Raw genomic sequence first — 71,868 nt, 5'->3', positions numbered from 1 at the left:
CAAACAACCTTTAAATCTACTTTCAAAGGTCAGTTTTGGAAGCACAGAAAGTACAACATAAAGTATTCTAGTCCTTGGCTATAAAGCCACCTCTAGTCTGATGAGAAGTAAGCTGATTGTATGCCAATTGCGAAGAGCCTGTAGTGTCATCAAAGCCACAAATGTCCTCAAACTTTCTAACTAATTTTGTATGTAACTCTTTGCTTTCCCTTTCGCAGTCTTATCTTTTTTCCTTGCTTTTGTCTTTCTTGATGCAATTGTTGTGATGCCACAAAAGCTTGATACAGGCAAATGAACGCCATTGGAAAAGCTTGAATCTAGATCCTGAAGTCCATGAACATCTTAAAACATAAAATGTTGTTGGGTTTTATACCATTAGTTGATAGCATTTAGAGATTTCTAACAAAGATTGAGAATATAGAATCATAAGTTGCTATGCTCAAGCACATTTAGAAAACTTGCAGGTATAAAATTGTATGAGGTTTGCTATCTAAAGAAATAGAGTGTGTAAGCTTAACTACTAAAACTGGATTTTAACTGTAAGAATGTATAAGTGTCTAACGAAGAGTGTAATGTGAGCAAATCTGGTGCTTTGCCTTTTCTTTTCTGATTTTATATGATAGCCATCTTCCTGGCTTATTTGCCCATTCAAAATAGTTTTGCTTAGCGTATCTGATATTTCTTGCCACCTCGTCAAGATGAAGTCTATTCAATTGATGTTGCAGGTACTTTAACTCTGTCTTCAATGTCTTCATTGAAGGGTATTTTTTTAGAGCTTCTTATTTGGTTTTAAGAGACAAAATTAGATCTGCCATTTTTTGTTCCTTCATTTTTCTCTTATCATACGCTCACTTGAATGCCTATGCCTCTAAAATAAGCCTCACTCGTATCCCAGATTAGACAAGGAGAAATCTCCTCTTGTGTATTTATTTCAAAAAATAGTTTTAGTTCTTTAGTTGTTTTCAATATTCTGTTCATTCTGAAGCAACTGCATATTTAACCTCCATCTATACTTTTTAGATCCTTCTTTAAAAACCAATAATAAGGGGCTGTGATCAGCTTAGGTCCTAGGCAGAATTATAACTTCGCTCAGTTCCTTCATCATCCTTGCAGAGAACCAACCCATGTCAATACGTGACCAAAATTCATGTTGACTAGAATAAAATTTAAAATCTCTAGTTGTTGGATTATGCGTTCTCCAGTCATCCACCATCATGTATTCTTCTGCCAGCATCAAGAAACTCTTTGGCAATTGTTGACCTTTCTTCACATACTTTGCTGATCTCCTATCTTCTTTATTATCAAACACAACAATTAAAATTACCAACCATAGAAATATCGTCATAATCGTACTTCTGTAGGTTTTGGTTTAATTTCCTAAAAATTTTTCTTGGTTTTCATTCGGTACATATACATTCACCACCAATATTTGTTTTATTATCTTTCTAAAATTCCACAAATAATGACCTCACATCCTCTGCAGCAAAGACACATTTTGATTTGAATTTTTACTTAAGTATGTCACAACACCCCTTTCCTTCTTTATAGAATCTAATGCCACATATAAATTCCCTAATTTTTTCTCTTCCAAAGTTGTTTATCTTTTTGTCTTATATGAGTTTCTTGCATGCATATGATGTCCAGATTTGCTTTATTGAGTTGCATAAATGTTTTCCTTCTCTTTTGGGGTGAGTTTAATCCATTTATATTAACTGAGAGTAGCTTGGACTGGTTCTTTTCCATTATATTTGTTGATCTTTACTATTTCCTTTATACAACCTCTTCTTCTGGAGTCACATCTGCATTGGTCTGTTTACATCTACTTCCTCTTCAGATTCTTGTTCTGGATCCATGGATTCTTCCACTTCTCCCCTGTTGTCTTCCTTCGATTTCATAGATTCTTCTCCTTCTTTCCCTTTCTCTTTTTTTCTTCATGTATCTTCTCATAAATTCTTTCACTTTAAAAACAGAATCAATTTTAAATCTTTTTTCTTGGTATATGAACAACATACCCTCCTGTACTGTCCACCTATATGGAACAGATTTTCCTTGCAAAAAATTTGCCAGTGGCTTGTATTCAAACTTTCTTTTCCTAATTTGCCATGGTATTTCCCTTAGACCCTTAACATTTTGATATTTAATTTTTAAAGGTTGGTCCTTCACTGTTCTCCAGACTCTTAACTTGCCTTCTGGCAAATTTAATATGTACCTCCCTAGGGAGGGAATGCTTTCTTGAATAAGCTGTATTTACTCTTCGTGCATAATCTAATTCTTTTTCTATCTCTGATGATTCTATTGCCAGTGCCAGTGCCAGAACCTCACATATTGTATGTACACAGTCTTCCTGTTTTTGCTCTGGAATGTTTTGCATTCTTAATATGTGTGCTGCCTGCTCCATTTCCAGTTTAGCACACCTATCTTCTTCTGTTTGCGTCATCTCTATAGCTTCCACTCTCTGATTTATATGCTCTATCTTGGAATCAAAAAGTGTAACTGATTGAGCCAAGGCCAAAATCTTCTCCCTTATATCTATTATTTGTTTTTGCAGTCCATCGAGTTTTGAACTTAGTCCCCCCATCTGTTCCATTAGGTTTGCCTGTACCTGTTTCAACACAGTCATAAAGTACATCTGCATATTATTTTGCAGTTCTTTGGCTATACCCTGTGAGATAGTGGCCCCCACTGATTTAGGAAGCCCGGGGGATGATACTAATTTCCCTGTCTTGCTCATCTTTTTTTTTTTTTATTAGATCTTCCTGTCTCCCTGACCTTGCTGTTAATTCAATTCTTAACCTCTCTTTTATCTTATTATTGTTTGTTTGGGAAATAATTAGGTATAATTTCTCCTTTACACCTTGTATATCAAATAAATTATAACCACCTTACAGCTTAATTAGCTTATAACCACCATATAACTCAACTTATTTATAACCACTTTCTAACTTAATTATGTAAGTGGATCAATCAATTCTTGATTTCAAATTAATTCAAGATAGACTCATATCAAGACTACCAGCCCTTAAGTGGAGAACAGAAAATATTACTAATTAAATATTATTTGATTCATTCACCCACAATTCCCCCCAAGAAGTTATTTCTTACAGACTTTTCAGCCTTATCTCATCCTCAATTACTTCCAATACTTCTGTTTATAGTCCTCTTCACAAACCCAGTTTCTCCTTTTCAGTGTTCCTCCAAAATTCAGTCTTTTTATACTATGACAACTTCAATATCTTATTATTAAATTTTACTAACACACCACACCTAACTTCTTTCTCTCACCTCAACCACATCCCTCACACACACAATAACACCCTTCTTAACATCTGATGCCCTCTCTATATCATACAACATCACTCATATATCCATGCACATACTCATAAAATTTCATATACTTCCATATCCTTCCATACACTTCCATTCCTTGCACCTTCTCCCTACCACGCACTTCCTTGCACTGCACACCTGCACCTCTCTGCTTCTTAATCTCACTTTCTCCGTCTTCAGTTACTGCAGATACACCAACTGCTGCATAGACTACATACACACCCCTCTTTTTTCTTCAAGTCAATAAATATTTCCCTTATCTTTTCTTATTTTCCTCTTCCTCTTCAACTTTCTGCCCGCTCTCAACCAAGTTACTTTGCATTTCATATTGCACTGTCCTATTTTGTTCCCTCGCAGTCTCTGTCCCTTTAAGGTGGAAAGCCACCCGAATTCTGTTACAAATTATAATCCACCCGGATGTCAGAGTTAGTTGGTTGTTTTGAGTATATAACCTGCCCTCAGTAAGAAAGTTCTAAGTAAGAGAGTTACATCTGTTGAGCCTTTAATCAAAACTTCTCTGGCACTTTCTTCGATAACTCGCCTCCCCTTACTCCGTCTCCACTTTGAGCTCACCTCCCTTCATGCACTTGACCTCTGCCTTTTTATGCCATAGTCTATCAGATTACTTCTTCAGTCTACTTATCTTTATTTTCCTCCTGTGTTGAGAAGCTGTATCTTCTTAGTTGTACTGTTCCTTTTCCGTTCTTCCTCCTACCTGGTATTCACAGCCTATTTGGCTAATGGCATCCACAACAGCTCCGGCTTCGGGGACTTAAAAATAAGCTTGTAAATGAAACTCACTCTTCCTTTTGCTCCCCCTGCCTAGGGAACCCCCAACCAGGATCCCACAGGGTCTTCCTACTTCCAACGACCCCCAGAAGTTGTGTGATCGATCTGTCCCCTTGCGAAAGCTTAGGAACGTGACCGCTCACTGCCGTGCCGAAACCAACTTGATAATGATGGACTATTATCCAGTTTGAGGGAGTATTGTACAGAACTGGTATGTTTGGGGCTATGGATGGAGAATGATGTGATTTTTTGTAATGTGGGATTTCATATGATGTATTTTGTATATTGGAATTTGTGAAATTGTATGCCTTAATGACATTTTATAGAATAATCAAGGGTTATTTAATATTCTGTATATACTTACCTGGAGTTTGGCAACAGTGGTTCCCCGGGAGGAAATGGCTGGTTTGGAGGGTGGAGTGTATGGTATTGCACCTGTTTGAGATCCCACCCCTCCTCAAACCCCGCCCTCTCCAGGCTCCATTCCTTAAATCTCTAGGAATTCCCTAACCTGGAGTTGGTAATCCTATCTCCTTTCCTTTATCTGCCCCTGTGACTTCAGCTTTCCATCACCTCCCCCCTCCCTGCAGCCTCTACCTAGAAAAAGGACAGACTTTCTCCACAGTGTGGGGGGTGGAATCAGAGGAGCTTACATCATTCTCCTCTCTCCCCCTTGATCTGCACAACCCTGTTGTAGGTAAGTTAGGCTGAAAGTCTGAAATCACCCAGTCAACTTCTACAGCAAGAACCTGGGTCTGGCAGACTCCACTCTGAAGCTCTAACTCCTATGTGCTTCTCAAACTCCACCACAGACTCTCCAGGAATTTCCCACCAGCCTGGAACTGGCAGCCCTAATCAGGGCTGTCCCCAATGAGTTCTCACTCAGAGATCTTTATCAGGCCTCAGTTTTGGCCGCAGCTTTCTGGAGCGATGCTCCGGGAGCTCTAGAACATGATTTATTTTTCCCCTTACCAGCCATCTCTGCAGAGTTGCATAATCCAGAGAAGGTTGTGTTTCCAGCTGGAGGGTGGGACTGAGAGGAAAGTGGAGGACAGAGGAGATACCAGAGAGATAGAGTGGAGCCCACCTAGAGCAGTGCTGGGCTATACACCAGATGAGAAGTTCCAGCTGCAGCAACTGTGTGAGCTCGGTGCTGCTGGCTGAAGGAGCAGGAGTTGAGCCCACACAAGCTGCTTCTGCTCCTGTGCAAGCCTGGGCTGGTGGAGGGCTTCTGGGACCGCTTTCTACAGCGAGTTCTGGAGGAAGCAGGTGACATGGGTCTGAGGACGAGGAGGCTGAGCTAAGGAGTTGAAGTCCTCCCTTGTTTCTACATTGTCAAACGACCCACCTCAGCCTCCATTTGGAAACTACCGTTGAGGAAAAAGGTTCCATGTGGCTGGAAGTGATGGAGGACAGTTGGTGGTCATGTGGAAGTAGTGGGCCCGAGGGGGATGGAAGGCAGCTGAGTGTCAAGTTCTGTGCAGCATTCATTAATTACACCTCTTTGATGTAAATCAAATTAGGCTTTTATTTAATGATAAGCATGTTCACAGCAAGGACTGGTCTTGCTCAAACTAACCTCCCCTAGTTAGGCTATACCTTTATACCTTATGATGACTGTTAGTTATGTACACATTTAGATGCACAAATTCTGGTGGACAGTAATTCAAAGATAGACACTCTACTCTTCTCACAGTTCAGACAGTTTTATTTGAAAAGTGAAAGTTAGCAACAGACTCCATCCAGGTGACCTTCTCTGCTAGTGAAAGGAATGTGCGCTATTGGCTGGGGCAGAGAGATTACTTATATCAGTGTTACACAGACTGTAAGTCTGCAGACAGAATCAAAGCAAAACCATGAGAATATAAAAACATCAGAATGCAGATACATAACAACATGGCGAGAGCATGGTGAGAACCAGATCTTGACACAGAGAGCGTGTGACTGCGAAGGATGAACAATAAATCTGATAAATGAGTTGGCCACAGCGTCTTTTCTCTCAGGGCAGGGAGCATCCTTGGCTGTGGGTCACTGACTGGGGTGGGGGGGCTGCAGTTGTCAATGGCCGGGGAGGGAAGAGAGGGAGGAGCGGCGCTTCCGGAGCTTCTCAGTGTTAGTGATGGGGGGGGGGCAATGCTGCTGTTCTGCCCACCGGAGAGGGACAAAAGGGCTAGAAAAGTGGGCCTTCCCCATCTGTGTCTCCTCAGGCTGCCATTTCTTAGAGGTGCAGGCACCCAGAAAGATAGGTGATGCTCCCTGCCCTGAAGCAGCTGCTTGAGATTCCTGTTGAGTGGATCAAAAGGTGCGGGGGGGGGGACTACCAGTCTGAGTAGACAATACTGATTGATGGACCAAGGCTCAGATTTAGCATAAGGCAGCTTCAGGTGTACAGCTGATCTCCAGATTACAGAGAACAGCTCCCCTGGAGGAAATGAATGCTTTGGAGGGTGGACTCTGTGGCATTAAATCTGGCTGAGGTCCCTTCCCTCAAAGCTCACCCTCCAGGCTTCACCCCCCCCCCCCAAAAAAAAAAAAGATCTGGACTTTCTGCACCTGGAGATATCAAACATAGCTGGGTGATGCTCTGGAAGTGGAGAGAGCAAGGACTCAAATCCCTTTGTTGGAGGAAGCATTTCAGAGTCATCAGCATCTTGAGGAAATTCAGTCTCCTTGCACTAAAAGTTGGATAAAAGACAAATCAGATAACTGCTGAGGTTGTTTGAGATTTATGGGTTGTCAGCTCTGGGTCTGGAAAATTCCTGGAGATTTTTGGAGAGGAGAGTAGGGCTGCCAGCCACCAGGTAATTACAACTGCTGATATCCAAACAGCAAAGAGAGAAAATCGATGCTTTGGAGGGCGGGCTCTATATGGCATTATGCCTTACTGAGATCTTTGTTATCCCCAGGATCCATCCCTAAAACTCCAGGAGTTTTCCAACCCTAGGTCAGGGTATGGACTTCAGTAGTGTCCAAAGCCGCCATCTCCAAGAAAACATCTTTGTGAGACTTCCGGTTTCGGCGACCTGAGATAAAGAGCAACCGGAATTTGCTCCCATGGATTGGGGAACTGGGGGCTCGAGTTGCAGACTGCAGGGAGGTCTGTTGATTGGTGGCTCGAAGAGGGACGGAAATAACAATGGTGGCTGTATTCCGAGCTCCCTTTTTGCCATGTACATTGCTGTACCAATCGCCATCTTGATGGCAGAAGGATTGAAAACTGGACTTTTCTTTTCCTCCTTATTCTTCCTTTTCTTCATTTTTTCTTTCTTCAATGCTGAATTCTGCATGAGTCAAAGTGAGGACTGAAATTGCACGGCTGGATTGTAGGTCTCTCTTTTTATATGGAATTTCGAGAAAACAGAGCTGCGGCAGAGGCAAGGAGAAAGGAGGGCGGGATTACCTGGCTCCTTCTTCCCCTGTTTTAAGGCTTCTAAAAGTCTCTGCTAGATTTCGGTATCAATGTATGATGCTCTGGTTTAAAATTCAAAGAGCTTATACCATTTCTACTCAAGGAGAAACTTTATGTCTACAAAATTGACTGAGTCCCCCCCTCCCCCCCCCAAAAAAACAACTTTATTTGAACATATATGAACATATGAAGCTGCCTTCTACTGAATCAGACCCTTGGTCCATCAAAGTCAGTACTGTCTTCTCAGACTGGCAGCGGCTCTCCAGGGTCTCAAGCTGAGGTTTTTCACACCTATTTGCCTGGACCCTTTTTTGGAGATGCCGGGGATTGAACCTGGGACCTTCTGCTTCCCAAGCAGATGCTCTACCACTGAGCCACCGTCCCGTCCCTTGCTGAGCTATAGTGGAGTGGATTTCTACAGCAAGCACCAGGAGCTGAGCTGTATCTTTTTCTTTTGACAACTCTGGAAAAATGGGGAGTTTATTCCAGAAGGACATAAGAGTTACACTCTGAATAAAACTTTGTTGGTCTTAAATGTCCAAAACTAATGGAGAAGAGGAGGAGGAGGAGGAGAAGAGTGCTGGGTTTTATTGAATAAATCTCTGCTGGTTTTAAAGGGTCAGGAAGAACGTCATCTCCAGTGGATTAATTTTGTGGGTTTTTTTTTCTGTTGGGTTTATTGTAGTTGATTATATTTTTGATTGTGGAATATATGGGTCTCTTTTGTTTTGAATTTAGTTTTTCCTTCAATTGTGGACTTCCTGTTTTCCGTTGGATTATAATTTTCTCTTTTTGTTTTGTTTTCTATGTTCCTGTGGATTTTTGGGGTTTTATTTGTATTTTTCTTCATTTTTTTCTTTTTTGTCTCGTTATTTGGCCCTTGTTTTGCCTTTTGGGCTGGTTGGATATAAGATCTCCTGTTGGTTTGTTTTTTTGGCTATTTATATGGTTCTTGAAGCAGGTGAGACTATTTAGAGCTGATTTCCTGATCTACAACTTACAGCGGGCGTATCATTTTGGAGAAGCTCTTTACTTCGCGTGGGTCCCTTGGAGCTCTTGGATTATTGCCCGTATCTCTCTCACATTAGACACTGGCCTGAACAATTGGAAAATTAGGATTGGCTGAATCACCGAATCTATTTTGTGGACATTATCTAAGAGACTTGTGTTGTTTTCTAGACTTGGTTGCTTACTGAGCTATTGGACATTTGAGAGTGTGTTATGGTAACATTGCATTGTTGAAAGTTCTTTTCAGCTGGTATTTTGACTTTCCAGTTTCTTTAAATTGTTGAAATTAGAGACTAGCAACAGTTCCTAAACAAATTGCAAGTTTGTCAAAATATTGATAGTCTCTGCCAGATACTGGGATAGTTGATAGAAAAAGGAACATCGTGTTCCATAACAAATTTAGGAGTTTAATTTTTTTTAAAAATTTATTTATATCCCACCTTCCCCGCCTAGGCAGGCTCAGGGCGGCTAACAACATATTCATACAAAAGGTTATACAATAATTTTAAAATTAGCATTATCTTAAAAACCATTCCAATTTACATTCGACATAATTTAATAGTAACAGTGGTGTTCCTGGCGCTATTCGGTCTGTTTGCATGATGGCGAAGATCACTGAGCAAAGTAACTTTGGCGGATCCATTAGTTCGGCAATCCTTAGTCAGCAGTCTGCAAAGGCCAACCTAAAAAGGATGGTCTTGCAGGCCCTGCGGAATTGGTCAAGACTCTGCAGGGCCCGCACCTCTTCCGGGAGTTGATTCCACAGGCATGGAGCTGCAACGGAGAAGGCCCGTGTGCGGGTGTTCTGCAATTTCGCCTCCTTTGGCCCAGGGATAGTCAGCTTGTTCTTCCCTGCTGACAGTGCTCTCTGGGGCTCGTAAATTGGTGGTGTACCACACTCAGGTGGCTTAAAGTGTTACTACAATAGAAGGAGCTTAAGGTGGTACTACAATAGAAGGACCTTACAATATAATGGCATTTAAAGAGGCACCAAAACAAAGAGATAACAGAGAGGGCAGAGCAACAACCCCATCCCCCAGTTTCTCGTTTGGCACAGCAAGACTTCCAACTTCAACTTCAACGATGCAGGGAGATAGGAAGGAAATGCAAAATACTCTTTTAACAGCTATAGCACAACCGACAGACAAGGTAGACAATATAGGAGAACAAATGACAGAAATCAAACAAGAACCACATGAAAATAGAAAACAGAAGAGACTAATAAAACTCTAAAGGCTTTAGATGTACAAGTGACGGATAATATCCAAAAGGTGGAACAGCTGGAGAAAGAACAGAAAACATACGATTCCAGACTTCTCCAGATAGAAATTGATAGAGCAGCCTATATGCTAAGATTTCAAAATCCATTTGAAACTTACAAAAAAAAGGATTAGAGATGATATTTTGAGGCAAGCAAGAGATAAGGCAGTGGTGATTGGAGGAAACACAGTGAATATTCTGAGGGAAATTCCATGGCCAGTAAGACAGAAGACGTTCTAAAGAGAAAGAGAGATACCATACACTTGGCTCATGCCTGAAGGCCTACTTTTCACATACCAAGATAATAGGTACAGGATCAATTCTGTATTTAAAGCTGAGAATTTTCTGGAGAGAATTGAGAAGAAGGAAGGAAACTTTAAAACTGAAAAAAGAAAACATCTTTGTAGCCTGGAGATCAGTTGTAATTCTGGGAGACCTGGAGGTTGGCAACCTTAGGTGGTGGTTTTATTGTGTGACATTTGCAAGGTTTGGGGGAAGTTGCACTTAGGTTTATTGGATTTGTGTTTTCTCCTCTTCCTTCTCACCCCATTAACTAGCTCAGGCCCCAACTGTAGATGGTAGAAGAAGAAGATATTGGATTTATATCCCGCCCTCCACTCCGAAGAGTCTCAGAGCGGCTCACAATCTCCTTTACCTTCCTCCCTCACAACAGACACCCTGTGAGATGGGTGGGGCTGGAGAGGGCTCTCACAGCAGCTGCCCTTTCAAGGACAACCTCTGCCAGAGCTATGGCTGACCCAAGGCCATTCTAGCAGGTGCAAGTGGAGGAGTGGGGAATCAAACCCGGTTCTCCCAGATAAGAGTCTGCACACTTAACCACTACACCAAACTGGCTCTCCAGTTGGGTTGCAAGTTGAAAACTAGCTTTACTTCAGTTGCTCCCTCTGCATGGTCTTCCTTGCAGTCTTGTTAATAGGCTAAAGGGAGGGGGGGATAGGTAGACCATCCCTTGCTCCTTGTAAGAAGAATAGGATAGCATTTCCATTGTGGTGCTGGTGGTTTAAGGAGAGCAAATGCAGAGGAGAGCAACATCATTCTGGACCTGGAATATTAATGGAGATCTGAGAAGATTTCTCCTACCTAACTAGTGGAGGTGGTGGTGGTGGGAAGTGCCATCAAATCACAGCTGACTTACGGTGACACTGTGAGATTTTCAAGGCACACAGAGGTGGTTTTGCCATTGCCTGCCTCTATATCACGACCCTGGTATTCCTCAGAGGTCTTCCATCCAGATACTAGACAGGGCCAGTCCCGCTTAGCTTCTGCGATCTGACAAGATTGGGCAAGCCTGAGCTATCCAGGTCAGGGTGATAGAGATGATCTCTGCCATTTTATCTGCACAATAAACAGCAATTTGGGGTGGGGACAGCTTGTCCAATGCTATACTGAAAATTGTATCTTTCTGCAGTATGTGCTGCGTTGTGTGTTTTCATTTAATGCACAAAAACGTTTAAAACCCCAAAATTAAAAAAAAAACCGTATTCCTTTGTTAAATATGGAAAGCAACAGATTGATGATGCATATCTTGCGTTCAAAGGAATAAGGCAGGATGAGAAGATCAAATAGGGCTCTTAAAAGCTGCCACTATCCATAGAAAGATTTGGTCATCCAAAAAGTGTGCATGAGTTTGTTTGGCTTCTGAATCAGTGAACTCCTTGTAAACAGAATCTGAGTCCAAATAGCTCTTTGGTTCAGAATACAATGTGATGCTCAACCCTCCTCACATTAAGAATTATCACAGTTTATTCTGGTCTTGAATGGAAGTAGCCTTTTCTCTACTATAACTGAGCCTCAGAATGAGATGGGAGAACTCTTCTTTGCCTCTGTTTGCAGCTCGTCAGATTGAGAACTGTGAACTGAAAAGCACCTTTTGGACTGGCCCAAGAGTTTTTGGCTCTGAGTTGGGAAATACCTGGATATTTGTGGGGTGGAGCCTGAGTGGTGGGCACCCCCTGATGATGTCAGGGTGTATGGCATACGCAAATGAGTTATGCTAATAAGCTCAGGCACCTCTTTTTCTACAAAAAGACCCTTGGCCTTTAGTGATACCTTTCAGACAAACACTCTCTGATAATGTTGTTGGTCTTAAACATAAGACTTCAATCTCTCTGTATGTGTCTTGCTTTCCCTCCCTCCCTCCCTCCCTCTCTGTATTTGGTCTGCTGCCATGGGACACCATTTCCTCCCTGTCTCTGGCTGTTTCCCTTCCAGAGGAGGAGATGGAGGAGCCCTCAGCCAATTGAGGGAAGGCTTTCTCTGGCTCTTTCCCTCTTCTTCCCTCCCTCAGCCAAGGAAAGGGTTTTTTCCCTCTCTCTTTCGCTGTGAAGCAGTGGCTCAGTTCTTGTCTTTCCTGGGGCTAGATGGTGGGGGTTGCTCTCTATTGAGATTGAGCCACAGGCAGCTCAGCCAGTGGGAGATTAGTTGAACCTGTGACCAGCTTGTCTGGAGGATTATAGGGTAGGCATATATCATTGTTATATATCCCCTCTTTTCCTTTTTAAACTGCTCTATACTGTTACTTTGTTTTCTAAAATTAAAAACAAATTAAAAGGCTAGGAGTAATGGCTTCATTTGCTTAGGCTAGGATTGTCAGCCTGCAGGTGGTGGCTGGAGACCCCTAGAATTACAGCTTGTCTCTAGTCTTCAGGGATCTATTCCCCAGGAAAAAATGGCTGCTTTGAAAGGTGGACCCTATGGCATTATAGGCTGCTGAGATACCTCCCCTTCCCAAAACTCTCCATCCCACGCTGCAACCCCAAAATCTGTAGGCAAGAGCTAGCAATCCTAGGTGAGGCCATGAGTTGTAATAAAACGAGATTAAATTTCACATGAAAGGAATCCTGCTATATACTTTTAATACTGTGCTAAATGCAATCTGGGTAGGCTGGCGGACATTTAATGCCGTTATAAATGTGAGGTACTGCTGTTTGCCTTCTGACAAAGTATAGCACATTTCCTCCACCAGTTATGCAGTCATGAGGGCTAGCTGGAAAGTATTTTCTGCAAGAACAAAACAGAGATCAGGAAGAAAAAAGCATAAGAATACTGTCCACTTACTTAAATATTATAGATTTCTGCAAGTGTCGTTTAAAGGGAGCCCTGTGGCACAGAGTGGTGAAGCTGCAGTACTGCAGTCCAAGCTCTCTGCTCACAACCTGAGTTCAATCCCAGCAGAAGCTGGGCTCAGGTAGCCAGCTAAAGGTTGACTCAGCCTTCCTTCCGAGGTTGGTAAAATGAGTACCCTGCTTGCTGGGGGGAAAGTGCAGATGACTGGGGAAGGCAATGGGAAACCACCCCATTGTTCAAGTTTACTCAACAGATGTTTAGAATATAGTTAGCCAATGGTAGATAGGAGACTAATTGGCCTGTAATTATTTGGGATGGCAGGATCTCCCATGTGTTATTGAATTGTCCCCTTTATGATGATATTCGTCGTACATATTTGAAAGATATTTTAGCAGATATGTTGAGCTGTGCTGATTCAGGCAAAGTCTACAGACTTTTAAATGACACCTGCTCTGAGTTAACTTTAACGGTTGCCGAATTTCTTCAACAGGCCATAGAAATCCGACAGAGGCTGGCTCTGCAATGACCATATCTTGTTTTATTCATTTAATTTTGTTAAACTTGAAATTACCTGTATTTTACTCATTTTATGTACATTAGCTCCCCTGCACGCTCTATTATCCAGGATTTTATATTACTTATATTCTTATTTGTACTGCAAAATCTGTTTTATGCCAATAAAGGCTTGTTGTTGTTGATGACAAACCACCCCGTCAAAAGTCTGCCATGCAGACGTTGTGCTGCGACGTCACTCCAGAGTCGAAAAGGACTGGTGTTTGCACGGGGGGACTACCTTGACCTTTTCCGTTTAAAGGGAGGGGTGTGTGATGAAATACATGAGTGGACATGTTCTTGTATATTATTCCAGTAAATTAATTTTCACATTTATTTTATTTATTTGACTTTGAATTTATTTGATTATAGCATTTAAGTCACACTTGATTCATTTTTTCCTCTAACCCAGTATTTCAGTTCAGGTATTATCATGGGGTTAAAATGAGCATGGAATACTTTTAAAATCTGCTTTATTAAATATAATATTGTTTTAAAATATATGTAAAATCAGAATAGACTCTGTTTATCATATTGGATTTGTATTTTTCCAGAAAGCTCTCATCACTGTTGTAAAGCACAGGCTGTTTGGTCTCCTTTATTATGCAGGATTTAAGGTTCTCCTAGCCTGCTCTGAGCTGATTTAGCATCTTAGAACACTAGAGCAGAATGGTGGAGCAGGCTTGTATTTATGAGAAACTGTAGGAAGAATTTCCCTAAATGTGTGATATCACAGAAGACTGGCAAAGAACTGGATCGCATTAATGGATTTGGGAAAGGATGATGTCTTTAAGAACTCCCTGGTATAGTTTGACTGGGCTGGAGGCTCCTCTGTTTTATATTTAGCTGGGAATGATAGTAGTTCAGCTCCCCACACTATCAGTTTACGCCTTGGAACACAACCTGCTGAAGAGACTAGAAGGGAACCCCATTCTCTGTGTTGCACTAGATCCTGCTTGATAAGCTGAGCTTGGAGTCTCTGCCTCAGAAGCTATTTTTCAGGTTGCAGGACAAGAAGCTCCTCCTGAGAAGCAGCCTCCCCTGCTGATCAGGAGTGGTCCATGTGTGGGCAAAACTGTGCTTGTGATCCTAGCCACACCCCTGGGGGATTTGCTGCTGCGTGGAGAGTCATGGATGGGAGTTTGGTGTCTGTTGAGGGGGGTCACCCCCCACAAAGGAATGTTAATGGTGTAGGACCCAAGGGCTCTACCAAGACTACTAAGAAATCTAAAAAAGCTGTCCTTTTCTTTGAGGTGGAGATCCTTGATGCCAAGACTCGGGAAAAGCTGTGCTTCCTGGACAAGGTAAGGAAGGTGGGGCTGGCTTTTTCCATCATGCAACTTTTGTCATACATTGAATAGTTTTATATTTTAAAAAGGAGGCTTTGTATTCTGAGAATCAAACAGGTGTTGGAAACTTGTTTTAATACTGATAGGCTTGCAGAATGAATTAGAATATAATGGTGTAGTTTGGTGTAGTGGTGAAGTGTGCGGACTCTTATCTGGGAGAACCGGGTTTGATTCCCCACTCCTCCACTTGCACCTGCTGAGATGGCCTTGGGTCAGCCATAGCTCTGGCAGAGGTTGTCCTTGAAAGGGCAGCTGCTGTGGGAGCCCTCTCCAGCCCCACCCACCTCACAGGGTGTCTGTTCTGGGGGAGGAAGGTAAAGGAGATTGTGAGCCGCTCTGAGACTCTTCAGAGTGAAGGGCGGGATAGAAATCCAATATCTTCTTCTTCTTCTTCTTCTTCTTGTCTTGCTTTATCCTTGCTATTGGCAAATTAACTTGGATTACTTCAAATGGCTATGCTATCGTGTGTGGAAGAGTCAGCCAGCATCATGCCTGATGATGATCAGTTGCACAAGACCTTGTCTCTAGCTCTTCCTGAAGATCCAGAAATAAAAATACTTGCTTCCACAAAGACAGTCCGACATTTCATTTCTCCATGTTTGCCAGTGTATTGAAATATAAAATTTTCATTTCAACAGATAGGGTGACAGAAGCTCCTGTTAACACACAGTTTCAAGACTGGCTTAAAAATTATGACATTTAATGCCATTCTACATGTGAGGTACTGCTGTTTGCCTTCTGATAAAGTATAGCCCATTTCCTCCACCAATTATACAGTCATGAGGGCTAGCTGGAAAGACAGCTTCATGTTAGATAGTGGGAATTCTTGAGCTGGGTGCATAAAACATCTTCTAGAAAGACAGCTTCAGGTTAGATGGTGGGAATTATTTAGTTGTGTGTATTAAGTATCTTCTAAGCTCGATCAAATGCCTTCCTTGAGCATTCTTAGGTCCTTGAGTGAGTGAGGTGATTTGAGTATATAATACTGCTCTGGCTCTTTCTGAATGATCTGGAGGTTTTCTCAAGAAGGCAGAATGTGTGACAGACACCCTCATATGCAAATTGTTCACACCTTTAAAACCTTGCTGACAGCAGCTGCTGGAAGATGAATTGCCCCTGTCATTGGAAGGAAAGAACCCTAAATATCCCCTTTGAAATTTGATATTTTGGTAAATGACAGATTTTCATTTTTACTGGGTTAAACTAATCTGTTGCTTGCTTGCTGTTTCTCAGGGGAAAGAACTCAGTCAACATAACAGGCTTTCCCATTTCTGATAAGTACTCTTCATTCAGGAATGAAAAAATCCTTTTGAGGGAGCAGGAAAAATCTGTGTTTTATGTGATCAAATACTTTGTATATGAGCTTCTGCCATGTGTTAAATAAAGAAGTCTGTTTGGGATGAACAAAAGCAAATCAGTCATCTAGTTTATTTCATTTGTTTCAGAGTTCAGATTTTTTAAAAAAATTACATCATGACAGATTTGTCATTCCTGAGATACTTACTTTACTTTATTCGATTTATATCCCGCCCTACCCCACCGAGTAAAGTAAAGTAAAGATACTCTAGAAAGCTAGTGTCACGCATGAATGCATAACTTTTCGAAAGACAGGAGCATACCAAATCATCACTAGAGATTAGCTATTACAAGGAAGTAGATTATAGTGTGCTGGAAGTAAAGGAACCATGGTGCAGTAGGCCTATATTTGTCTGTAGAAGAAACCAGTTTGAGTTCCGTGGACAAAAGCAGTAGGCTGCGCCACATGCTATAGAAAATGACATTTGCCACAAAAGGTGCTAGCCAGTCTCTTTTGGGGAAGGGTTTTTAGCCTTTAAGAGCCCTGTGGTAAAGCTGCAGTACTGCAGTCAGAGCCCTCTGCTCATGACCTGAGTTCAATCCCAGCGGAAGCTGGTTTAGATAGCCGGCTCCAGGTTGACTCAGCCTTCCATCCTTCCGAGGTGGTAAAATGAGTACCCAGCTTGCTGGGGGGAAAGTGTAGATGACTGGGGAAGGCAATGGCAAACCACCCCGTAAAAAGTCTGCCATGAAAATGTTGTGAAAGCAACGTCACCCCAGAGTCAAAAACGACTGGTGCTTGCACAGGGGACTATCTTTACCTTTTTTTTAGCCCTTAATGTGGTCAACAATTGTTCCTTTGCAAGTGTAAAGTAGTCATAAGTAGAGATCTTTTAAAAATCATAATGAGAGAGATTCCCTTGGAGATGAACTCAAAAGTCCAGAAGGGTGTTTTTCATTGTCTCTGCATTCCAGTCTATGCATAAGTTTAGAAAACTTAAGGGATGAGGGCATAGGAAAAGAGTTCATTCTTTTTCTTCCCTGTATTTCAACCTTATGGTGTATCAGCTGTGTTAGTTTAGCATTGTAATGGAGCAGGATGGTAGAGGACATAGGGCCTATGTCTGCTTAAATCCTGTGGTCATTGTAATCCCTTTCAGACAAATGAGCAACCTGCACTGAGTATGGAAGAGACAAGACTAAAAATAGTGAAGTGACCAAAATAACATACAAAAGGTGACCCGCAAAGAACATTCATTGCTTTCTCTGTCCTGCTAAGTGCCATACTTTCAAAGGCCTTCTAGGCCATTTGTTGCCTTTTTTGCTACATTGAGAAGTGGAGCACAGAATGAACAGCTCAGATTGCTGGAGAATGGATAGCTTGGACTGCTTCTAGGATTAGTAAATCAAAGATAGGACTGCTGAGCAATAGGACTCTGGCCTTTAGTTCCAGTAAATAAATTCTTTTATTGCAATGCACCCACCATTTGAGCTTTCTTGCCATTTTGTGGTTACACAGGCATATGAAATACCCATGGAGGTGCTAGGTGTCTGTCATGCGAGAAGGATCTTATTTGTGTTGGGCTGCATTGCTGACTTGTAAATTTCATTGGCTCTTCTAATTTAACACAGGCTTTTGGCTTGACCAACACTGCCTGTAAGCTTCTGGTCAGCAGCACTGCCAGTAAGCTTCTGCCCTGCTGTGCTCCAAGCTATCCTGTGCAGTCTGTAATGAGTATTGTTGACCTCAGTGCTATGATTTAATTTATTCAGTTGTGGTAGATCTCTGAAGCAGCCTTGTAAGGGAGAAGAAAATCACACTTCCCCACTGGGGAACTGGCCTTTAGCTGCCTCAGACACCCTACACCATCATCTGCTTGGGTTGGCGGTGATGGTGATGGGCACACCCTTCTGAAATAGCATCTCCTCATTCACCTCTGTCAATTCCTTGGATGCCAGGTGCATTCTGTACATGGAGGGAAGAGGAACAGTTTGTTTTGAGATTCCTTCCTTCAGCAGGAGAGGAGAAATGAAGAGTGGCAGAGCACGAGAAAGTGCAGGACACCTTTTTTTTGCAAGTAATAAGTTTATACTTCAGTGCATGCAGGATCTGGATTTCCAAGTTTGTTTATAAAAGCACATACAAATCTAAACCTGATTCTGTGTAGACTGTGTTGACATAATTCTTAATGGGCAAATTGTTTTCCTTTCTTTCTGGATTTGAAACTTTGTTGGGACTTGTAAGTTCCTAAGCAGAATAGAGCCAGTGCAAGAAACTGAACTTTGTGAATAAGTCTCAGAACCTTGGCTGTTGTAAGCTAGTTTGTGGGCCTTGGCAGAAATTCTCAGTAATGTTTTCCCAGGTTTTTTAAAAAAGTACTTTTGCTTTAAAATAGGCATTTCTGTTCTAGAACAGCACATGGTGATCAGTTGCTGTACAGTTGTAAATCTGTAAATTTGTACATGAACAGATGTATCCAGATGTTCTCAGGTTTTACGAGACAGTGCTTGGTCTTGTTACCACTTCATATGTTACACACAAGCAGCCCCTCCGTCCTTGATACTTTGGTTTTTGTGGTCTATACACAGGAAAATACGTTTAACTGCTTTGCTTGTTCAGGAGTACAAATTGGTACCATGTCAGGGGTGTCAAACTCATTTGTTATGAGGGCCAGATCTGACATAAATGAGACCTTGCCGGGCCAGGCCAGGTCAGGCTGGGCCGTGTGTGGGCCTATTTAAGATTAGGTAGCAGAGATAGAAGATGTATAAAGCATACAAACACAATTAAAAAATTAAAAAACTTAAAACATGAGTACTAATGTTTTAAATTTTAAAAATCTTTTTAAAGGTGCTTTCTTTGTATTTCTCTCATGAGATCCAGCAAACTGGGCAAAGGAAGTCCTGTCTCTTTCCCTTCCTTCCCCAGGGGACCAGGAGAGGGAGGAGCCTCAGCTAATAGAAGGAAGAAAGGCTTGGCTCGGTAGCTCTGCTGTGCAGTTGAAAGCCTGGCAAAGCAAGCTCTCCCCCCCCTTCCCCCCAAGGGAGGAGCCTCAGCCAATGGAGAAAAAAGAGGGTTTTGCACTGTAGCTTCTGTGTGGTTGTTATGCAGAAGGAAGCAAGAGAGGGAGAAGGAAGCAGATGACAGCTATTTCTCAGGGGCCTGATTTGACCCCCGGACAGTATGTTTGACACCCCTGTATCTACATATTTTAAAAACCTTTGTCCTATTATAAGCTGTCTGAAGTTAAAACTGTTGCAAATCATAAAAATTTCTTTACTGTTACCATAGGAAAATACGTTGTGAATGAAAATGCATACATTGCTTGGTTATATATTCCTTTAAAATATAGCATAGGTAGGAACTAGAAATTGCTAGCAGCCCTTGCACACATGTATTTTAAATGGAGAAGAAGTGAAAATACATGCGGTGTTTCACATCTGGTATGAAGAGGGGGGGCTTGTACTTAAGTATCATAGCCAGAGTCCATCAAGGAAGGCAACTTCAGCTACACTACAAAAAATCAGATCATGGTGACTGTGGCGTGACACCTAGTGTGAGCTCACAGACTCCAAGGCTGGACAGGCCACTAGGGAAATGGCAGTGCCCATGGCTTAGGTCACCAAAGCAGCTGTGGGCAGGTGCTGCACCACTGACAAAGGAAAGAGAGCAGTGCATTGGCGGCGGTAGCGGGGTCATGTCAGAAGTCAAGAAATATTTGGTTGTTATGTAGGAAGCCGGGAAAGTAGACAGGACTTACAGAGCCTGTTCTGAGGCACTTAAGCCCTAGCAGTAGTGTGATGTGAAGGCTGCAGGAAAATGTGTCTTTTCCTTGAATGTCTCAGCAGGACTGGTGGTGAAGACTCTTGTGGGAGTGACAAGGTGAAAAGCATGCCATGGTGACAAAAGGCAAAAGTGAATGGGAACTCCTTCCCCACTTCAAATTTTTAAGCAGGGTATGGAGGAAGAGGTTATGGCTGGCAGCTGCCAGTGTTGATACTGGCAGGCATACTGAACAAAAAAAAAAACATATATGAAGTGGTCCTCGGGTTTGCATTTATTTGGAAAATTTCTATCTGAGGTGGCTTACAAAATATAAAATGTCAAAAAACGTCATTAAAACACACCCAGAGCATAAAACGGAAAATAGCTTAACATGGATCTTAACACATTTTGCAGGCTAAAAACAGACTTTAGAGTTGTGTCTTTAGAAATCAGCCCCTTAATTAAGAGCATGGGTAAACATTTTGGTATAGTGTTATAGCTTTCTAAGAATGTATCCTTTCTAAGAATCTTTCTAAGAATGACTGGAGAAACGTCGACTGCGGGGTGACATGACAAGATAATGCATGGGATGGAGAAAGTAGAGAAAGAAGTACTTTTCTCCCTTTCTCACAATACAAGAACTCGTGGGCATTTGATGAAATTGCTGAGCAGACAGGTTAAAACGGATAAAAGGAAGTACTTCTTCACCCAAAGGGCGATTAACATGTGGAATTCACTGCCACAGGAGGTGGTGGCGGCCACAAGTATAGCCACCTTCAAGAAGGGTTTAGATAAAAATATGGAGCACAGGTCCATCAGTGGCTATTAGCCACAGTGTATGTGTGTATATAAAATTTTTTGCCACTGTGTGACACAGAGTGTTGGACTTGATGGGCCGTTGGCCTGATCCAACATGGCTTCTCTTATGTTCTTATCCTTCTCTGGCTTTGTCTGAAATCCAGAAGAATCGTTCAAAAGATTATAGACCTTAAGTGCATCAGAACAATCAAGCATGCTAACTAAAAGAGGATGTAAATACTTGTGACGAAGATCTGTATACAAATTACAATAAAGAAGAATCTGAGTAACTGACTCCGCACATTTTTGCTTGCAGAGACAGTATCTGACTGAGTAAGCTGTCTTGTTAAATCTGCCATAAAGAATGGCAGAGGGCATGGCATTGCATCTGGCAAGGGGAAAAGCTCTATGCTGCTGTGGCACCTGCAAGACAGATAGATATGAGGCCATTTTCCTAGTACCTAGAGGGATCTCAAAGCTCAGTGGGGAGCAAGTTTTCTTAGCCAGACTGTATAGATCTTGGCGCTCAGTATCTAGCAACCTGTTTTTAATTTGTTGGACTGCAGTGGTGAAGGACAGCATGGACAATAGTTCTAGGGATAAACCCATTGCTTTTATTTTTCTCTCAATTTGTGCTGACCAATTTGACAAATTAAATTCAGAGAGCATTTGAGAGATATAGCTCCCCGGTGTCAGGCAATCTAACTTTTCCTGAAATAAAATGCTTAGCTTAATAACTGCCATATTGAGTTGCTGTTACTAACCATTAGAAAGACTTTGCATATCAAAGTAGAATGTTGTAGATTGTTGCCAGTGCTTGATGTGAACCTCTCTCTCCCTAATACTAACAAAAGCAAGAATTTCCCTTTGAAGATAAAGAGCCTCCAGGGACGAGCCTTTTGGCGATCCCAGGAAGACAAACCGTAGGAATAAGATAAGAGAGAGGAACCATATGAACCTTCGCACCTCAGCTCAGCAATGTTTAGAATTGTGGCTTTTGTTTAGAAATCTTTGATGTAGTTCTCTTTAGTATGCGTTGCACTGTTACATGGTATCAGTCCCACCTTCTTTGTTCTGGTGCATATGGAGTATCAAATAAATCCTAACTTTGTATCAATTCAAGGTCTGGTTGATTTGAAACCTTATTGCCTGATACCCGGTTCAGAGTTGTAGTGCAAGTGTAGCCAGAATTTGAAGGTCATGAGCCATGCACTAGTAACCATGCAAGACCATGGCCATACAACCCAGAAAATCTACAGCTAATGAACTCTGGCCATGAAAGCCTTCAGCAACATAATGCAAGGGCTTGTTCAACTCTCACCTTGACTGTAGATAAATTAGGTGTTCCCAAAAGCCTGTTCTGTGATTGCAGTCTAATTAAAGTACAAAAATCTATCACCATGGTTTTGTTCATGGTGACATTCTGTAAGAGTTGTAGGAGATTCCTTAGCGGAGGTAATTGTTAGAGAACATGATGGTATGATAGCTCTGCTCCTGACTGGGAGTTTAGAGCTGACCTTTTCCAGCTGAGGGACAAGGTATGTATGTCAAATAGCTGTTAAAAGCAGGGCCAGTAAAATGGTGCCAGTGCTGTTGAGATATACAGCTGTAATCTCCAGTAATCTCTTTCGGCCCCACACCTATCGCTCTCACTCACTCACTCACATAGAAATCTCAACTCCAGCTGGCTACAACCGGGGGGTGCCAACTTTTCATTGCCAGAGCTCCTATGTCTGCAACAACAGTATGAGGAACAGAAAAGTTTCATACAGTAAAAATGGAAGGAAATAAAGAAAGGGAAATAATGAAATGGAAGGAAAATAAAAGAAAGACATGGAAAGAAAGAACATAAGAGAAGCCATGTTGGATCAGGCCAGTGGACCAGCCAGTTCAAAATTCTCTCACACAATGCCCAAAAAGCACCAGAATGTCCACCAGTGGGGCCAGGGCACTAGAAGCCCTCCCACTGTTGCTTCCCCCCTCCCACAGCACCAAGAATACGGACATAAGAACATAAGAGAAGCCATGTTAGATCAGGCCAATGGCCCATCCAGTCCAACATTCTGTGTCACACAGCGGCCAAATATATATATATATATATACACACACACACACTGTGGCTAATAGCCACTGATGGACCTCTGCTCCATATTTTTATCTAACCCCCTCTTGAAGGTGGCCATGCTTGTGGCCGCCACCACCTCCTGTGGCAGTGAATTCCACATGTTAATCACCCTTTGGGTGAAGAAGTACTTCCTTTTATCTGTTTTAACCTGTCTGCTCAGCAATTTCATCGAATGCCCACGAGTTCTCGTATTGTGAGAAAGGGAGAAAAGTACTTCTTTCTCTACTTTCTCCATCCCATGCATTATCTTGTAAACCTCTATCATGTCACCCCTCAAGACAGAGCATCACTTGCAGGGAAAGAAGAAAAAGGGGACAAGGGGAAAAAAGCCTTACCATCAGATGACTCCAGCCAGCAACAATTCTGCCCAGGAGTCGTTTGGTTAAAAAAAAAAAAGCTGCTTGAATGCCCACTCCCTGCTCCTCCCGGCTGAAAAAAAATTCCCCCCTCCTTTGCTGCCCAGGCCTCCCTGGAAAGCTCCCCAAAAGAACATACTGCACATGAAAGCTCATACCTTGAAGAACACTTCGTGGGTCTAAAGTGTCAGTGGACTCCGGCTTTTCTCTCAAACACTGGGGGGCGGGGTGGAGAAGGAAGGAGAGGCAGCCCAGCTCCTCTCTGCACAACACAGAGACGGGGGAAGGAAGGAAGCCAAAAGGAGCTCAGGCTTTGCAGTCTGTGTCAGTCTTCAAGGCTAGCTTTTCTCTGCACAACACAGAAACGGGGGAAGGAAGGAAGCAAAACAGAGCTCAGGCTTTGTAGCCTGTGTCAGTCTTCAAGCCTAGCTTTTCTCTGCACAACACAGAGACGGGGGAAGGAAGGAAGCCAAAAGGAGCTCAGGCTTTGCAGTCTGTGTCAGTCTTCAAGGCTAGCTTTTCTCAGCACAACAGAGAGAGGAGGGAGGGAAGGAAGCAGAGCAGAGCCAGTATTGAGGCTTCCATGGTCTGGTGCCGGGTCACGACCCTGCGAATGGGATATACCGGCCTAGCCAACCATTTGGCAGTAGGTAATTTGACACATGGGATAAATGGGTTTGCTTGGAAAAAGTGTCCACCACCACCAAAATCACTGTTTTTCCTTTGCTGGGGGGCAGATCAGTAATAAAACCCATAGAAATCACTTCCCATGGCCTCTTGACGGTTTCTAGTGGTTGCAGTTTGCCCCCTTTTTCTTTGCCATAACACACACAGGAGAGGTGACAGGCAACATATTGTGAAATGTCCTCCTCCATGCCTGGCCACTGAAACTGTCTTTCTCCTAAAAGTAATGTTTTCACATGCCCAAAATGTCCAGTTAATTTACTATCATGAGCTTTTTGCAAAATGTCTTTTCAGAGACTAGCTGCAATATAAAGCCTGTCATCTTTATACAGACACCCATCCTCTTTTCGCTCTAGGTCCTTTTTGAAGTCCGCCTCCCTTACTGGCAGTGACTTGGCTTTGATTTTTTTCTAGCAGTTCATTGTCTGTACAAGGAGGCAGGCCCCACTTTGGTTGGCTATGAGTAACAGCAGCCCTTCCCAAGTGCGAGGGCATGAATATAGTGTCTGTTATCTCTTCCCGCCTGCTTTCATGTTGATGGAGGTGGGACTGGGCGTCAGCCAAGAAGTTGCACTTCCCTGGGAGGTATTTCAGAGTGAACTTGAACTTGTAAAAGAACTCCACCCACCTCAACTGCTTTGTCCCCAAATTGTGTGGGGTTTTGAGTGTCTCTAAGTTTTTGTGCCCTCCGGCCACTGCGGCCAAGTCATTAGGGCTAATTTAATGACGGTGGCTTCTTTGTCTTTCACTAACCAATTACACTTCATGGAGTCAAACTTCTTTGATACAAAAGCACAGGTGTCGAATGCATGTTGGCACTCCCAATTTCGCCCCTGGATGCTTATGCTGTGGTTGTTTCCCTTTAGTTTTTAGCAGGTCGGTAAGTGCGGTAGGGCTACTTGAGCAAAGTTTTCAATGAACACTCTAGAAATTGGCAAATCCCAGAAAAGGTTGTAATTGGTGCGCTCCCAGTCATTCACAGCCTTGACCTATTCTGGGTCCATTCCCAGCCCACGTTTTAAAACTCGATAACCCAAGAAGTCTAGTTAAGCGTTGTGGAATTCACATTTCAATAACTTAGCAAATAGTTTGTGTTGGTACAGGATGAAAAGGGCCCCTCTCACCAATTTAACATGGGACTCCAGGTCTTGCTAATAAATTAACACATCTAAATAAATGATCATCCCTTTGTACAATAATTTTCTTAACATTTCATTGATCAAGTTCAGCAGCCTCCCTGGAGCAGCATGGGGTAAACTAGCTGAGTTGCTTCAAGTTTAGTTCCAAAAATTTCTGTAGCTCCGCCCTCCCCGTTCTACTCATAGAGTACAACTTGGCTTTTGGCAGAGGCTCCCCAGAAATCAGTTCTATAGCACAGTCTTTTGAACAATGGGGGGTGGGGGAGTTTATCTGTCTCTTTTTCCTCAAATACTTGTTTGAGATCCCGGTACTCCTGGAGCTTTGTTGCTTTCCTCACAGGTGAGACAGACATGCTCATAAGTCGAGGGAAGGCTGGGTCCCTATTTTTCTGACCAAATATGTTCTTTCTACCATTAATCAGGAAAAACTATGGACTGACCACTCCACTTCACATATGGGGCATGGTCTCCCAGCCAACTCACCCCCAGTACCACTTCAAAACTAGCTCAGGGGGCCACTACAAAGGGGCGCTTCTCCCAGTGATGACCCAACCCCATGGGGAACGACTCAGTATCTTTGATTCCAGTCGGTACTTCAAAGCCTAGAAACAACGATTTACTCGCCCCTCCCACCGGGCATGCGTGGCTCCCCACTGCGCATGCCCAATGGGATGAGCACAAGGATCCCACCAGTTCCTTTCTGACCGCCACGCAGATAGGATCTTCCTCACCGTTTCTCGGTATTTATCTTCGTTGCCTTTTTTCCTCTCATTGTTACCTTTTCTCCTCGTCTCAACGTAACCTGATCAAAACACACGGACACTTGGAGTGTGTGAGTTTATCTTGCTCCCTCCCCGGGGGGTGGGGGGAAGCCCGCATAACTTTCCCTCTTGGGCGCATGGAAAAATTGTGGTGGTGCTTCAAGCGCTGCAAGAAGTGTAGCAGCAAACTCCCTCCTCCCGATGGCCACAACCTTTGCTGAGGGGTCTTGCCTGCCTTGCCCCAGTGCACAGGTGCCCGACCACCCCTTGGGAGCACCCGTTGGTGCTTTACTGCCTCTCACTACCTCCCTTTAAACCCGTGGCAAATTCTTCTCCTCATCTCCTGGCATGGAAAACTGCGTTCCTAGTCGCAATTAATTCTTCCAGGAGAGTGGGGGAGCTTTATTGTGACCCACCTCACATCTCCTTCTCACAGAATGGAGTCTACTTAATTCCTGATTTGGACTTCCTCCCCAAGGTTGTGTCTGAGTTCCACCTGTTTGCGGACATCAACTTGCCCACCTTTTACCCTAACCCTACGACTGCTGAGGAGCGCCGTCTACACATGCTAGATTACGCAGGGCGCTCTCTTTTTACCAAGGGGTCCAAGAAATCCACTTTGTTATTTGAATCATACACATCCAGTACGCTCAGACGGTATATCCTCCCAGCGCTTATCGAAATGGATTGTAGAAACCATAAGACTTTGCTACTTGTTGACCAAACAGCCCCTACCGGGTCCTGTGAGGGCGCACTCCACCAGGGCAGTGGCCTCTTCCACGGCTTTCCTCAGAGGGGTCATGTTGCAAGACATCTGTAGAGCAGCCACGTGGGCTATGCCCCATACCTTCATTTGCCACTACGCTCTGGACGTCCGATGGAGTCAGTGTGCCTCGGTGGGCACAGCAGTGCTACAAGCAGCGGTTTTCTGAGTACCTCCCAGCACCCTCCTCCAGGTAGGTCTTATGGCTTGTCAGTCTCCCTCAGTGTGAAGCACAGAGACCACGAAGAAGATAAACAGGTTGCTTGGATGTAACTGATGATCTTTGAGTGGTCATCTGCATTCACACTCCCCGTTCTCCTTCCCCACTGCTGTCGGTTCTCCAAGGGCTTACAATGATCAGAAGGAACTGGCGGGATCCTCATGCCTGTCTCATTGGACATGTGTGGTGGGGAGCCGCACATGCCCGGTGGGAGGGGCGCAAAAATCCTGGTTTCTAGGCTTTGAAGTACCGATCAGGATCGGCGCAGGCGCACTATATCCCATCAATGTGAATGCACAGATGACTACTCGAAGATCATCAGTTACAGGTAAGCAACCTGTTTTTCTCTTGTACACAGATCTCTCCTCATTGGGGTGCCATCCATTTGTTCAAACTGCATGGGTTCTGGAAGGGCGTCAGACACTAGTCCTAGACCCTCCACCACTTGAGGAGTTATTAAGTCTCTGGTGCACTCCGAGTCTAACAAAGCTTTATTATATATGAATCTCTGCAGTTTTGGGTTCACCAGAGTAATGGGGACAAAAAACAAAGTTCCCGTTCTCACCCATAACGGCTTGGTGACTCTTCGGACCTCCGGGCTGTTCTTTGCTACTGTTCCCACTGGAGGATGGTATGCTGGTTTGGGCAGGGTGTCCAGCACGATGTTGAAAGTCGCAGCTGCTCCTTTGCCTCCCTTGCAGCCAGTTCCATCCAACCGTCCTCTTTGCCATCTTATTTTTTTGGAGTCGTGGTGGTGACCTGAGGGCCGGCCGGGCAGTCAGTGGCTATGTGATTGGCACCCCTTCATTGGAAACACAGCCAGTGCTTCATTCACCTTTCCTTTTCAGTCTGTGTGGGTGTTTTCTGTTCCCCAGACTGAGTCTCCTTGCCCCCTTGGCCTGACTGCTGTTGCTACTGCAGTGTGATCATCTGCTGGTGGTTTTCCACCTTGCACACCAGTTAGATCCACCTCAAGAGGGTGTCTGGGTTGTCTTGCATCAGCGCTGTGTCTAGGAGTGATACATTCAGGTTGTTCCGGTATTGGCCCACCTTCATCTGTTCATCCCATCCCATCCCCGCAAACCTTCATAGAGTGGGATCAGAATTCCACTGAGAATTCGCGTACTGATTTTACTCTTTGATAGAAGTGTTGCAGTGATGCTTTTGCTCTCATCTCTTGGAGTGGGTCCTCAAACTGTAGTCGGAGCTTGCAGGAACCCACTGGCTGTTCTCAATTCTGCTGCTTGAGCCTCGTACAGGGTCACATACCAATTGGCAGCTGCTCCTGCTAGCTTTGACCCCCAGTAGTTCACTTTGCTAGCTTCTGATGGAAATAGAAGCTCCCACTCTCGCATGTAGCTGCAGGCTTGAACTGAGAAATAGCACAGTGTGAATGGATCTCCATCAAATTTCATGTCCAAACCTTGGCCCCTGGTGGGTTTCATGGAACAATCCCTCCTGGCGCCACTGGTTGTATTGGGGCCAGCACCATTGGCCTTGTGGGGGCAGCTGGAACTCCCAGCTGGCCACCCACCCGTGGTGCTGGCTGTCCTGGGATTGGTCATCCATCTCCTGGGGGCACCTGGGCAGGGAGTACCTGGAGTGGTGGAGCTTGTGCTGGTACAGCCCGTAGCTGCTGGCTAAGCTTCTGAATCTCATCCAAGAGAAAGTCCCCCGTAGTCTCAGAGTTTGAGCCGGTTCTTGCACTTCCATTTGCATCTGGCCCACCTCCGCAGAGTGAGGTTCTCCTCTCTTCTCTTGAGACAATCCATCAGCAGGCTCTTATTCTTCTTCCAAGTTGCTTTCAGCAATCAGCCTTGAGACTTTCATCCATCTCACACTCTGGACGGTCATGACTGCCATTGCTTAGGGGTTGTGGTTGACCAGTCATCTCTTTTGCTTACTGGCTTCGACCATCATTTGGCTACCACATGCCAAGGCATCTCAGTTAGGTCCTTCAGTCCCTTTTTTGATGAGCCCGGGATCACTTTGGTTTGATGCACAGTCTGCTTCCTTTCCCCATCTCCGTTTTGGTTGTCCATAGCTCCAGCAGTGTGGGAATGGGGTTGTGGCAGGTGAAGATGAGAGTTTTAGCAATATGTCAAGTTCTGTGCAGTAATCATTGTACACCTCTTTGATAATTGGTGACTTTCACCACTTAGAGAAGGAATGCATGTAGCCAGCTAGGATAGAACGGTTACTTATGCAAAGTTACAAAGAGTGCAGAAGGAATCAAGCAAAGCAATAAGAATACTGCAGACATGACAACATAGTAGAATTATATGAATACATAAGGAATGCAATCATGGCAAGACACCATTCTTGACACATGTATACTTACATAGCAGTGGGTTGGATCCAGCTATCTGCTCATGCAGACACTGCAGATCTTCCCAGGATTAGAAATGATTGCTGTTACAAGAGATCCAGTGTGGAAAATGAATAGAGAAAAGGCATTCACCAGGGGGCAACTTAGTGTGGAAATGGGAGCTGGTTGTTTTGTAAAATGGTTGTCTGCATTCACGCGTTGCTTCACAGAAGGCTGTGGAACAAGTGCCTCCCACAGACTCTTTCACATTATATGTTACGTTAGAGAGGAGAGGAGTGCCACCCACCTGTTGGGCAATTCCCTCCTATATCATTTTATGTGGCTTACTTCTGTTACAGCACTATCTAGAGGTCCTGTGATCTTCTCCCATCTGTGAGCTATCTCCACAAAGCAAATGACAGATAACTCTCAGTTTGCATTTTGCTTCATTTCCCTTGATTTGACAAACTGTCTACACAAAAGGTGAGACTTCCTAAGAAGCTGCAGCAGGAATTAGAATACCAGATTCGGAACAGGATCCAGACCTTGAGTCATAGCTCATGCTGCTTGTTTAGCTGTAACTCAAGCCATGGATTGCACTTATCAGGTTTGCTGCTTTTTTAAGCTATTAGAGGTGCTGATCCGTGCTTGGCACCTGCCCTGGAATCCATGTACATCTCTCTTGCTTTGATCTGAAAGCTGAGTTTGGTGCTCTCTGATTTGTAGGCCATCTGCTGGATTGTTCCAACAGATTCCTCTTGCAACATCTTGATTGCTGGGTGTCAGAGGCAGATTTCTAGTGCTGGGACAGTTTTTCTACTTTGAGTATCAAAGCAGTGGGTTGTAGTGGCTAGAAATAACATTTTGGAAAATCCAGTCTCAGAGAATGCACGCTGTCTCATCGTAAATGGCTGTGAAATGAACAGTTTTGTCACTGTGTCTTCAGATTAAGAGACTTGGCGTGATCTGCATCAAGACGAGCCAAATCCTGTTTCCTGAACAAATTTTACAGTACTGATAATATTCTTTCTCTCTGTCCTTGTTATTAAGAACAACTCTACAATGAATCAAAACAAAAGCTGCAAATCATACGTTAAAATACTGTTTCTACACGTGACAGAATTCATGGAAGTTAAAAAAATTGTTATGCTTTGCTGTTTGTTTAATGAAGATCTGTGAAACGAATCAAGAATTTTCTTTTAAATTGTTAAATCTTTGACAGTATTTTGCTCTTGAGAATTTTCTGTAGCGAAACGAAACATGTTTTCATTTAACTGCAATTAGCTACTATTGTAAATTACTGACTTCGCTCTTAGTATTTTTCATTCTTGCTTTTTCTGTGCCAACCCTTTTGGCATAAGAAAATCCCCTACTTGTTCCTGATTCCTTTTTTTGGCTTTCCATGTGCAAAAAAAATAAAATAAAATGCTGGAACTGGCTACAATGTGCAGTGGAAAGCATGGTACGTCAGGTTTCGGTTGGTGTTCTAGAAGCTTTGAGATTCTGCCTTTATCTATGTCTATTTATAGATACTGATATTCCAGATATTGGCCCATGCTGCCCTTACTAGAAAATGTTTGTGGTCTAGTTTTAGCCCCAATTTGCCCTGCTGTGTAGACACAAAGATGCTTGGGGTTTTTTTATGTTTTCACTTTATAGTTCACCCATGAAACTTAAAAAGAATATCAAAGTGGCCCTGAATCTCTCGAGTGACCTTGTTTCTTTTTGAAATTTTTCTGATCTCAGAGGTTTTTAAAAGAAGCATTTGGGGGAAAATTCTCTGAAGGACCTACGGGGTCTGACAAAGAGCTTTAATGATGATGATATTGGATTTATATCCCACCCTCTGCTCCAAATTTCAGAGTGGCTCACAGTCTCCTTTATCTTCCTCCCCCACAACAGACACCCTGTGAGGAGAGTGGGGCTGGAGAGGGCTCTCACAGCAGCTGCCCTTTCAAGGACAACCTCTGCCAGAGCTATGGCTGACCCAAGGCCATTCCAGATGGTGCCAGTGGAAGAGTGGGGAATCAAACCAGTTCTCCCAGATAAGAGTCCGCACACTTAACCACTACACTAAACTGACTCTGGGAGATAATACTCTTTTTTACTTCCAGGGTATATTCTTGTTTGGACAGGTATATAAGGAAAATGAACATGCTTTTGTTTCTTGATCTTTTCCTTTATGTTTTCTTTCAGGTGGAACCCAATGCCACCATAGCAGAGATTAAGAGCCTCTTTACTAAATCACGTATGTATGGAGCAAGTCTTCGTGATTCCTGCCTGGACACAAATGTGTTAAAATCTATTACTAGTTTCTTCTCTAATGTCCTACCACTTACTATGGGACTTGTCCTTTTCAGCATGGGACAGTGTTCAGCTGCTTGGTTTTATGATAGTATCCTGCAATTTGTCTTGGTATTGAAACCTTTATTGTGGTATGGCAAGTCTGGGGGCGGGGGGTGTAAATTATAACTGAGATTGCTGGACACAGACGGAGTCTGTGGTTCTCAGGGCTATGACTGCTGAGACTCTCATAGCCAATAAAAGTGCCTGGACTCTCACAAGATATCCAGTGGAGCAGTGGCAGTCGGCACCCTTGTTTTTGGCCTTGACTGCTGTAGTATTTGTGAGGATAGCAGGTTGTCAGGAAAGAGTCCATGTTTATTTTCTTCTTTGCAGGGAACAAGATGAAAGTCTTCCGTGTAAATAGGAGCATCCTTTTCCTTTTAAGATTATCCAGGAATTTGGGTAATGCAGAGGTAGAGAACCAGTGGCCCATGGCAGCCTGGGACATGAAACAGCCATTTTGTTGCTGTTGTTGTTTGTTCTGTCTAGAGTTGCCAGTCATAACTGTCAAATGATTAAATAAACTTGTTGATAGGTTTAATACTGGCAAAATGGACACGAACTGGTTAGAATGAGGACAATGTAAATGTGTTGCTGTTCCTACTGTCATTCTGCCCATGGTTCCGCCAATAAATGTAGGCAACTTAGTGAACACTGGAAACTACATAAAGAAGAGAAAGTGCATACATATACTTATAGCTACTCTCAAGAAGTGGCAAGATACATTTACCAAATTTATTTGGTCCTATAAAAAATTAATATTATTAACCACTTCCGGAACATGTAAAGCCCAAAAATGGAAACCTGTTGATACTCTGAGTATTGACAAGAGTCTACCCCTACGCTGTATCCTCTTGCCATAATTTAGCCAGACAGTGTATCCCAGGAATGCTGAACACTTTTGTAATTGATGAATGGAACTGTCTGCATTCCAGTCCAAAATATATATTTGCTGCTTTGCTTCGCTTTCGCTTTTGGCTAGTGGACGCATCCCCAAATGTTACCTTAGAAGCTTGTTAACATGGCAACCAAGGTTGCGCTGAAGGAGATCGGGAGAGCTAGTAGATAGAGCACCTGGACTGAAGGGGGGAGGAAGAGGGGTGTAGAAAGCCCGCCAAATGTACCCGCTATAATTGCCGCGTTTTGCTTGAATTGGTAATGGCCCACCAAGAGTATATAGGTGGTGCCTTTAGGCTGGGACCCCAGTTTCAACAACTTCTTATATTGCCTTGAGATGCTTGGAATAAACTGAAGTTATCCACTGCGTGTTCCTTGACTGTCTACACAGTCTGACATATTGCTGAAACTCCATTATCCTGGACTGCCTGACCATGGCCGATGAACAGAATCAAACCACAGGAACAACTACGACCACTCTGACCGGGGATCAGGACCCGAAGCCGGAGGAGCGTAAGGTGACTCCGTCCACAGTCACCATCAGGAGAAAAGAATGGGGAACTGCTGATTTCCGGGAGAGTATTATCGGAGATCTACACAGCGATGCTCCCTCTCGGTTCCGGACCTCGGGCCTGCAACAATCCTCCTGACAGTGGGGGTTCCAAGGCGAGGACGATAGCCTGGACCACTCCTGGAGGAGTGGATTTGGGGACAGCTCGTCCAAGTGGGTGCAAGAAGCACTCGCCACACAGAGCCAGCAACTACGAGACGAGATGTTAGCCATGAATGCTTATTTGGTCCAGAAGGTGCAAGGCCTCAGTCGTCAACTAGGACGTCGCTGCACAAGTGGCAGGGGGGTTGCCTTGCCGTCTACCACTGGCAGACTTACTGAGAGAGGCACCATCCGGGCCTCCAGGATGTCCGGTGGACCCACCCGCAAGGGGGGAACCACCAGCGGGGGGAGAGCAACCTGTTCTGCCTCCCCACCCCAAAAGAGGAGCCCACCCCCATCCCAGGGGGCCCCCAAGTAAGCGAAGCCAAGTTCGACAGGGACCTGGTGAAGCTAGAAGAAGAAGAAGATGATATTGGATTTATATCCCGCCCTCCACTCCGAAGAGTCTCAGAGCGGCTCACAATCTCCTTTACCTTCCTCCCCCACAACAGACACCCTGTGAGGTGGGTGGGGCTGGAGAGGGCTCTTCCAGCAGCTGCCCTTTCAAGGTCAACTTCTGCCAGAGCTATGGCTGACCCAAGGCTATTCCAGCAGGTGCAAGTGGAGGAGTGGGGAATCAAACCCGGTTCTCCCAGATAAGAGTCCACACACTTAACCACTACACCAAACTGGCTCTCCGTACTTTATAGCGTACTTTATAGTGCTGGTGAGGCGACACCTGAGTGTGTGGACCTGCAACTTCCCTACGGAGCAGTCGAGGGTGATCTGCATCAGCAGCTGCCTGGAAGGAGCTGCAGCGGACTGGTTTGTCATCCTGTTCAAAAGCCGCTCCCCTACCCTCAGTTTGGCGTGGGAACTGCTGAGGGCCCTGCACCACCACTTTGAGGACCCCCTACAAGAAACGAATGCCATTTCAACACTCCAAGATCTGAGGCAGGGGTTGAAGGTGGTACGAGAACACACAAGTGAGTTCCGTGCCCTCAGTTTCAAGTTCAAGAGAGGATTAAACTCCAACATCTTGGGGAGGGTCTCAAGGTGGGAGAGCCCCGCATGCTCGTAGATTGGATCCAGTTGGCCTGTGAGATCGAAGACCGCCACAAGATCATTGCCCTCCACTGCGAGCAGCACTGTGGGGGGACAGTGCGATGGGAAAGAGAAGCCTTCCAAACCAAACCCCCCTCCCCCCAAGCGAGGAGCAGAGACGGCAGTGTCTCAGGCTGAGAGAGATTGGAGGGCCAAGGCCAAACTGTGCTTCAAATGCGGAGGCAAAAACTATATCGCTAGTGAGTGCCCCAGTAAGCCACTGAGCCCTGCGCTCCTGGGGTGGGTGAGCATTGGGAACCATGGTCGTTTGTGGTTGCCCCGGCCGCCAAATTCCAGGCTGTACTTAGCCTGGAGTGGTTGTCGGATCACGACCCCTTTGTACAATGGAGCGGCAGTGCGATCCATTTCCAAGACAAGGAATGTGACCACCACCGGTGGGACAAAGTGTGGGGGCCCCGTCCTCCCCCACAAGTAGAGAGACTGTGTTTAACAGTGGTAGAGGCCTCCTCTATTCCTTCCAAATACCAGGACCTACAAGGGGTCTTTGACGCCCAAGAAGCAGATGAGCTACCCCCACACTGAGATATTGACTGTGCCATCGAATTAGTAGAGGGGGGGCGCCTCCCCAAAGCCAAATTGTACTCAATGAGTTGAGTGGGAGGAGCTACAAAAATTCCTAGAACTTAACCTGAAGCGAGGGTTTATCTGGCCAGCCAAGTCCCCCCACGCCACCCCTGTTTTGTTCTGAAAGGAAAAGGATGGCAGCTTGAGACTTTGCATGGATTTTAGGGGGTTGAACGTGATTTACATGAGTAATGCCGACCCCCTCCCACTTATAAGAGACTTGTTAAGCGAAGTGTCCCAAGGGAAGATTTTTCACTAAGCTTGACCTCTGAGACGCTTTTTCCGCGTCCGAATAAAGGAGGGGGATGAGTGGAAGATGGCCTTCAACATGCCATTAGGGCAATACGAATACCTTGTGATGCCCTTTGGGCTAAAGGGGGCGCCCGGAGTGTTTATGAATTTAAACAACAAGGTCTTTCAGCGCTTCTTGTATAAGGGTTAACTGGATGGCGTATTAATATATTCACAAGACCTCCCCTCGCACATCAGGTTGGTGCGGCAGGTGCTACAGACTTTATGTGAGCATAAACTATTTGCTGAGCTGTCGAATTGCGAGTTCCACTGCACGGAGCTCGACTTTCTGGGATATAGAATCTCGGCAGAGGGGCTGGGGATGGATCCCGCCAAAATAAAAGCTGTGGTAGATTAGGAGACCCCCCAAACCCGCAAACAGCTCCAGAGCTTCCTCAGGTTCATGAATTTTTATAGGGGATTCATAAGCAACTTTGCGGAAACGACCCTCCCCCTAACAGACTTGCTAAAGACGAAGGGAAAGGGGCCGCAGGCATTGAAGAGCAACGCCAGCCTAAATTGGACACCACAGTGCCAAGCAGCTTTTGAGGAACTGAAAGCCAAATTTGTATCCGAACTGTGCTTGATCCACCCTGATGAAAATAAGAGGTTTGTGGTTCAATGTGACACCAGTGATGTGGTCTGCGCCACCGTGTTGTTCCAAGAGGGGGAGTACGGGAAGCTGCACCCCTGTGCCTATTTGTCCCAAAAATTTACTTCCACAGAGTGGAATTGGTCAGTGTGGGATAAAGAAGCCTCTGCCATTAAACTGGCACTAGAAAAATGGAGGCACTATCTAGAAGGGATGCTGGAGCCATTCGAGCTGTGGACCGTCCAGAAAAATCTGGCGGCCCTAATTGCTACCCGTAAACTCAATAACAAACAAATCAGGTGGGCAGGGTTCTTTCACCAGTTCAAATTCACATCGGGGCACATCCCCGGGAGGCCAAACTTCCTAGCAGATGCACTCTTTCGCCTACCGCAACATGATAGGAAAAGGGAGGAAGTGGTGGACTCCCTCTTCACCCCTGCCCAATTGAGCACACTAGTTACCACTGCATTCTAAGAACATAAGAACATAAGAGAAGCCATGTTGGATCAGGCCAACGGCCCATCAAGTCCAACACTCTGTGTCACACAGTGGCAAAAAATGTTATATACACACATACACTGTGGCTAATAGCCACTGGTGGACCTGTGCTCCATACACTGTGGCTAATAGCCACTGATGGACCTGTGCTCCATATTTTTATCTAAACCCCTCTTGAAGGTGGCTATACTTGTGGCCGCCACCACCTCCTGTGGCAGTGAATTCCACATGTTAATCACCCTTTGGGTGAAGAAGTACTTCCTTTTATCCGTCTTAACCTGTCTGCTCAGCAATTTCTCAGCAGATGTGTCCCTGGATGCCCTCATCTTCTGTTCCAGAGCCATGGCAGCAGCCACAGTGCCCAGAAGGGGTATCTGGCTTTGACTATGGCCAGTAGATATGAAGAGAGGGCAGAACTGCTCAATTCCCACTTTCCCTCAGTCTTCTCTTCTGAGGGAAACAGTGCTCAACATGGCAAAAGCAGAACATATGAGGGTATGAAGTTCCAGCCTAGGATCAGCATAGGGTAGTACCTAAACCCCTAGTTTCTTTAAATCAGGGGTGGGGAACCTTTTTTCTGCCAAGGACTGTTTGGATATTTATAACATCATTCGTGGACTATACAAAATTATCAACTTAAAAAAACAGTGCTCTGCCAAGGGAGAATGATTCAGGCTGGCAAAATTAATGCAAATAATTGTTTTTCTATTTGAAGTCATATGGGGAGAGCCTAATTTGGCGCACCCCCACACCACCCCCGGCCTGCTGCCCTCGGCAAATGCCTAGGACGGGGGCCTTTTTTTGTAGGAAAAAACCCAGCAGGAACTTATTAGCATATTAGACCACATCCCCTAATATTAGCATATTAAGTCACACTCATTAGCATATTAGGCCACACCATCTGGGATAATCAAGTGCAAATTAAACTGGTGGTAGCTGGCTCCCCACCCTTGCCACCCCTCTCTCCATGTGGAAACTGCAGCTGCTCCCAGCAGATCTTTAAAGGCATCCGCATACCCCAGCAGCTGTCCTTCACAATGCTCACCACTCAGGCTCCACAGCCGGGGCGGGGGGGGGGGGAGGAAGGGATGAAGAAAGGGGAAAAAAGAAATGAGGGGAAGAAAGGAAAAGAAAGAAATGGGGAAGGAAAGGGAAAGGAGATGGAGTGAAGAAATGTAATAAAGGAAAATAAAGAAATGTGGGGTAGAAAGGGAAATAAAAGGAAATAAAGAAATGGAGGGGAAGAGAAATAAAGGGAAATTAAATGGGAGAAAGAAAGGGGTATAAAATGGGGGGAAGGAAGGAAAAGAAAGAAAGAAAGAAAAGAAAGAAAGAAAGAAAGAAAGAAAGGGAAATAAATGTCCGGAACAAATGGAAAGAAAGAAAAATAAAGAAATGGCAAGCAGGGCTTATTCTGTAGCAAGAACTCCTTTGCATATTAGGCCACACATCTCTGATGTAGCCAATCCTCCAAGAGCTTACTGGGCTCTTTGTACAGGGCCTACTGTAAGCTGCATGTCCTACAGTGATCCTGGCCGGCCGGCCAGGCCCGAAGGAGGCTTCTGCACAGGTGCGCACACACCTGGGCCCTGCGATCCCTGCTGGCCAGCCAGGCCTTGAGGAGGCTGCTGCACAGCACTGCTGGGCCCCACAATCCTCGCCAAACAGCCAGGCCCCAGGGAGGCTGCCATGTGACTCAGCTCAGCCCAGCAATCCCCGAGGGCCAGACCAAGTGTCTCGAGGGCCGTAAATGGTCCTCGGGCCTGATGTTCCCCATCCCTGCTTTAAATTAAACTAAGTCCTCAGTGCCAGATGAAGTGCATCCAGGGGTTCTAATAGAGCTTGTGGGTGTAATTTCTGAACCTTTGGCTACTTTTGAGAGTTCTGGAAGAACAGGAGAGATGCTGGAAGATTGGAGGACGGCAAATGTTGTCCCTGTCTTCAAGAAGGGGAAAAAGCAGGATACGGGTAACTACCAACTCATCAGCTTGACGTCTATGCCTGGAAAAGTTTTAAAACAAATCATCAAACAGTCAGTCTTGAAACATTTAGAAAGGATGACTGTGATTACTAAGAGCCAGCATGGGTTTCTCAAGAACAAGTCATGTCAGACTAACCTGACCTCTTTTTTTGAGAAAGTTTCTGTTAGGTGGATCTGTAACTGGTTGACAGATCGCACCCAAAGAGTGCTTGTGAAGGGTCCCCATCTTCTTGGAGAGGAGTGACAAGTGAACTGCCTCAAGGATCCGTCCTGGGGCTGTTTTGTTCAACATCTTTATCAATGATTGGAATGAAGGAATAGAGGGAATGCTTATTAAATTTGCTGATGATACTAAATTGGGAGGGGTTGCAAATACAGTAGAAGACAGAAACAGGATCCAGGATGACCTTGACAGGCTGGAAAACTGGGCTAAAACCAATAAAATGAATTTTAACAGGGATAAATGTAAAGTTCTGCATTTAGGTAGGAAAATCCAATGCATTGTTATAGGATGGGGGAGACTTGTCTTAGCAGTAGTATGTGCGAAAAGGATCTAGGAGTCTTAGCAGATCATACGCTGAACGTGCGTCAACAGTGTGATGCGGTGGCTAAAAAGGCAAATGCAATTTTGGGCTGTATCAACAGAAGTATAGTGTCCAGATCATGTGAAATGATGGTATCGCTTTACTCTGCTCTGGTAATACCTCACTTGGAGTATTGTGTTCAGTTTTGGGCACCACATTTTAAGAAGGATATAGACAAGCTGGAACAGGTTCGGAGGAGGAGGATGAAGATGGTGAGGGGTCTGGAGACCAAGTCCTATGAAGAAAGGTTGAAGGAGCTGGGCATGTTTAGCCTGGAGAGGAGGCAGCTGAGAGGTGATATGATCACCATCTTCAAGTACTTGAAAGGCTGTCATCTAGAGGATGGTGTGGAATTGTTTTCTGTGGCCCCACCAATGGGCTGAAATTAAATCAAAAGAGTTTCCAGCTCAACATTAGGAAGTACTTCCTGACCGTTAGAGCATTTCCTCAGTGGAACAGGCTCTCCTTCCTTGGAGGTTTTTAAACAGAGGTTAGATGGCCATCTGACAACAATGAAGATCCTGTGAATTTAGGGGGAGGTATTTGTGAGTTCCCTGCATTGTGCACGGGGCTGGACTAGATGACCCTGGAGGTCCCTTCAAACTCTATGATTCTATATACACTCTAGGAGCATTGTTCTTTTGTACCCCTTTCAGGATGAGAAGCTCTTTTAGAGACACCCTTGAAAAGATGCTGGTAGAGACCAGGGATAAAAAGAAGGCAGTACCTAAGAACATCCACCGGATGGACAAAGTTTTGGGTCCCAACCTTTTCATCCCTCATATTCTAGCTCAAGGTCCAGACAAGACTCGAGAAAGCCCTCATGGGGGCAATCCAGACAATCCTTTTGCAAGCCCTTTTCCAACGCCAAGTTCCAAAGGCAGCAATCTGACAGGGCAGACAAGGACAGAGACTCAAAACCCAGCAAGGCATGACTGGGATGTCATCCCAGTGGGAGCCTGCCTTCTGCAATTTCAATCAGCGTGGGCAGACTCCTAGGCAGACTCCTGAATTTTAGAGGTTGTTTCAAGAGACTATGCCTTAGAATTCAAAAAGCCTCTCCCACATCGTTTCCTGGTTTGTCCCCTTTGAGCCAATCCTAGAAGCATTACTTTCAAGGCCATCAGTCATCTTCTGGACATAGTGGTGATAAAGTTGGTTCCCCAAGGGCAGAGTCGAAGGGCTTTATTCCATCTTTTTCACGGATTCCCAAGAAGAACGGGGATTGGTGTGTCATTCTAGATCTAAAGTTCCTGAACAGATCCATCAATAGCCGCCATTTCTGTATGGAATCGATCAAGACTATTACAGAAGCCCTACAACCTGGAGAGTTCCTGTCTTCCCTGGTCCTCACAGAGGCCTGCCTACATGTACCAGTTCTTCCCATGCACCGCAAGTTTCTTCAATTCTGCGTCAACGGGAAGCACTACTAGTTCAGGGCCCTGCCCTTCAGGTTAACTACGGCCCCAAGGGTATTCATGATGGTGCTCGTGAACATAGTATCTCATCTTCGCCAACAGGGGACGCATGTGCACCCTTACCTGGACGACCTCCTCATCCGTTCTCCATCAAGGGAGAAGACCATGAATTGCCTTCAGAGTCATGGTTTTCTGGTCAACCTGAGCAAGAGTCATCTCCAGCCAGCGCAGAGACTAGAACATCTGGGCATGGTAATAGACACCAGAGTGAACAAACTCTTCCTACCCGAGGACAAGATTCAGAAAACCAAGCATCTCGTGCCAACGGTCCTACAGTCCAGTTCTTCATCCCTGATGACCCTATCGAAGTTGATGGGAGTCCTCATCTCAAACCTTGATGGAGTCCAATGGGGGTGCTTTCATACCAGGCCTCTTCAATCCCTGTTGCACCCTTTTCAACAACAGATTATGGAAAAGTACAATTTGACTGTCTGTTCCCCTAGAAGTCTGAGAGAGTCTGTTATGGTGGACCCACAACGCCAGTCTCCATCAAGGGAAGACTTTTTGCATGGAGAATGAGGTTCAACTATTCTCAGATGCGAGCCTTCTCAGTTGGGGAGCTACTCTTCTTGAGAAACCTACTCAAGGCCTGTGGACTCCAAGCAAAAGCAAGCTCCTGATTAATGTCTTGGAGCTGAGGGCGATCAGGCTAGCTCTTCTCCACTTCAAGGACCGACTACTCAATCTGCATGTACTCATTCACACTGACAACATTGCAGCCAAAGCGTATCTGAACCATCAAGAGGGTTCCAAGTCACGTGCGCTGCGCAGGGAACCAACCCAGCTGTTTCTATGGGCAGAACAACATCTGAGCTCTATCTGAGCTGAGCACATCAAGGAATCCGACAACACCAAAGTGGATTGGCTCAGTCGAGATCACATCCAACCGGGGGAGTGGTCCCTGAACAGAAAACTGTTCCTCCAGGCAACGAATCACTTTGCATCACTGCAGAATTACCAGCTACTGATCCAACATGGCTTCTCTTATGTTCTTATGGTCTGAATTCATTGCGCTTTCATCCGGTCCTTACAGCTCTGACAAGGCATCCCTTAGAACCCCTGGGTGCAGTTCCCCTGAAGTGGCTCTGCATGAAGGTGTTCTTGGTGACGGTGACCTCAGCCAGAAGAATTTCGAAGTTAGGGGTGTTATCTGTCAAGAAAGAGCTCTGAGTCTTCCATAAGAATAAAGTGGTGCTGCACACCGATCCCACCTTTCATCCTAAGATCTCCTCCAGGTTCCATAGATCAGGAGATCGCGCTCCCATCTTTCCGCCTGAATCCTAGCCATCTTCAAGATGGAAGCTGTCTTCATCAGTATTGCAGCTCCATACCTGGGTCTACCCATGTCGAAGTCATCAATCAGTTACACTATCATACAGTGTATTTCCGAAGCATACAAAGCACAGAGTCTTGCGGTCCCACAAGGGATTATGGCTCACTCAGTTCTCAGTGCTGCAACCAATGAAGCATTCGACAAGAATGCCTCTGTGGAAGAATTTTGCAAGGCAGCTACCTGGTCGTCAATTTTGACGTTTGTGCGACATTACAAGCTACACTTGCATGCCTCAGCAGACGTTGCGTTTGGGAGAAAAGTGCTTCAGCATGTAGAGCGATCTCTCCTTGTAGAGAGATCTTAGTAGAGTGATCTCTCCTTGTCTATATCTACTGCTCTGGAGGAACCCAAGATGTCCTCCCACCTCTGAGGGAGAATGACCCTTGGCATTTACCATGAGGGATCCTTCTCCTCAGAGGAAAGGAAAACATCTTGCCCTCTCTTCTATCGCCCTATCTGTTTGACTGGCTTATCTTTCCTATACTTCAATTTTTGTCTTTATGACCCACGTTGGTTTTACTCCTGTAGTTTTTTAGAAATTTGGGCAAAACTGTTAAGGCAGCCCATCAGTTACCTAGTTTTCTATTTTTTTGAGTTCCTTGATGTTAATACTTAGGGTTTTTGATAAAACTTTTGATAAAAGTTATTTTACACTGCTTCTTGGAGTAATCTGAACTGAGCAGGGGGTGTTTCCACTCCCAGGAAGAGGAAGAGCTTAAAAGATTCTTGCCTCCTTGATTGGACGGTCGGAAACACCCAAGATGTCCTCCTTTCCTCTGAGGAGAAGGACCCCTCACAGTAAGTGCCAAGGGTTGTTTTGCTCTGTAGCTTCTGTGCAATTCAGCAAACCTTGCAAAGCAAGTTGAGATGCAGAAGGAGGCAGACAAGAGCCAGTTACTTGGGAGCCTGATAGGAGCCCTCCGGGGCCTGATTCGGCCCCCAAGCCACATGTTTGACACCCCTGAACTAACAGACCATGAAAGCAAGTGCTAGGGCATGCCAGTGTAGCTAGTTTACCTTGCAAAAAAAGGTGATAGAGGTGGCTAAAGTGGTTTTGTGATTCTCTTGTTATCTCTTCTTGAATAAGTATTTCCTATATGTCATTCTCTTTTTCTCTCCAGATCCTCAGTGGTATCCAGCTCGGCAGTCTCTACGACTGGATCCTAGTAAGTGGAATCAGTGTGCCATTCTGATATTTGGAGTCACCGCTTCCCATAGAACTAGGCTAGGAACAAATGTACACAAACAGTGGGCTGAGGACTACCTACTTGGATCAGAGAATGTAACTGACATAATAGCACAACCTTGGGAATGTATATGTTGAATCCATTTGAAAGGTCATACAATCTTGCAGGAAGCGACATTTTCTGGAATCCTGGATTGCAAAAGCATAATCAAGCATATCTCGTCATTTGAGAAGGATTTTTTCCTTTGTGTTCTCTCCACAGTGACACCTCTGGGTGTCAGAACCTCCTAGAAACAAGACTTGTAGCTGCTCTGGCCCTACCTCCAAGCTCTGTTTGCTAGTGTGTTTGTACAGATGTGAAGCTACTCCTTTGGACTTGGGTCCTTTCAACTGCTGCAGCAGGACTTTTTTCTTTTGAATTATGAATAACTGCATTTAATTAAGATTTTCTTCTTAGTTTGCCTTCCTAGTTTCTTTGTCAAAAGTGTGCAGGTACATGCTGGCTTATGCATCTCTTGCTAGCTAGAAAACCAGACCATGACAAAAACACTAATCTAGAAGCAATACAACATTTATAAAGTAGAATAAATGTTAACAATTACAACATATATAGTGAACACTTAATGCATACACATAGGAATATTACATAATGCAGTAACACTTTACCATCCTAAAGGTAGAGAGAAATAATCTCAAAAAATAGTTCCCAAGCATTCCAAAACAATATTATAATCCAGTGTCCATCTGTTATTAGATGCTTGCTGACTTTTCAGGACCTAGAGGCTCTTCCAAAGTTAGGGTGCAGAAACCTTGAGCTCGACAATCATTTTGTCTCTTTGTTGAGAGCCGCCCTGAGCCTGCTTCTGAGGAGGGCAGAGCTTCCTCCATCCCAGGCACTACTACCTTTTACAGGTAATGGTCCAATGTTATACAAGATCCAAAGGTTGAATACCTTTGAATACCCAGGGCACCTTCTGTGGACTAAGAAGCATCCCCTGAAGCACAGGCTATTTTTCAGGTGAGCAGTTAGAACAGGGTTCAACAAATCCTGGCATCAAAAATTGCATTGTGGTGCGGGTGCCTAGTATTTTCAGCAGCTAGATTTGAGTCCAGTAGCACCTTAGAGACAAACAAGACTTCAGGGGTATGAGCCTTTGAGAGTCAGAACTTCCTTTGTCAACTGACAAAGGAAGTCAAAACTGATGAAGGGAGCTTTGACTCTTGAGAGCTCATACCCCCCAAAATCTTTTGGGTCTCTTAAGATGCTACTGGAGTTGAATCTGTCAAGCATGCGGGTTCAATGACGAGTCGAAGTTGATACAAAGACTACGTTTATTGATAGACCGATACTTTGGCTCAAGCCATTGCTTGAGAAGAATGAAACCGATACATTGATACACAACTTTTAAGATACACTTCAAAGGGATTCCTACAGGGTGGGGAAGCAGGGGAGCGTTCACACATAGAATATCGAAACTACATACATTCCCAGGGCGTTATCAGGCATTCGGCCTTGCAATACCCAGATGGCTCATCCTCCCAGAGGAGAATTCATGGGAAGGTGCTGATTGCTTTGTTCCCTCTAACTAAAAGTCATAAAGCAAGAGAGGAGCCAGGAAAGAATAATAAACTAACAACATTTGGTTCTCTGGGATCTTACCCAGGTCTGCTTTTAGTCAGGCCATAAAACCATCAATTATTGATCAGAATTAGCCATGCTTGACAGAATCTAGCTCTTGTACTGCAGACTAACATGTCTGCCCTCTCAAAACAGTATTTTAAAAAAACTCAAACTTTTATTGTCTCTCAGCTTGGCTGCTACTGCTCCCAGCACTACTCTTGTTCATTCTCATCCCAGGCTGTAGTCAGAGATAGTTGGCTAGTTTTGGAAAGCTCTCTTGTCCCTAACAAAGAGTATGGTGGAGTTTTCCAAAGCTAGCAGAGTTCCTCAGGTGGGGAGAGGTGGGGAGCATACAAGAGCTGCCTAAAATGTTGGCAGCTGCATTTTGAGATGAAGTGTTATTTTTTTTTCTTTTAAAGGAAAACCTCTGTGGCTTTCATAGTTCCCAACAATTCTGTCCACTCCTCCTCCCCTGCTCAGCCATAATTGGAGGGGCACATGGGTAGCTTTGGAAAATTCTGCTCCATCTTTATTAAGAGCAGGGTAGACATTCATGGTGTGAAAAGGCACAGTATAACACATTGCAGCAGTGCAGGTTATGTATTGGATGCTAGAGCACCAAATATATCTTGAGGATAGCCTCATCTTGATCCTAAATGTCCTTTGGGCTTAAGCTGTACACACCAAACAGTCCTCCAAGTCATACATCTCCTGGGACCTAGTGTCTGCAGCCACTCTTGCAATGCTGTTCACCACAATCAGACTTCTATTCCAAAATATTGTGAATTCTCTGCAGATGTTCTCCATGCACTCTTGTGGTAGACATAATCACAAAACCTTCTGTTTAGTGTTTGCTTTCCTCTTCCTGCACCCAGACAACTTTAATGACAGATGCTTCTAAATGGAAGTAGAGCAGTCACTTCAGCCAGCTTTCAGGCTTGATTCTTGTGGGAATCAAAAGCTCGTATCAGTGTGCTGGATCATCTAGTAGCTGACAAGACTGTTTGAGCCTTCTTCCATGTCCTTAGCAAGAGTACAAGGTGGGACAGTTCTTGTCTGTTTGCTTCATCTCAAGGTTGGGTTCTATTCACTTCCCTCACTGCAGGAAAACTTCGGTGTGCTTGTATTCCCAAGGAGTCTGTTCTCTCTCGAAGTTCACTTGCTTTAGCTTGGATTCTGATTACATTTTCTGTTTGCAGAAGGTGTTCTGCCAGTGAATTGGAAAGGGTAGACTGATTTTCATCAGTTTTGTGCTTGCCACTATAGAAGCTCAAGAAATGCCCCTTTGAACTGTTAGCCACCTGATACAGTAGACCGAGGTGTCAAACATGCAGTTCAGGGGCCGAATCAGGCCTCCAGAAGGCTCCTATCAGGCCTCCGAGCAACTTGCTGTCATCTGCTTCCTTCTCCCTATCTCTTGCTTCCTTCTGCATAATAGCTTGCTTTGCAAGGCTTGCTCAATTGCACAGCAGAGCCACAGAGCCAAGCCTTTCTTCCTTCTATTGGCTAAGGCTCCCCCCCCCCCCCCGTCCCCTGGGGAAGGAAGGAAAGAGCCAGAGCTTCCTTTGCCCAGTTCCCTGGATCCCATGGGAACAGGGGTCATTTTGTAGAAAAATAGGTGGTGGAGCTCATCCAGGGATTGTTATGCAGCTGCACATACTATTCAATGGACAAGGAGGTGGAACTCTCACAAGGAGGTGGAACTCGCAGAAAGGTTCAGGAGCTGCACTCCTGTGAGCTCCCATTGAATCTGAGGCCTGCATGGGAGAAATATAAAGAAAGCACCTTTAAGACCCAACGAGTGCTAAGGTTTTAAGCATGTTTTAAGTTTTTTAAAATATAAATATTTAATTTGTTTGTGTCCTTTATAAAGTTTTTGTCTCTGCTACCTAATCTTAAATAGATACACACATGGCCCGGCCCAACAAGATCTCATTTATGTCATATCTGGCCCTCATAAGAAATGAGTTTGGCACCCCTCTATTAGACCTATAACTCTCAGGGCAACATTTCTAACAGCAGTAATGTTGGTGAGATGGGTTTTCTAGCACTGTACCTTAACAAGACCCTGTGCCTGAGGGAACTTTGTGACTCTTTTTCTTTCAGAGGGGCGATCCCTAAAGGATGAGGATATCCTTCAGAACTTGCCAGTGGGCACTACAGCAACTCTGTATTTCCGGGACCTGGGAGCGCAAATCAGCTGGGTGACTGTAAATATGCTTCTTCCCTGCCTAAGATGGTCCTGGTTGTGTCAAACCTTGGTTTCCTACTCTTTCTCACCCTTCTGCCTGTCTTTCAGGTCTTCCTCACTGAATATGCTGGGCCCCTGTCAATCTACTTGCTCTTTTACTTCCGGGTTCCATTCATCTATGGCCCCAAGTACGACTTCACCTCCAGCAAATACTCTGTGGTACAGTAAGTATGCAGACTTTTCTATGTGTCTTGTGCTGTTCCTCTCTAATTTAGCCGGGAACAGGCACGTGTCAAGGAAAGATAGAGGAAGTATCCCATTCTTTTACATGTTTGATTCGATTGTGTCTCCTCTCCTCACATCCTTTTAGAGGGTAGGAATTCTGCGGCTGTTGAGACTAATTGAGCATGGGTAGTACTCCCTGGTTTCCACTTACATTTGTGCCTGTGGCAGTTTAAGATTATTGCTGCAGTCCCCCTCCCCCCAACTGGGAGCTGTTCTGAGACTGTTGGTTACACCCCCTGTAGTTGATTAAGGAAGGCTGCAGAAAAGCTCTCTGATCAATCATCCTGATTTAAGGGAAGCTCAAAATGTGGAAAGCTCAAAGCAGAACACCAGAAGCACTTCAGGAAAACTTAGAGGTAGCTTTCTTTTGTAGTGCTGCTGTTGTGACAGCCATTTTTGTTTCTCCAGAATATTATGTGCTGAAACATATACATGCTGTAATCTTTTCCTCCAGCCTAGCCTGCATCTGCCATTCTTTCCATTATATCAAGCGCCTCTTGGAGACCCTCTTTGTCCATAGGTTCTCCCATGGAACAATGCCTTTGCGTAACATCTTCAAGGTAAGCAGCACTGAGATGTACATAAGTGGGGACAAAGAGGCAAGGCCAAGCCCTGCTTTTCTTTGAACATATGAAGCTGCCTTATACTGAATCAGACGCTCGGTCCATCAAAGTCAGTATTGTCTTCTCAGACTGGCAGCGGCTCTCCAGGGTCTCAAGCTGAGGTTTTTCATGCGTATTTTCCTGGATCCTTTTTTTAGTTGGGGATACTGGGGATTGAACCTGGGACCTTCTGCTTACCAAGCAGATGCTCTACCACTGAGCCACTGTCCCTTCCCTTAAACCCCATTTGTATGGGAATGTGGGAAATCCCTGGTTTTGACCTCTGTTTAAGCTTTCCCCAGACCATGAAGCAGAAGCAGTCATCAAATCTGTTTTCCTATAAGGGAGCCATTTCACAATGCATTTGTGTTGTTCCAGAACTGCACTTACTACTGGGGTTTTGCTGCATGGATGGCATACTACATCAATCACCCTTTGTATACTCCACCTGGTAAGTGATGACATAGACAGCTGTGGGGGGTGGGGCGTGAAAGAATCTTGATGGTCCATGTTGGGTAAAGAGTCCAGGTAGCTTTTAAAGGAACTTGGTTGGGATAACCTCCCTGATATTTTACTCTGTAGCTCTCTTGGAAGGAGGCTGAGCAGGTGTTTACAAGGGATGGTGCCTGTTTGTGCATAACTGATGTTACATTAGTCCATTGGTCAACAGCTAATCAGCCAGCTCAACATTTCATAGGAAGAAGAAGAAGAAGAAGATATTGGATTTATATCCCGCCCTCCACTCCGAAGAGTCTCAGAGCGGCTCACAATCTCCTTTACCTTCCTCCCCCACAACAGACACCCTGTGAGGTGGGTGGGGCTGGAGAGGGCTCTCACAGCAGCTGCCCTTTCAAGGACAACCTCTGCCAGAGCTATGGCTGACCCAAGGCCATGCTAGCAGGTGCAAGTGGAGGAGTGAGGAATCAAACCCGGTTCTCCCAGATAAGAGTCCGCACACTTAACCACTACACCAAACTGGCTTATGTCAATAGGAGCAGGACTCACTTTGTAGCAGGAGCTCCTTTGCGTATTAGGACGCACACCTCTGATGTAGCCCATCCTCCAAGAGCTTACAGGGCTGTTCTTACAGGGCCTACTGTAAGCTCTTGGAGGATAGGCTACATCAGGGGTGAGTGGCCTGATATGCAAACGGGTTACTGCTACAAAGTGAGCCCTGCATAGGAGTATTATCAGAGTTGTCTGTATGCTGTAAGTACAGTATTTAGTAATGACTGTAATATTTGGCATCTGCATAATTCTGCCTTCATTTTTTAAAATACAAGTTTCTCTTACTATGCCTAGAGATATTGCCAAAACTAGGGGTGATTGAGAGTGTGTGTCTAATTGTGTCATCCCAATAAGTTTCAGTAAGGCCTATTATGTCATAGTCTCATCATGTATTAGGACTTCCAGTTCCTCCTACTTGTTTCCCATACTCTGTGCATTAGTGTAGAGACATCGGAATCCATGTTTTATGCATCCTGAGGGTTTTGTTTCCATACATACCTGCAAGTTAATGTTACCTAGCATATGTGCCACTCTCTGCAAAGCTTTAGTGTTCTTATTCCCAGTTACTGGTATCATAGGAGGCTTTGAATTATTGTCTCACTCCCCCATACAATTTAGTTTAAAGCCCTCCTTATTAGGTTAGCAAGGCTGTTACCAAACACTTTCCCCCCCTACCTTTGTAAAGTGTGACCCATCTCGTAACAGAAGGCCACCATCTTGAAAGCATAAGCCATGGTCCTGTATTAGGACTTCCTGTTCCCCATACTCTGTGCATTAGTGTAGAGACATTGAACCCTGGTTTTATGCTTCTTGAAGTTTTTGTCTCTGTACTTAGCTATGAGTTAATGTTACCTATAAGATGTGCCACTCCCTTCAAAACTTTAGCCGTCTTATTCCCAGTTACTGGCCTCATACTAGGTTTTGAATGATTTAGTTTAAACCCCATTTTGATGATTTAGTTTAAACCCCTCCTTATTAGCTTTGCAAGGGTCTTGCCAGACACATTTCTGCTTACCCTCATGAGGTACAAATCATCTCCCAATAGCTTCATCTTGAAAGTGCAATCCATAGTCCAAAACTTCAAATCTTTCCTGATGACACCATCTATGTAGTAGTCAGTCATTTATTTGTAGTATTTTTCTTTCCCTTCCTAAGCTATAGCCTTCAACAGGAAGAACTGATGAAAACACAATCTGTGCTCCCAGGATCTTCAGCTTCTTTCCCATAACCACATAGTCTATTTTAATGCATTCTGGGCTGTGCCGGGCAGTATCATTTGTTCCCACATGAATCAGAAAGAAAGGATAATAATCTGTTGCCTTGATGAGTCTTCCTTCCCTTTCTGTCACATCCTGAATGTGTGCACCTGGTAGACAACATATCTCTCAAGACAACAAGTGCGGTTGGCAGTTTGGGCTCTACCCTTCTGAGTAGGGAGTCCCCATTTACCAGTGCACATCTTCTCCTGTATTAGGGAGCAGAAGTTCGAGTCCTCTAATATGTGGGGCTCTAAGAAATTTCCTTCAAGCTTTGTGGAGCCTGGGGAAGTTGCACTTTTTCCAATGGTCCAGAATCAATATCTATGGGGAGACCCTGGGGCTGAATGCATAGCAGCAGAGGCTCAGTGCCTCCTGATTGTCCTGCTTCTGTGGGTTAGCTTTTTCCATGTGCCCTTCTCCTGTGTTGGGTGCTCCCCCATTCACTGAGGTACCTTTTCCTCCTTCTCCTGTTGCCTTTTCAAGAGCACTTCATGGGTTTTGCCCATGAAGTCTTCACCTTCCTATATAAACTGAAGTGTGAATCTTCTTCTCCACTTACACTTGTTGCAAGTATAATTGCTGTTATCCTCAAGTAAGAATACAAACATGCCATAGACATGTTCTTGTTTAGATTTTGCATGTCACTGCAATCCTGCTGCAATAAATTTCAAATCCAATCAATTAGTTCTGTTTATCTTGTTCCTCCCTGGTAACTCCACTGTCAAACTGCCTCCCAAGGCTAAGAACCACAGGGCAAGGGTCTTTGGCAACAAGAAGCCTTGCAGTTTAAAGGCTCACAGCTCCCACCTCTGACAGAAAACCAGAGCAACCAACCCCTCCTCTTTCAGCAACATACCAGACAAAAAACACACAGAAGCAATCAGAAACTCTTTTCCAGCAAACTCCAAGCACTCGCACAGTTCGCTCACACAGCAGCATTCACACAGTTTTCTCACACACAACAATCTCAGTTAATGCTCCCCAGCAGTTTAGAAAAAACAAAATTAACACCTCGCCAACCGTTCTGTCCCATCTCCTTCCCCCAGAACAGTTGAGTCACTTCCACTGTTGGTGTTTAAACAATAGACAGAGAAACAAAAAAGAAAGCAAAGGGGCTAGTCATCAAAGAAAAAGATAAAGAGAACAGAAGGAAAACATTATAACACCCTATGTTATCTTATGTTTACTTAATCCTTGGGGTGGATTTGTGACTCCTTTTCCCAGGGTTAAATATTTCCCCCATATAAATTATTGCACTGCTTAGATTAATATTGGGCCCATTTATATGACTGCATGGTTTTATAAACTAACTGCTTTTGGTTTTTACTTCCATTCCCATCCTGTTTATGTTTAATTTGATTAATACCCCACCCTTCCCGCCGAGGCGGGCTCAGGGCGGCTATCCTGCAGCAATATTCCTTGGTGTGCCTGACACCGGAAGTCTTACATCATAAGCATTTTGCTTTTTACTCTGTTCTCAGTTCATAGGATGAAAAATTATTTTACTCTTTACTTACCAATTTTTAAATGTTTTTTTTTTAAGTTGATAGTATATTTCTTGTTGGTAGGGAGGAAGGAAACATTACTGCCTTAAATGAAAATCTGCAACCACTCTTTCAATTTCTGAATTTTAGTTCACTACACATAACTTTTCTACCATTACTATGTTGCTGCTCTCATAAGCCTCTGCTCTGGAAACCTTCAGTGACAGGATTTTCCTTTATATTGTACTTAGCTGAGCAGCCCCTTTTCTTTCCTCTTTCTTTTTCTCTGACTGTCCCATCCAGTTGTTTGAATGTATATTCGGTAAATGCTGACCCAGGTTAGGAACTGAGGGGAGAGACTAAAATCCTTCCTCTTTCCCTGTTTTATAATGGCACATGAGAGGCTAATGGTGAATCAAAACAAAACTAACAATAACAAAGTTTATTTCACTTCGAGGGGAAATGGTCAGGTAGAATCATGTTTAGAATTGATAAGGTGAACAAGCAACAGGAATGAGGTTACTTTGTGACAAATTGTCTGGTGTTTATTTTTATACAATCAAGTGTTAACCTCTGTGGTTTACAGGTCACAGCCCAAATTTACAAGAGGGGATCGTTAGCCAAGACTCTGGGAAAATACACATAGAGAAAAGAGAACAGACTCAAAGTCTTTAGATGCATGACAATTTATTTTAGTATTGCTAATACATAGTTCTAAAATCAGAATTAATTACAATCCAGAGATTTTCATGGAAAAATTACAATGAATACATGTAGATGGATCTATCTACAAGTGGGCAGCCATGTTGGTCTGAAGCAATCTAACAAAGCAGTAGACAATTTGCACCTTTAAGACCAACCTGTTTTATTCAGAATGTAAGCTTTTGTATGCTCTAAGCAGACTCTATCAGACAAAATTGGAATGACAAGCAAGTTATAGATTTCACCAGGTTGCAGCCTTCTATAGCTATAATGTTCTGTATAGTTACAGTGTTTAGCTTATTATATCAGCAAAGCAAAGCCTTTCCCATTGCATGGCATTATAGCAGCATTTTGTATCTCACCTCTCCTAGGGTCTTCTGGTAGTTTTCATTGATGAGGTAGAGGAGTCAAGACCTTCCTAAGCGCCTGACTCTACTGGCCTTTCTCTCCTCTTTTTACACACCTCTCTGAGATTTCTGACCACCCAATATAACCAGTCAGAAAATTAAGTGTCATCTTTGGCTGGAAAGTGTACATTACCAACATGTCCTGGAATTTTCCTGTCAAACACGCTCATTTCTTGACCATTTTTTTACTGTGCAGAGAGCACGTCACCAGTCCTGCTCTCCATTATTTACAACCCAGAGGGCACGTAGCAAAGCCATCTGGCCCTGGGATGTATATGGTATAGACTAGCAGTTGGTACCCCAAGATATCCTCCCCCTGTTTTCACACAGACAACTCTTATCTGTTCACAGAGCGGTGTGAGAATGTTTCTGATGTTCTTCAATGGCCTAGAATGCTTTAGTAGTAAAAAGATAAGTTGCCTAGTAACCTTTGAACCCATGACTCAAACATACATCTGTATTGTAACCTTTGATGATATCCTATATAGTAATTTTGTAACCCTTGGTACTTCATTACTCCCAAGGCTTGTGTCCTTGGTAGAGCTCCTGAGTTTCCTGAAATAAAAGATCTTTTGATTCAAAACAAAAGGACTCTGTTATTGGGAAATATTGGTGCTTGACATTTCCTCAGTATCAAGGACCTTCCTCGTCAGAGATGGCTCCTTTCTGACAAAATGTCACCCTAACTCTTTCATATTTTCAAATTTATTTCCCCACTTCTTCTGACATCTCTTGAGATTTTCAGAGGACTTCATTTTTATTTAAAGAACCCATTTTGAATATGACCACATTCTAAGTTCAGAATACATCTTCCGTTTATCTACCATGATGACATTTTCACTAGAACAGGTAGACTGAGTTCAGACCATTAGAGCGACCTGAGATTTTCACCCCCTTGTTTGAACAGATAGTGTGTAATGAGGAAGCATGAATATACTATAGAATAATAAATATAATGTGTTATGTGTGTGTATATGTGTTTCTACTAATACCTAAGAATCTATCATTAAAACCTTAAGATCCCTTTATATCGTTCAGATAGCTCAGCAGCATTTCAAGTTACCTTTAATCACTTAAGATCAATTCATAGTTTTCTAAAACATACTGTGATCACCTTTTTCAATAATAAGTATCTATGCTATGATTAGATAACTCTTACAACAATTCTATATGAGTAATATGCGGATATATGACTGATTTCTGTATAAATCTCTATGAAAAATACCATGTTTTGTATCTTGATCTTTTCATACAGGTTTAAGCAATCTTCTCTTCCCCCTTCTTTCTAATGTAATATTGGATCACTGCCCTTTTCAGATTTCTCTTGATACATTTAGTATTAGGATTTAAAGTTAGTGTCATTGTCTTCCCGAACCTTTTCCCAAACAGAAACATTATTGAGGTATAAAATCAAAAACTTAAAAGGTATAATTCTTCCAAAATTCAAACCATTCCCCCCCCCCCTTCTCTCTCCATAAGAAAGATTTTTTACTGATTCTTCTTTTGGCACAATCTTCATATTTCAACACGATGGTCAGATTGGCTCTCAGTGGATCAATATTTTAGTTTGCAGCAGTGTTTGCTGATTGAGTTTGTTTAACAGAAGACATTTGTTCTGCAGCACAAGTCCATTCTGAGTTACAAGTAATTTCCCAAGGTTTTTCTCATTTTTGCTGAGAAATACAGTTTGTGTGCTCAGAAATCCAGATGTATTCACAGATGTATTTCATAGATATAGTGATGGCTAACACAGGTAACGGTTACTGTTATTCAAGCAGGTCCCTAAAATGAGGAGAGAGATTTCTTGGCAGTCTCTACGTACCTAAGCATAAGCTTCTTGGTCTCACAGACACTAAAGTTGGAGAAGGCAGGAATGTTCACACAAGTCCGGTTTCCTTCCTTATAGGCTAGGGAATCACCCCCTTCTAGGAGTTGTTCCTCACTCTCAATAGGGATGTGCTACTTGCCCCACTTCCCTAACTCAGGATAGTTTTTGATCCTCTCATAGTCTGCTTCACTCTCTCACTGTTAACTCCCAACTCCTAACTGTCACGTTCTCAGGGTGCAGGCAGGCAGGAGTCCAACGCCAGGCCAAGGTCAAAGCCCAGGAAGTCAAGCAGGAGCCAGGTCACCAATGCAGAATCACAAACTGGAATCAGAAGTCAGTGTCCAAAAGCCAAAAGGTCAGGGTGCCAAGGAAATCAAGCAGGTCAGGAGCAGGAAGGAGCGTGGATGCAGGCCAGAGAATAGACTTGTTCTTCCTCAAGTTTACCAGATCCTGGGAGCTATATGGGAGTCTCAATCAGCCTGCTCCTTGGGTGACAGTGACTCTGCTAGAATTCAGGGCTGAGAGATCAGAAGCATCGGTGTGCCTCATGTCTTCGCTCTGAAAGTTCTTTCCGGAGCCTGCTTCGAACTGTTGAGATGGGAGGAGGAGGAGATGGGAGCTTGGAGGAGATTGATCGTCAGCAGCTGGAGCCTGGAGAGTGATTGATGGGCCAGCTGCTGTTTGTTCAGTGAGGAACTGGCTGGCAACTCTTCCAGGTCTGTTAACCCTTCCAGCTCCTCCTCATCAGGGCTCATGACACTAACTGAAACTCTAAACAGAAGAATTCAGTTTTAATGCTCTGTCACTCAAGGTTCTCAGACTGGGTTATAGCATAAACTATCTATTGTCTGTCACAGCTTCCGAGTTCTGTTTCTGCAGTTTATTCCTAGTAGTAACATACCACCTATTTCTAATTTTACAGTTCCCCTAACCTGAGTGAATGTATTTTGTTTTTGTGTCCCCCAGCATATGGACATGAACAAGTGAAACTGGCGCTCATCATATTCCTGGTAAGAATATGAGAACCTTTAAGGATAAGAGTCTCATGTAGGTTGGCAGGAGGGGAGGGGGGTGAGTGTTGGGACAGAAGTGGAGCTGCAGTAGTGGGATGACCATTAGTGTACAGGTATTCAGTTGCAATTATGGATAGCCCTGGGTTGGAAGCTTGCATGACCAATAGTGACTTAAAATGAAGCCTGGTGACTGGTGCTCATGTTAATGAAGGGAGTGAAACTGGTTGTTGTTGTTGTTATTTTCCCTTGCTGTGTGCATGATCTAGGTGCCATCTCCTCTTAATCCCTGCTTCCTTAATTTGAGTGAGGCTTGGCCAAAGGACCTCTTTCAGTATTAGAGTATAACTCTGGAACATATGAAATAGTGACAGTAATTTGAGTGACCAGTGTAGAAGAAGGTATGAAGGAGATCATAATGCCCTGGTAAGAACAGGATCCCTTCCCTTTGCTGGCACATTCAGGTCTTTCTAGTCCTCCAAGTTGGTTTCTAAATTGTTCAATGATTATTTGCATCATTGGTCATGACTACACTGACCTTGAGGGACTTTCATACAGGAACTGGGCTTGTGGTGATGAGGGGCATTGTAACAGGTCAGCACTTAGCCCCTGTATGTTGACACTTGGCACATTTCTTCCTGCAGTTCTGTCAGCTTGGAAATTTCTCAATTCACATTGCTCTGCGGAACCTGCGCCCTGCTGGTGAGTAGAGAATAGGATGATACAAAGAGCCTCTTACGGCTTAAATTGAAGTTCAGGTAATCAGCATGATGGCCTTACAAACTTCTAGTAAGAGCTGCCATCAGGCCATGCCTGTTGAGACCAGCTGTCCTCTGTCTTCAGGTTGTTTTGCCTTCAGGCAGAGATTTGAGCCTGTTTGAAAATACTGTTCAACAGAAAATTCAGATTCTGCATAGAGAGATCCCATTTGTCTAATTCATTCTTGTAATGTTTGGGATTTGCATACTCCAGAGCTCTTCCTCTTTTGTTAATGGCAGGGAGGAGGAATACTTTGAGTAGGTGGTTTGCTAAAGATACTAGGATACAAGTAAGATGGAAGAATAACCATGTTGAGACATAGGCTACAGAAGCATCACCTGGACCCCACCCAGTTTCTTTGGCTTTTATAAGTAATACCATTGCCTCCAGTCCTTCCAGTTTTTATTGGGACTATTGGTCCACATTAATTTTTATAATTCTGGATTTTATATGCATGCTGTACGCACAATTATATGCTTGTTGAAAGGACCTAGAAGTCTAGCAGCATTTTTGTACCAGAAGATCTTTATCAAAAGCATCTGATGGATCCCTGTCCATGATAATCTTCCTCTAGGCTTCTTATTCTATGGTCAGATATAAGTTTTTGTAATATTCTATTAGAATTTCTGAGTAGGTACAAGATCTGCTTAAACTTCAGTGTTCCGTGGCTCACATCGGGCAATTTCTTGCGATATACACCGTTTTGGAATGCAGGTTCTCCTTCAAAGACATCTGCAGCAACCTCCAGCTGTGGGGCAGAAGGTGTGAAGAAGTAGTAGTAGAACAGTGTCCTCCTTAAGCCTGTTGGTTCCTCTTAGGAACTCACTAACCATGGCAAATATTCGGCAGATTTACCACAGATATACAGAATCATTTGGAAGGGGGATGTATGATGTGTCTTTGAAACAGATCATTTCCCTGCAGGTTCCAAGGCCAGGAAGATCCCATATCCTACCAAGAACCCGTTTACATGGCTTTTCTTGCTGGTTTCCTGCCCTAACTACACCTATGAGGTAAGGGTACCATATAGCCTTGCCACAGATTGGAGAAGCCTGCATCAGGAAGCTCCCGTGTCTTGTTTCCTGTTCAGTGCTTTTTCACACAAAGCATGTTGCTGGAAAAGCAGTTTCTTCTTTCAGGCAGGCTGCTAATGAGCATAGATTTTAATCTGTTTATCTGCTAACTGAATGATAAGGTTATACTAGTCTAAGATTGAATGCTAGACAAAATACAGGCATTCAGTTATCATCCCCAGGCTTCACCCTCTTGATTGCTGCATGACAGCTGTTTTGTAAAAGTACGTAGTTAGGAAGATAAGATGGATTCCTCTGTCCTGTGTGACATTGCAGAAGAAAGGGATAGTGAATTGTGGTTTAATGTTCTCAAGATGTGTGGCATATCAGCACAGATGCTTTAGGGTGCCTTTTACTGATTTGCTGATCCTCTGACTTTGGCTGCTGGGCTTACATGTGCCTTTCTATATTCTCCTCTCGGCAGATGACATGTGAGCCACCCATAAGCCTAATTATAAGTCTATTGGTACAAAAGAGGAACTTTGGAGTGCTGGGGGAGGCAGAGATAGTCTTCTCCGTAGATCTGCCTTGATTGGCAAAGCAGGAAGATCCCTGGCAGTGAGCAGAACTGTAGCACTCCCTCTTTTCCTTGCAAAGTGAATGTCAAAGGAGGCTGTTGCAGCCTTTTGCTTATTATAGCCGAAACTGTGGAATACAACTCAGAAACCTGTGACAACTCTGAACAGGTCTTCCTCATCTTCCAGGTGGGATCCTGGATTGGATTTGCTATTATGACTCAGTGCCTTCCAGGTAAGTCTTGATTTTGGACTTTTAAATCACAGAGTTGGAAAGGGCCATATAGGCCACCTAATCCAGCCCCTTGCTCAATGTGGGGATCAGCCTAGAGCATCCCTGACACGTTTGTCCAGCTGCTGCTTAAAGATTGCCAGTGAGGGGGAGCTCACCACCTGCCTTGGTGGCTGATGCCACTGTTTTAACAACTCTTACTATAATTTCCCCCCTAATATCCTGTCGATACCTTCCCACCCTTAATTTAAACCCATTATTACGAGTCCTCTTCTCTGCCAACAGGAACAGCTCCCTGCCCTCCTCTACGTGATAGCCCTTCAAATACTTACGATCTTTTTCACTTCCACTCACTTTTCCAGAATGTTCAGATATCATTGAATTTTAACTCTATCTTTTGGTGTGTTCGCTGCTCTTCCCAATTTGGTGTCATCTGCAAATTTAAAGAGTAGCCCCTCCACACCCTCATCCAGATCATTGATAAAAATATTGAAAAGAACTGGTACCAAAACTGAGCCCTGTGGCATCTCACTGGACACCTTCCTCCAGTCAAATGGAATGCCATTGACAACTACTCTTTGAGTGTGGTTTTCCAACCAGTTCCCAATCCACCTAACTATCCTAGAGTCCAGCCCATAGTCATCTAGGGTACCCATCAGAACATAAAAAGCTTTACTGAAATCCAGGTAAACAACAGCAACAGCATTCCCTTGATCCTGTAAGCTGATCAGTTGATCAGAAAAGGAAATGAGGTTGGTCTGGCGGGACATGTTGGGGACAAATCCGTTCTGACTTCCCCAGATCACCAAGTTGTTCTTTAGGTGCTCGCAGATTGATCCCTTTAAAATCTGCTCCAGTATCTTCTCTGGGACAGAGGACAGACTGACTGGCCTGTTTTTTCTGGGTCATCTCTCTTTTTTAAAGTTTGGGATGACATTCGCCCTCCTCCGGTCTTATGACACGTCTCCCATCCGCCAAGAGGTCTGGAAGATGATGGACAAAGGCTCTGCAAGCTAGAAAATTATTTGAGCACTTTTGAATGCATATCATTCAGCTCAAGGGACTTGTACTCATTAGTGCAGCCAGGTGCTTCCCAACTACCAGTCTGTCCATGTTCACTAGCAGTCCTGATGCCATGCCTTGAGAGAGCAATTTAAAGATGCCTGGCCTTTGCTGTAATCATGAAACAAATTCACAAGGCCTGTACCAATTCTTTCTGCCCTTCCATAGGAAATAGGATTGAGCCAGTGCCAAGAGCACAAGAAGCTTGTCCATGGCACAGGAAGATACCAAGGGCTTTTCTTGTAGAAAAAGCCCAGCAGGAACTCATTTGCATCTTAGGTCACACCTCCTGATGGCACCATTGCTTCACACAGGACTTTTCTTGTAGAAAAAGTCCAGCAGGAACTCATTTGTGTATTAGGTCACACCCCCTGACACCAAGCCAGCCAGAACTGCATTCCTGCTTTTAAAAAAAGCCTTGAAGATACCCATGGGTTATGTCTGTTCTCTGTCCTCCTTTTTTTCTTGGACATGTGTGTGTGTGTGTCAAAAATGTGGATTCATTTCTTAACTTATCAAATGATAAAGCTAAATAAAAGCTTATTAGGTTCTTTTACTGAGAGAGTGGATTCCCAGAAATGTGTGTCTGGCCTCAGTTTCTGCTTTTCCTAAATACATTTTCTTATTCTATTAACTCTTTCTAGCACATGCTTTTTCTAGTTCTTTTTGCCTGCAAGATGCTGGAGCGCTTGAATCTGCTTAGGATCTGGTTGCTCTATAAATAACCATCCAGTAACAAAATAAATAGTAAAAATAGTCCTGAAATGTCATTGCAAATTGCTGTTGAAAAAAGTTGGGTTCAGTAGTGCAAATTAAGGGCTGATAACTGTCATTATCTTCAGTCCAAGCTTGGCTTTGAAGAACTTTAATTGGTGCCAGGATGTTCCAGTGAGATCCCAGTGAATTATTATTCTCATTTCATTATGACTTCTTCAGTGGAGATTCAGTCTAAATATATAAATTCCATTCAGTCATCGATGCATGTAGGTGTTTCCTCCAAGTTTAAGGAGCCCTATTAATGGTGACAGCTTTACATTTTGACTGAATAGAATTTATATGTTTTGACATACCGGGGGGTTGCTTTATCACAGCATTTGCCTTTGTGGTTTCAAAATTTGATTAGTATGCAGCATCCCTTCTGGTGCAATTTATTATTATGGCTGCCTCATACAGGGGCACAATTAAGGGGTTTTGTGTGTGTAAGGACTGAATGACGGCACAAACTGAGCATAGCACTAGTGATAAATTGTTCGGGAGTTGGCACATCAGTCTCCTTAAGTGTCATGAATATATATACCTGCAACTTCTTGATAGGGAGTTAATATGAGCTTGATGGAGCCATGGGTAAATAAAAAAAAAAAACTATGGGAATGTGAAATCCAAATAAACCAATAACAAAACTCTCCATCTTGAATATCATTACAAATATGTAGAAATTTATCAGTATTGTCTCTATATAAATCTCATACAAATGTATATCATATTCATAGCTATACATTCATAGACACCAGTGCAAGAATGTATCAACATCCAAATATCAATGACTTGAAAATTACAAAGCTTAGTCATACAATTTTTTCAGCTACTAAACCATTCAATCACAAACGTAATAATGGCAGTGCAGAAAAACACAGTTTTATTCCTCCTGATGGATTTTTATGACTACATAGTCCATTTCGTGCCTTCATCAGGGGAATATGAATTCATATTTATTTCATCTTGCTGAGAATCCGGTGTATTTGTAGACTTCCTCTTTGCTGCCCCACCTTGTTTTCGCAGTACTAGCCAGTTCCAATTAGAATGAGTCAAGTTCTATAAATCAATTGTAAACATTATTGAAACTACTAACTCACAGTTGTCAAGCATGCAGTTTTCAATGACGAGTCAAGTGGATACAAAACTACGTTTATTGATAGACTGATATGCTTTTTGGTACAGACTCTTGAGAGTGATGCCAGAAATACATTGTTACATTACTTTTAAGACATACTTCAAAAGATTCCCAAAGGTGGGGGCGAGCGGTGCGCTCTAACACATAAACTATCATTAATGTCTACATTCTCACAATGTTATCAGTATCTTGTCCTTGCTTTCCCACAGATGTCTCACACTCCTGGACAGGAAGTTAGTTTCGTTTCTCTCTATTCTACTTCACAAGCAATAAAGCAAGAAGGGGGAGGGGGAAAGAATAACAGAGCCAACATACCTTGGTCCCCCATGATATTTCACAGACCAACTTTATGGGGGACCCTAAAACAATTAATTACCAGTGGAATTCTACTATGCTTGACATACTGCCCTCCCTTTAATCAACGTCGGGGTTTTTGAGGGAAAGCTTTATAAAATTTATTAACCAAATCAGGGGCTAAGACATTTTGCTCCACCACCTATTCATTTTGGCTGGCCGGGAAATGTTTCCACTTGATCAAGTAATACAACACTCAGCGTTTCATTTTCGCATCTAAAATCTCTTGCACTTCATGACGACTCTGATTCCCAATCTGGATAGGTTGTGGAGCTGGTGGTCAAAGGTGCCAAGGAGTACCACCCAGGTCTCTTTGCAAAAGACTGCAATGAAAGACAGGGTGTATTTTACTAAACATCTTGGGTAGCTCTAGTTCTACTGTCACTTTGATTACCCTCTTTATTTTGAATGGTCCCAAAAACTGATAAGCCAGCTTCTTTGAAGGTTGATTCAGCGGGAGGTTTTTAGTTGACACAAATACGGAGTCACCCACTTTGAAATCCCACACGAGGACATGTGATTTATCATACTGTTTCTTATAAGCTTCTTTGGCCATTTCCAGGTTTTCCTGGATTCCCTCCCAGCTTTTCCCCAGTTTTTCCCACCATTGCTCAAATGTTGTAGGATCTCTGGTTCGCTCCCCCCCTGGTAGCAACGGGACGGGCTTGCCCTCATACCCATTCACGATTTGAAATGGGGAGGCTTTGGTCAAGCTATGAACACTATTGTTGTAACCATACTCAGCAAACGGCAATAGATCCACCCAGTTGGACTGTTAGTAATTCACATAGCACAGTAAGTACTGCTCTAGAAGAGCGTTTACTCGTTCCATCTGCCCGTCTGTTTGGGGATGGTACACTGAGCTTAGACCTTGTTCTATACCCATTAGTTTGCTGGTAGCTCTACTATAAAGTCCATGGACACTACAGACCAGGGTCGCGTGGCCGTTTCCAGAGGTTTCAATAGACCTGGGGGTTTCCCTCCCCTCCATTTGGCCATCAGGCAAATAGGGCAGGAAGCCACAAACTCAGAAAAGTCCTTTTTCATAGAGGGCCACCAAAATTGCCTGTTAATTAACTGCTCACTAAACACCCCCCTCAAGTCCCAATAGGCTTTAGGGATCGCTTGAACTTCCTCCACCGTCAGGCAAACCTTCTCATTTCGGGGCGGCGGGTTCGGTCCCCACTCCCCTTTCCACTGATGGGTCTTACACCTCACGTCATTGAATTCTATTGTTTGATCCCCCAACGGATGTCCGGCTCATGCTTTGCCAATCATCCCACTCCCACTACTATATCATATGAGGAAGAGGGGGCTATCACAAAGGCCTCCTGGTTTCAATGGTCCTTAATTCCTACGGGCACCAACTGCATCTCCAAAATGCATGGCTCCCCCCTCATCACTGACCCATCCATTTGCTCAAACTGGATGGGATGGGGTAGGGCCGCAGTGGGGAGCCCCAAAGCGTCCACTAGTTTAGGGGTGATTATGTCCCTTGTGCACCCTGAGTCAATCATGGCTTTCACCTGGATGAACCGCCTGAGTTTGTTGTTTAGTAAGATCACTGGGACAAAAAATAATGACCCCGTTACTCTCACCCTGAGCGGTGTCGGTTCATCGGCGACCTGCTGGTTGGCACCATTTAGAGCAGGTCGTCCTTGTTTCCCACCGGCTCGTCTTCCCAAGACATCTCGCTTAGCTCATCGATGACGATGGTCTCTTCCTCCAGGGTCGAACTCGCCGCCACACTGCTCTTCACAGCATCCTTAGGGCGGCTGATCTGCTTCTTCGGAGTTGGGGTACTTGCCTTGATGCTGGCCTGGGGAGGTTGGGGCAGTTGCTAGCCAGGTGGTTTGGATCCCCGCAACGGAAGCACTTACGGGTTGCCGGCGATTTGCCTACTCCTCTCCCCACCTGGGTCTTCTTTGCCTTTGTCTTCACCCCCGCTTTCTGGTCGCGGCCAGCCTTTCCACTTTGTTGCTGGCGTTGTAGGGCCACCCTCTTCATGTTGGTCTTCACTTCTCCAGCCAGCTGTATCCAACCCACCAAGGTGGTTGGCCTCGCTTGCTGTAGGGCTCGATCCAGAACGCTTGCATTTAGCCCCTGGGTGAAGTGCCCGATCTTCATCAGCTCACTCCACCCCCTTACTTTAGCCGAATTGGTGCGGAACTTGGCCGCATACTCACAGATCGACTTGGATCCTTGCTGTATGTCCCTCAGGGTGGCCAACGCGCGGGTCTCTTGTAGTGGGTCCTCATACTGGGTCAGCAGCGCCTGGAGGAAGGTAGCCACATCGTCCAGCTCCGGGCTCATGGCCTCATACAGGCTCACATACCATCGCTTAGCCGCCCCCTTCAGTTTTGACCCCAGGTAGTCCACTTGGCTAAATTCATTAGGGAAGGTGTTTCCCCAATAATGCATGTAGCTGTTAGCCTGGATAGTGAAGTACTCCACCTCTTCGGGGTCCCCGTCTGTTGCCTCCAGCTCCCTTCCTCGGCCTTCTCGAAGGGGTGGTGGCCCCACCAGATGCACTCGGGGCGGTATCTCCGAGGGTCTAGCCACGGGCGGTTGCAGGGCTCTTCTCTGGTCAGTCGTCCTCAGGATACGGTCAACCTGTCTGTTGAATTCTCCGGCCATCATGGTGGTCATCGCTTGCATCTCATCCCGCAACCCCTTGGCAACCTCCTCGACTTCCTTCCTCACCATCGAGCGAAACTCTCGAGCTATCTCATCTTCTTCATCCCCAGAACCAGTTGGTTCTTGGCCTCCGGCCGACTCTCCCTCCAACAAGGGGGGGGGGGGGTCGGCTTCTGTGCAGGCCGCGGTAGTGCTTCCCCCTTCTCCGGGCTCGGTTGCCTCACCGTTCCCCACAGTCATTCTCACCCAGCACATGTGGCTGGTCAGGATGGCATCTCTGCGCACCGGAGCCTCATCCATCGTTGTGGTGAACGTGCGTGACTGCCACTGACGTGGAGTGACTGAGAGTTGTTGAATGTGGAGAGGTGAGCCTTTTCCCGCGACTCTCCGGGCGTCTAGTTTTGTTTCTCTCTATTCTACTTCACAAGCAATAAAGCAAGAAGGGGGAGGGGGAAGAATAACAGAGCTAACATACCTTGATCCCCCATGATATTTCACAGACCAGCCTTATGGGGGACCCTAAAACAATTAATTACCAGTGGAATTCTACCATGCTTGACAACAGTCACATAATGCATCTCCTATATTTCGGATATTGAGTTCGGTGAGTATCTTGGAGCACAAATCTAAAATTCGTCACCATAATATTGCAGCTCCAGTGGTACAGCATTTTATTAATCAAGGCCATACAGAGGAAGATTTAAGATTCAGTGTTATTTACCTACACAGATCACATCCCTTTGCAAAAGAGGATGTCCAGAAGGTGTTACTCCAAATGGAAGCAAAAGATATCTTTAGGTACAATCAGGGCTTTTTTTGAGCTGGAATGCACCGGAATGCTGTTCCGACTGGCCTAGCAAGTGTTCCAGCTAGCCTGGCCAGCGTTCCAGCTCAATACAAACGGTCCCTGCCCCCACATGGAAGGGAAGCACAAACCAACTACTTCCACTAGTCTTTGCCTCAGCTTGTTTTTTCAGCCATTGGGCAGAGGAAGACCCTCCCAGCAGCCCGTGGAAGAGAAGAAGCCAGTGAGCAAAGGGACTGACGTAGAGAGGGAAGGTCGCGGGGAGTCAGTCCTCCCATGGCAACACAGCTCAATGTATGTGCGTATGTGTTGGGAGGGTGGCAGAAGGCCACAGGAGCCAGTCTCCCTGCAGCAGTGCAACTCCTGTGCCCTTTAAAGGCTACTCAGGGCCAGTGCTTTCGGGGGGAGACTGGGATGGATTTTTTCTGTGTTTGTGTGCGTTGGGGGGGTGGAGGGAAGGTTGTGGGAAGGTTGATCTCCCTGTGGCAGCACAGCCCTGGTGCCCTTTAAGGGCTTCTTGGGGCCAGCACTGTTGGGGAGAGGCCAGAGTGGGTGTTTTGTGTGTGTGTGTGTTTTGGGGGTGGGGTTGGAGGGAAGGCCGCAGGAGTTGGTTTCCTTGCGGCAGCACAGCCCTGGTGCCCATTAAGGGCTTCCTGAGGCCAGCGCTGTCAGGGGGAGGCCGGGGTAGGTGTTTTGTGTGTGTGTGTGCTGGGGGGTGTGGAGGGTAGGCCATGGAAGTTGGTCTCCCCATGGCAGTGCAGCCCTGGTGTCCTTTAAGGGCTTCCTGGAGCCAGCACTGTCGGGGGTGAATGTTTTGTGTTTGTGTGTGATGGGGGTAGGGTAGGCCGCAGGAAGAAGATGATGATATTGGATTTATATCCTGCCCTCCACTCCGAAGAGTCTCAGAGCGACTCACAATCTCCTTTACCTTCCTCCCCCACAACAGACACCCTGTGAGGTAGATGAAGATATTGGATTTATATCCCGCCCTCCACTCCAAAGAGTCTCAGAGCGGCTCACAATCTCCTTTCCCTTCCTCCCCCACAACAGACACCCTGTGAGGTAGATGAAGATATTGGATTTATATCCCGCCCTCCACTCCGAAGAGTCTCAGAGCGGCTCACAATCTCCTTTCCCTTCCTCCCCCACAACAGACACCCTGTGAGGTAGATGAAGATATTGGATTTATATCCCGCCCTCCACTCCGAAGAGTCTCAGAGCGGCTCACAATCTCCTTTCCCTTCCTCCCCCACAACAGACACCCTGTGAGGTAGATGAAGATATTGGATTTATATCCCGCCCTATACTCCGAAGAGTCTCAGAGCAGCTCACAATCTCCTTTACCTTCCTCCCCCACAATAGACACCCTGTGAGGTCGATGAAGATATTGGATTTATATCCCGCCCTACACTCCGAGGAGTCTCAGAGCGACTCACAATCTCCTTTACCTTCCTCCCCCACAACAGACACCCTGTGAGGTAGATGAAGATATTGGATTTATATCCCGCCCTCCACTCCGAAGAGTCTCAGAGCGGCTCACAATCTCCTTTCCCTTCCTCCCCCACAACAGACACCCTGTGAGGTAGATGAAGATATTGGATTTATATCCCGCCCTACACTCCGAAGAGTCTCAGAGCGGCTCACAATCTCCTTTCCCTTCCTCCCCCACAACAGACACCCTGTGAGGTAGATGAAGATACTGGATTTATATCCCGCCCTCCACTCCAAAGAGTCTCAGAGCGGCTCACAATCTCCTTTACCTTCCTCCCTCACAACAGACACCCTGTGAGGTGGGTGGGGCTGGAGAGGGCTCTCCCATCAGCTGCCCTTTCAAGGGCAACCTCTGCCAGAGCTATGGCTGACCCAAGGCCATGCTAGCAGCTGCAAGTGGAGGAGTGGGGAATCAAACCCGGTTCTCCCAGATAAAAGTCCGCACACTTAACCACTACACCAAACTGCGGGGAGTCAGTCTCCCCACAGCAGTGCAGCCCTGGTGCCTTTATGGGCTTCCTGGGGCCAGAACTGTCGAGGGAGCCTGGGGCATTTGTGTGCATGCATGTGGGTGCCTTTGTGTGTATTGGGGGCTGGAAGGAAGGCTTTGGGAGCCGATCTCCCCACGGCAGCATAGCCCTGGTTTCCTTTAGGGGCTTCCCAGGGCCAGGGAGGGCTGGTGTATTTTTTTGTGTGCACCCTAGAAACTGGTCTCCCCACTGCACAGCCCTGGTGCCCTTTAAGGGCTTCCTGGGGCCAGCACTGTGGAGGGAGTCTGGGGTGTTTGTATGTGTGTGCGTGTTTGTGTTGTGGGGTGGAGGGAAGGCCACGGGAGCCAGTCTCCCAGCAACACAGCCCAGCATCCTTAAGGTCCCCTTTACGACAGCTGCATAGAGGACGGGGGCGCAGCATGGTTGCACCAAATTAGGAGCTGACCGACCAATCTAAGTAAGTTAACCCCCCCCCCTCCCGCTTTGTTGTGCTTTTTAAAAAGTCGTTTGTTCTGGAAAGGCGGGAAGAACTTGGGAGGATATTGCTGCAGCTCAGCAGAGCTGTTCCCTAGGGCTTGGATCATTTCTCGAGTCCAGCTGTAGTGCCCTGCCTGAGGATTGTGTTTATGCACTAAAGACAGCCTGTGCAAAGCTCATGAAGGGACTGCTGCCCTGGACTGAAGCAGTCCATCTGCAGCACGGCTGTCTGTGCCATTAAAAAGCAATCTGCTAAGGGTGGGCACTGAAGCATAAGCAGGGGATAAGCATCTCCTAAGGGTGTTTTTTTTGGCGGGGAGAAGGCTGTAGATCTCCTGAGGTGGGCAACTGGCGTGGTCTCCGAGGAGCAGAGCAGAGGAGCTTCACAGCCTTTTCTCTAAAAGGAACGTGTTTTTTTTTTTCCAAAGTAAGTGTCTTTGTTGCAAAGTTTCAGAAGTTTCTCCTAATCCTGCATGACTTTTTCCAATTTTCTCTGGCATTCCACTTTGTTACCCCCCCCCCCCCCCCCGTAGAATTTGGTTGTCTCCAAGCAAAAGGAGAGGAGAGGAGACTGTTGAAGAAAAGAGGGAGTGGCTGGCCTGAAAGCCTCCTGCTGGGAGTCGCTTTTTCCTTCTACTGAAGTGTTGTTGTTTCCACAGAATTAAGGACTTTGCACACTACATAGGACTTGGGGTCATGGGGATAGGAAGAAGAGATTTTCCATTTTCAGTGTTGGGTTGTTGTTTTTGAAATTGCCTGAGGGCATCTTATGCACCACCTTTGCTGAAGCTACATGGGCCTGACTTTGATCAGAGCTTGGATGGGAGGAGTTCAGTAAGACCAGCAGAAAAGAGCAAGAGTCCAGGAGCACCTTAAAGATTTTTATCCAGGTGTGGGTTTTGTGAATCACTGCTCACTGTTAGTTTTTAAGGTACTACTGGACTTCTACAAAAAAAAAAAAGCCCAGCTTTTGACTATTGGAAGAAGTGGCACAATATGCAAATAAGGGGATGTGGCCTAATATGCAAATGAGTTCTGACTGGACTTTTTCTCCCAAAAAAGCCCTGGGTACAATACAATGGAAGCCTGTGGCTTAAATCAGGACCTTGATTTGTCCTGTTATTTATAAATATAAGAATTTGTTTCATTATGTAATGAATGGGCATTCACTAGTATATTCCCTCAAGAGAATATGTATTAAATTTCTACATCTCCTTAAGAGACACAAGTTTGTCAATATTGCCATCTGTTGTTGTTGTTCAGTCGCACAGTCGAGTCCAGCTCTTTGCGACCCCATGGACAAAGTCACTCCAGGCCCTCCTGTCTTCCACCATCCTCCGAAGTCTGCTCAAATTCATGTTCATTACATCAGTAATGCTGTCCATCTCATCTTCTGCCGTCCCCTTCTTCTTTTGCCTTCTTTCCCAGCATCAGGGTCTTCTCCAGGGAGTGCTCCCTTCTCATTTGGTGGCCAAAGTATTTGAGCTTCAGCTTCAGCATCTGACCTTCCAGGGAACAGTCAGCGTTGATTTCCCTTAGGACTGACTGATTTGATCCTCTTGCAGTCCAAGGGACTCTCAAGATTCTTCTCCAGCACTACATCTCAAAATCAAAATTGTCATCTAGTGGCCTTTTAAAGCAACTTCTATAAATTAACAGATAAGGAAGCACTGAATAGGATGCCATTGAGCATGATACTAGAGAAACAGGATGAACCACTGATATTGTATCATTTCAGTTGATAAATATTGAAGGGTAAGTAGGAAATACTGAGCCAAAAGATGCATTATATGATTGTGAGTTAGTAGTTTCAGTAATGTTTACAATTGATTTATAGAACTTGACTTATTCTAATTGGAACTGGGTAGTGCTGTGAGAACAAAGTAGGGCAGCAAAGAAGAAGCCTACAAATACACCAGATTCACAGCAAGGCAAAAGAAATATGAATTCATATTCCCCTGATGAAGGCACGAAACAGACTATGTATAGTTGTGTTTTTGTGCACTGCCGTTATCACATTTGTAATTGAATGGCTTAGTAGTTGGAAAAAAATGTATCACTAAGCTCTGTAATTTTCAAGTCACTGATATTTGGATATTGATACATTCTTGCACTGGTAATTATCTGGAGATGTAGGTAAACCTGGATCACAAGCATAGTCACTGAGATGGCTGCTATGAGGTGGTTATTTCATCCTCTTTTATCTGAAGGATAAAAATCAATGAATGAGTAGGCACATTGATGAACACGGGTTATTGAGGAAGACTCAGCATGGGTTCTCCAAGGGAAGATCTTGCCTCACTAACCTGTTACATTTCTTTGAGGGGGTGAACAAACATGTGGACAAAGGAGACCCGATAGATGTTGTTTACCTTGACTTCCAGAAAGCTTTTGATAAAGTTCCTCATCAAAGGCTCCTTAGAAAGCTTGAGAGTCATGGAGTAAAAGGACAGGTCCTCTTGTGGATCAAAAACTGGCTGAGTAATAGGAAGCAGAGAGTGAGTATAAATGGGCAGTCTTCGCAGTGGAGGACGGTAAGCAGTGGGGTGCCGCAGGGCTCGGTACTGGGTCCCATCCTCTTTAACTTGTTCATAAATGATTTAGAGTTGGGAGTGAGCAGTGAAGTGGCCAAATTTGCGGATGACACTAAATTGTTCAGGGTGGTGAGAACCAGAGAGGATTGTGAGGAACTCCAAAGGGATCTGTTGAGGCTGGGTGAGTGGGCGTCAACGTGGCAGATGCGGTTCAATGTGGCCAAGTGCAAAGTAATGCACATTGGGGCCAAGAATCCCAGCTACAAATACAAGTTGATGGGGTGTGAACTGGCAGAGACTGCCGAAGAGAGAGATCTTGGGGTCGTGGTAGATAATTCACTGAAAATGTCAAGACAGTGTGCGTTTGCAATAAAAAAGGCCAACGCCATGCTGGGAATTATTAGGAAGGGAATTGAAAACAAAGCAGCCAGTATCATAATGCCTCTGTATAAATCGATGGTGCGGTCTCATTTGGAGTACTGTGTGCAGTTCTGGTCGCCGCACCTCAAAAAGGATATTCTAGCATTGGAGAAAGTTCAGAAAAGGGCAACTAAAATGATTAAAGGTTTGGAACACTTTCCCTATGAAGAAAGGTTGAAACGCTTAGGGCTCTTTAGCTTGGAGAAACGTCGACTGAGGGGTGACATGATAGAAGTTTACAAGATAATGCATGGGATGGAGAAAGTAGAGAAAGAAGTACTTTTCTCCCTTTCTCACAATACAAGAACTCGTGGGCATTCGATGAAATTGCTGAGCAGACAGGTTAAAACGGATAAAAGGAAGTACTTCTTCACCCAAAGGGTGATTAACATGTGGAATTCACTGCCACAGGAGGTGGTGGCATCCACAAGCATAGCCACCTTCAAGAAGGGGTTAGATAAAAATATGGAGCAGAGGTCCATCAGTGGCTATTAGCCACAGTGTGTGTGTGTGTGTATATATATATATATATATTTGGCCGCTGTGTGACACAGAATGTTGGACTGGATGGGCCATTGGCCTGATCTAACATGGCTTCTCTTATGTTCTTATGTTCTTATCAAGGCAGATGCTTCTCAATCATTATCTTAGGCAGGTGGTTACTTTGTAACCTAGCTACAGTGTATCATCAGCATGATCTGAAGACTGGTAGATTATATGCTTTGCATATATTCATCTCATGTGAGTGGCTCATAGTCACTTCGTATCTGTAATGGAAATTAATATCCTGTTATATTTACGGTTGGGAGGTTGTAGAGCGTTTAGTGTCCTGTTATGTACTTCTGCTGAAATAGAACTCTCTCTTCTTTTCCTGCAGTGGCTCTGTTCTCCCTGGTTGGCTTTATCCAAATGACCATCTGGGCAAAGGGAAAGCACCGAAGCTACCTGAAGGAGTTCCGGGATTACCCACCACTACGCTCACCTATTGTCCCCTTCCTGCTCTGAGCTGGAGGCAGTTACTTCTAGGTCTAGGCTGATGCAGTTTTTTAAAAAACGTTGTGAGCAACTGTTGGGGTCTAAAGTGGGATTTTCTCTGGCTGTCTGCACTATGATCTAAGAATGAAGTTGTGTGGATTCTTTGCTTGCATAAACTTACTGGATCCCCCACAGCATACCTGTGTTCTTATCCCCATTCCAAAGCTTTTCTGAGCTTGGGATCGACCTTCCATGCATAGCACTCTAAAGCCAAGCACTGCAGTAGAGAACAAAGGCCCTGAGAGAGCAGTCTAAATTTGCAGGTAACCAACACTGAAGCAGTTGTTGTGGATCTAATTCTGCATATATAGGTGCCAGAGCTAAATCTAAGTAGCTGGAACCCAGTTGAAGGAGAAGACTTCTGTCCAGTGCAGCTTCTGGGCACTAGACCTTTGCAGTACTTCTTCTGACACGGATTATCTGCCTCTTAGTTCAGCTTTGTGCATCTCCTCAACTGATGAGGGAGCATTCACACCCAACACAGCCTGTCTCTATCTCAAAAGCATCCTTAATATTTTCTAGAGACCTATTCTGAGGCTGTCTTCCTGTTTCATGCAGCACGGGCCTGTGAACCCTATGGGCCTGGCTCCCTGAACAGCACTGGTACTTGCAGCCCAATTCTTAAAGCAGCTAGACTTGAGATGATAGGAGCAACTTCAATGTAGTTCTGATCACATATGGGAGGTATTACAGTGCAGTCCTGGGGCAAGGAGGATGGCAAGAGAATCCTGTGCTAGGATTATGTTCTTGAAGCAGACAGAGGTTGTACTTCCACCCAACACGCAAGCCAGCAGTATTAGATTTAAGTGGAAATACCTCCTGTTTTTAAAGCAAGTGAACTCCAGTCAGAACTGAGAAAATTCCTATCTCCTCTCTCTGTTCCACATGCTAAGCAGAAGTTGTGCTTTAAACTTGCTCGGCTGCAGGAAATGGTGGCTACAGATTAGGCTGGGCTTTGGTGCACTGGCAGGAAAGGGTATTGAGGTGAGTGGCTGAAGAACAAGACTTCCCACATGAACTCCTATTCTGTGGCAGTTGCATCATGCATTTTCTCCAAACTCAGCCCAGACTCTCCAATCACTCCTACTTGCAGAATGTTTCAGTAGCAGCCCCGATCCCATGTGTAGAGACAGTGGAAGCCGCCCTGAGCCACTCGTGGGAAGGGCGGGAT

At 44.6% G+C, this 71,868-nt stretch overlaps 1 protein-coding gene across 1 annotated transcript; it reads left to right on the top strand.

Annotated features, from left to right (window-relative positions):
• Positions 1–14,503: 14,503 nt before the first annotated feature.
• TECR (trans-2,3-enoyl-CoA reductase) lies at positions 14,504–70,834 on the top strand. The gene is made up of 12 exons (XM_060240723.1): positions 14,504–14,736; positions 31,194–31,245; positions 42,460–42,504; positions 46,252–46,355; positions 46,445–46,560; positions 47,076–47,181; positions 47,602–47,674; positions 54,878–54,921; positions 55,566–55,623; positions 56,605–56,693; positions 57,458–57,503; positions 70,540–70,834. The coding sequence occupies exons 1-12, from the start codon at positions 14,563–14,565 to the stop codon at positions 70,665–70,667; spliced, it is 1,035 nt and encodes a 344-aa protein (XP_060096706.1). The 5' UTR covers positions 14,504–14,562; the 3' UTR covers positions 70,668–70,834.
• Positions 70,835–71,868: the final 1,034 nt, after the last annotated feature.

This window comes from Heteronotia binoei, chromosome 5 (assembly GCF_032191835.1).
Source record: "Heteronotia binoei isolate CCM8104 ecotype False Entrance Well chromosome 5, APGP_CSIRO_Hbin_v1, whole genome shotgun sequence".
NCBI classification, from domain to species: domain Eukaryota; kingdom Metazoa; phylum Chordata; class Lepidosauria; order Squamata; family Gekkonidae; genus Heteronotia; species Heteronotia binoei.
This window is presented reverse-complemented; position numbering and strand designations above follow the sequence as displayed.

Excerpts from the sequence above, each read along its gene's own strand:
- TECR (XM_060240723.1), top strand. The coding sequence starts at position 14,563 with ATGGATGGGAGTTTGGTGTCTGTTGAGGGGGGTCACCCCCCACAAAGG. Across the intron at positions 47,675-54,877 it reads CCCTTTGTATACTCCACCTG|CATATGGACATGAACAAGTG; the intron begins GTAAGTGATGAC and ends TGTGTCCCCCAG. Across the intron at positions 55,624-56,604 it reads GCGGAACCTGCGCCCTGCTG|GTTCCAAGGCCAGGAAGATC; the intron begins GTGAGTAGAGAA and ends ATTTCCCTGCAG.